At 39.9% G+C, this 60,948-nt stretch overlaps 1 protein-coding gene across 2 annotated transcripts; it reads left to right on the top strand.

Moving 5' to 3' along the window:
* Positions 1–7,250: 7,250 nt before the first annotated feature.
* Positions 7,251–40,960, top strand: MAPKAPK5 (MAPK activated protein kinase 5). Of its 2 annotated transcripts, XM_075178483.1 has the most exons (14): positions 7,251–7,438; positions 13,941–14,014; positions 15,150–15,225; positions 18,315–18,412; positions 19,768–19,876; positions 20,627–20,716; positions 20,955–21,050; positions 22,409–22,489; positions 27,558–27,745; positions 30,270–30,390; positions 31,230–31,360; positions 32,877–32,992; positions 34,313–34,417; positions 35,436–40,960. In XM_075178483.1, the coding sequence occupies exons 1-14, from the start codon at positions 7,403–7,405 to the stop codon at positions 35,531–35,533; spliced, it is 1,419 nt and encodes a 472-aa protein (XP_075034584.1). In that variant the 5' UTR covers positions 7,251–7,402; the 3' UTR covers positions 35,534–40,960. The 2 variants fall into 2 exon arrangements, with proteins under 2 accessions (XP_075034584.1, XP_075034585.1); XM_075178484.1 differs by lacking the exons at positions 7,251–7,438; positions 13,941–14,014; positions 15,150–15,225 and adding an exon at positions 18,512–18,549 and having other exon boundaries at positions 18,346–18,412.
* The last annotated feature ends 19,988 nt before the right edge of the window (positions 40,961–60,948 follow it).

Consider the following 60,948-nt stretch of genomic DNA (forward strand, 5'->3'; position numbering starts at 1 on the left):
TACAATAATGAGTCTGCAGGCAACGGTAAAGCCTGGTGGAGGTTCCTTGCAAGTTTGCGGCTGCATTTCAGCAAATGGAGTTAGGGATTTGATCAGGATTAATGGTGTCCTCAATGCTGAGAAATACATGCAGGTATTTATACCTAATGCAATAACATCAGGGAGACGTCTGATTGGCTCCAAAATTATTCTGTAGCAGGACAACGACCCCAAACATACAACCAATGTCATTAAGAACTATCTTCAGCATAAAGAAGAACAAGGAGTCCTGGAAGTGATGATATGGCAACCACAAGGTTTTGATCTCAACATCATCGTGTCTGTTTTGGATTACATGAAGAGACAGAAGGATTGGAGCAAGCCTACATCTACAGATCTGTGGTTACTTCTCCAAGATGTTTAGAAAAACCTCCCTGCCGAGATACTTCAAAAACTATGTGCAAGTGTACCTAGAAGAACTGATGCATTGATGCTGTTTTGAAGACAAAGGGTGGTCACACCAAATATTGATTTGATTCAAAATTCTCTTCTGTTTCTTCACTTTGCATTTTGTTAATTGATAAAAATAAACTAACACTTTTATTTTTTAAATCATTCTTACTTTGCAGCCTTTTTCTACACCTGCCTAAAACTTATGCACAGTACTGTATATATCTATCTAATAATTCCTCCCTAGTGTAATCTGTTCAAGTACTGTGGGGTGAGAGAGCTGTAATGGTGATTGCTATCTGAAAAGCCCAGGAAAGCAGCAAGGGAGTCACCTAACACTGAAACTCTTTCTTCCCCTCTGAAAGTCCCCTTTAGAAAATTATGCCAACTTGCCCCTGCTACCTAAATGTTTAGTCGCTGTCTCTGTCCTCAATGGTACTGGAACAGGTGTGGGCATGGACCACCGGCAGCTCCGTCTCCGCTGCACAAGGGGAGACTGGAGCTGCAGCTGCAACTCCCGATGCAGCCCACACTCAAACTGCCCTGGACAGGAGCTGGGTTCCTGGACACTCTTATAGCGCCAGATGACCCTTTTACCGGAAGCCCACACTCAGATCAGGGAGGGCAGCACTAAAGCGCTATTGGCGCTCTCCCTGGGTACTAGCTGCTGCATTCACAGTGTGCGCATGCAAGTGCTGCAAGAATTAGGCTAAAATCTCTAAAGTTACTGGCCACCTCCTGACAATACTATAGTACAGACAAATGTAACAACAAAAATATTGTGAATGTGTGGGATTACAGACCCCTTGTTGGGATGTACTAAATTAATGATCTTGATGATTGCCTGCAGTTACATTTTTTGCCATTAAATGGCACTAAGTTTTTTCTTTCACCCTTTCAATAGAGAAAAAAAAAACTTTAATAAATTGTAAATAATTTTAATAAAGTGTCAGTTATACTTTAATATACATACCTGTTGATAAAAAAAAAAACGCAATAAAATAATAATTACAAATAAATTTAGTCATGGCCAAAAGTTTTGAGAATGACAAGTATTGGTTTTCACAAAGTTTGCTGCTTCAGTGTTTTTAGACCTTTTTGTCAGATGTTGCTATGGTATACTGAAGTAAAATTACAAGCATTTCATAGGTGTCAATGGCTTTTGTTGACAATTACATTAAGCTTATGCAGAGTCAATATTTGCAGTGTTGACCCTTCTTTTTGAAGACCTCTGCAATTCGCCTTGGCATGCTGTAAATTAACGTCTTGGCCACATACTGACTGATGCCCACCCATTCTTGGCTAATAAATGTTTGGAGTTTGTCAGAATTTGTGGGTTTTTGTTTGTCAACCCGCCTTTTGAGGATTGACTACAAGTTCTCAATGGGATAAAGGTCTGGGGAGTTTCCTGGCCATGGACCCAAAATTTTGATGTTTGGATCCCCGAGTCACTTTGCCATCACTTTTGCCTTATGGCAAGTTGATCCATCATGTTGGAAAAGGCACTATTTGTCACCAAACTGTTCTTGGATGGTTGGGAGAAGTTGCACTTGGAGAATGTTTTGGTACCATTCTTTATTCATGGCTGTGTTCTTAGGCAAAATTGTGAGTGAGTCCACTCCCTTGGCTGAGAAGCAACCCTACACATGAATGGTCTCAGGATGCTTTACTTTTGGCATGACACAGGACTGATTGTAGCGCTCACCTTTTCTTCTCCAGACAAGAGTTTTTCCAGGTGCCCCATACAATCTGAAAGGGGATTCATCAGAGAAAATTACTTTACCCCAGTCCTCAGCAGGCGAATACCGGTACCTGCAGAATATCAGTCTGTCCCTGATGTTTTTCCTGGAGAAGTGGCTTCTTTACTGGTCTTATTGACACCAGGCCATCCTCCAAACATCTTCACCTCACTGTGCATGCAGATGCACTCACACCTGCCTTCTGCCATTCCTGAGCAAGCTCTGCACTGTGGGGCCCCGGTCCCGCAAATGAATCAACTTTAGGAGACGGTCCAGGCACTTGCTGGACATTCTTGGGCGCCCTGAAGCCTTCTTCACAACTATTGAACCTCTCTCCTTGAAGTTCTTGATAATCCGATAAATGGTTGATTTAGGTGCAATCTTACTAGCAGCAATATCCTTGCCTGTGAAGCCCTTTTTGTGCAAAGCAATGATGACTTAACTTGTTTCCTTGCAGGTTACCATGGTTAACAGAGGAAGAACAATGATTTCAAGCACCACCCTCCTTTTAAAGTTTCCAGTCTGTTATTCTAACTCAATTAGTATGACAGAGTGATCTCCAGCCTTGTCCTCGTCAACACTCTCACCTCATCTCTTAACGAAAGAATCACTTACCTGGTCCTTTTGTGGCAGGGCTGAAATGCAGTGGAAATGTTGTTTTTGAGACAAAGTTCATTGTCATGGCAAAGAAAACTTAATTTGAAATTAATTGCAATTCATCTGATCACTCTTCATGACATTCTGGAGTATATGCAAATTGCCATCATAAAAACTGAGGCAGCAGACTTTGTGAAAAAATAATATTTGTGTCATTCTCAAACCTTTTGGCCATGACTGTACATGCGCTGCTTTATTCTAGCAAAACAGCTCTATCATTTTTATTGATGAAAGCATTTTAAGCATAGATATGAACACCTGGGACTGTATCTATGCATTTTCATTAGGAAGATGGCTGTATCTTTTTTTTTTTTTTTTTTATGTGGAATGATTGCATTTTAAGGATAGATATGTAGACTATGGAGTGTTTTCTGTGTTTCCAGTGGGGAAAAAGGCTAGGTGGTATATTTACTAAACTACAGGTTTGAAAAAGTGGAGATGTTGCCTATAGCAACCAATCAGATTCTAGTTGTCATTTTGTAGAATGCATTAAATGAAAGCTAGGATCTGATTGGTTGCTATAGGCAACATCTCCATTTTTCCAAACCCGCAGATTAGTAAATCTAGCCCTACATCTTTTTTATTTATGTAAAATGATCACGTTTTAAGCATAGATATGTACACTGTGGAGTGTTTTCTTTGTATCCAGTGGACAAAAGGCTATATCTTTTTTATTTATGTGGGATGATCACGTTTTAAGCATAGCTACGTACAGAGCCGTTTCTAGGGCTGTGCGATAGGGGCGACCGCCCAGGACGCAACGATAAAGAGGGGCACAGTTTAGAAATATTTTAGGTTCATTTGGTTAAAATTGATGGCTAGGGGGAGGCATTTGTCTTTCTCGCCCCAAGCGCTAGAATTTTAAGTTACGGCTCTGTACACTGTGCACTGGTATACAGTAAAGTCCATAAATATTGGGACATCGACACAATTCTCATATTTTGGGCTCTATACACCGCCACAATGGATTTGAAATGAAACAAACAAGATGTGTTTTTACTGCAGACTTTCAGCTTTAATTTTAGGGAATTTACATCCAAATCAGGTGAACAGTGTAGGAATTACAACGGTTTCTATATGTGCCTCCCACTTTTTAAGGGACCAAAATTAATGGGACAAACTAAACAATCCTACATCAAACTTTCACTTTTTAATACTTTGTTCCAAATCCTTTGCAGGCAATAACAGCCTGAAATCTGGAACGCATAGACATCACCTGGGTTTCATCCCTGGTGATGCTCTGCCAGGCCTCTACTGCAAATGTCTTCAGTTCCTGCTTGTTCTTGGGGCATTTTCCCTTCAGTTTTGTCTTCATCAAGTGAACTGCATGCTCAACCGGATTCAGGTCAGGTGATTGACTTGGCTATTGCATAACATTCCACTTATTAGCCTTAAAAAACTCTTTGGTTGCTTTTGCAGTATGCTTCGGGTCATTGTCCATCTGCACTGTAAAGCGCCGTCCAATGAGTTCTGAAGCATTTGACTGAATATGAGCAGATATTGTCCGAAACACTTCAGAATTCATCCTGCTGCTTTTGTCAGCAGTCACATCATCAATAAATACAAGGCAAACAGTTCCATTGGCAGCCATACATGCCCACGCCATGACACTACCACTACCATGCTTCACTGATGAGGTGGTATGTTTTGGATCATGAGCAGTTCCTTTCCTTCTCCATACTCTTCTCTTCCCGTCACTCTGGTACAAGTTGATCTTTGTCTCATCTGTCCATAGGATGTTGTTCCAGAACTGTAACGGCTTTTTTAGATGTTGTTTGCCAAACTCTAATCTGGACTTCCTGTTTTTGTGGCTCACAAATGGTTTACATCTTGTGGTGAACCCTCTATATTCACTCTTGTGAAGTCTTTTCTTGATTGTTGACTTTGACACATATACACCTACCTCCTGGAGAGTGTTCTTGATTTGGCCAACTGCTGTGAAGGGGTTTTTCTTCACCAGGGAAAAAATTCTTCTGTCATCCACCACAGTTGTTTTCCGTGGTCTTCCGGGTCTTTTGGTGTTGCTGAGCTCTCCGATGCGTTCTTTCTTTTTAAGAATGTTCCAAACAGTTGATTTGGCCACACCTAATGTATTTGCTCTTTTGAGAATTGTGTCAATGTCCCAATATTTATGGACTTATCTGTAAATGGTCCTCTCGTCTTCATTCTGCGGTGGTCTTCCATAGAAGACCATAGTGCAATTGTTGTAAAGAGTCTCTTGTTTTGCCCAGCCGGATCCTGCCTGAATATTGTGGGGTCATTGTGACTGAAGAAAGAAGAGTGTTTAGAGTATATATTTTTTTTAGGGGGGGGCGGGGCCTTTGGTTGGACTACTCTAGGGGGTAAATGTATTAAGGTCCGATTTTGTCAGCAATTTAAAATTGCTGACAGGAGAGCAAAGGCTTTGGTTGTGCGCAGGGCTGATATTCAAGCATTTGCCCTTGCAATGACACCACAGTTAAAAAATATACCCAGAAGAATTCAAAGCATCACAACACTAGCTGGATGTCTCTTAGAAGATCGACAACACTGTTCAAGCTGGAAGATACTCTACTTATGAAACGTGCACTTGCATTCAAGTCCTTTGTTGATGGCATCGACTTTTCTAAATACCAACTCTCAAACAAGATTGCTATGGATGAAACTGCAGTGTTTATGGGCCAAGGATCTCAAACGACAATTGATCAGAGGGGTGCCTCGTCAATCTACCTTCCCTCCACTGGTTATGAAAGTACAAGTGTTACCTGTATTTTGGCAATTTGTCTGGATGGAAAGAAAGCCCCACCTTCAATCATCACTAAGGGCAAGAAAGATAAGATTTAACGTGTTTCAGGCATTTATGTTCTTGAAACCGAAAAAGCCTGGTGCACACAAGCAGTTATAAGGAAGTGGGTTGATTTAATGCTGCCACTTGTTTTGCGAGGTGGCCAAAAAAGTCTGCTAGTCTGGGATTCAGCCAGCACTCACCACAATAAAGACATGAAGAACTTCATTGCAGAGAGAAGAATAAATCAAATAATGATTCCCACAGGAATGACTGCCTATCTCCAGACTCTTGATATTGCAATAAACAAGCCATTCAAGGACCATTTGCGCATGGAAATCAATGACTACATTGAAAATAGAATGTAGAGACATCAGCGTGGAAACTTTGTGAAGCCCAGCCTGCAAGAGGTTGTGACTTGGGTGAAGAATTCATGGGATAAAATCACTGACAGCTGTGTTGCCAATGCACTACAAGCAGGCTACATGTACAAGAAGTGCTCATTTATAAGGAGACCTCTATTGCTGGACATGAAAGATTGGGGCCAATAGTTCTACAGGAAACAGAGTCACAAGAAATTCAGGTTGCAATTTGTGGTTTGGAGAGTTATGACGATGTTCCAGAATAAGAGGACATGACTGTATTAAATGTAGATTGTTGTACATAAAAAAAAAAAAAAAGACATCCCCTGAAAATAAGCCCCAATGCTTCTTTTGGAGCAAAAATTAATATAAGACAGTCTTATTTTCTGGGGAAATACGGGGTGTGTGTGTGTGTGTGTATATATATATATATATATAGTGCTTTTTCTGTAAGAAAAAAGGTGCCGGAACTCACATCACGTAGTCAATCACTGTACACACACCCACACACGTCAATTGTGTAACGAAGCATAACGGTAGACGTCCGTAATAAGCACTCAGCGCGCAACCACATGACCAATCACAAGCTGAGTAGCGCCACAAGCCGAGCAGTGCCATCACAACCAGCGCAGACGAAGTACGCATGCAGCGGACTCAACAAACAAGCAGCCCTCATGCACCGTTTTAATGATGTTGCCGCTGATCTGCTACGTGTGTGTGTGTGTGTGTGTGTGTGTGTGTGTGTGTGTGTGTGTGTGTGTTCGTCCCTTTCTCTGATCATCCTTTTAGTACATAAAACAAATTCTGTTGTAAATGTTTCAAGACAAAAAGCACATGAGTCCTCACAAACAATTCCCAAACTACATGTGGTCTAAAAAGAGTTAAGATCTTCTGTATAAAGACATAATCCGCACAAGTATATTCCATTTTAAGAAGATAAATTGAAAAGAAACCCCGAGTCTCTTAACATCAACGCTCAATAATTTCTCTCTCGCTAAGCGACGTCTGAGTAGAAGGACCTAGTACAGGAAGATTCACTTTGACACTGATTGGCACCCGGGGACCTTCCTCATTTCTGTCGCGGCACTAGAATGCCCTTACAAATGCCGGTTTCGTGTCTCACACAACTGGACTTAAACACCAAGCAGCAGGCATTCACAATCCTGTGTACAGCTCATTGTGCGAGTCCGTAAACAATGCAATCTTCAAGATGGGTGGGTCCTCGGGATTGAAGGTGTTAAACGAAACCGGCATTGTTGAGGTCACCCTAGGAGGGAGGTAATGTGTTGTAGGTGGGGGAGGCCTCCTTACAGCCCGGCTTGTACTCCGGTCCCTCCGTCCCTAGTCTCTCTCCCCTTTGTGATATTGCATGGGGCTCAGACCGGTGGTTTCATGTCATCGCACAGGCTCTGACCTACTGCGGTTTCGCTGTTCACCTTTGTCCCTGAGGGATGTCGCAGAGCCACGACATGGACAGAACAATAAAGGTAAGATGGTCCTAGAGGGATTACCTGAGTATTGTTGTGTAACATACACGATCGGCTTCAGACTCCGGAGAGATGTTGGTAGAATGACATAAGGTTTCTGTGTACACCCGTGTAACCCGGCGGCCGCACATACTACAACCCGCTGCTGTGAAGGATGTACCGGAGCAAATATAACCGTATTGCGGTCTCTCCTCAACTTGATGACAGGCTGAAGTCAAAGGCATTTCATGTGGATTGTCAGAAATCGTGTCATAGCACTGCATGCTTTGTTTGGTGGGAAGGAGGTTGACTGAATGTATGTGGTGGTGGGGTTTAAGGAATAAATGGCAGGTTGTGGGTGGGGGTGAATGAACATCTGGCAGGGTGTGTGTTGGGTTGAAGGAATATCTGGCAGGGTGTGTGTTGGGTTGAAGGAATATCTGGCAGGGTGTGTGTTGGGTTGAAGGAATATCTGGCAGGGTGTGTGTGGGGGGAATATCTGGCAGGGTGTATGTGTGTGTGGGGGGGGTAATATCTGGCAGGGGGTGTGTGTGGGGAATATCTGGCAGGGTGTGTGTGTGTGTGTGTGTGTGTGTGTGTGGAATATCTGGCAGTGTGTGTGGAATATCTGGCAGTGTGTGTGGAATATCTGGCAGTGTGTGTGTGTGGGGAATATCTGGCAGTGTGTGTGTGTGGGGAATATCTGGCAGGGGGTGTGTGTGTGTGTGGGGAATATCTGGCAGTGTGTGTGTGTGTGTGTGGAATATCTGGCAGTGTGTGTGGAATATCTGGCAGTGTGTGTGTGTGTGGGGAATATCTGGCAGTGTGTGTGTGTGTGGGGAATATCTGGCAGTGTGTGTGTGTGTGTGTGTAATATCTGGCAGTGTGTGTGTGGGGAATATCTGGCAGTGTGTGTGTGGGGGGAATATCTGGCAGGGTGTATGTGTGTGTGTGTGGGGGGAATATCTGGCAGGGTGTATGTGTGTGTGTGGGGGGAATATCTGGCAGGGTGTATGTGTGTGGGGGGGGGGAATATCTGGCAGGGTGTATGTGTGTGTGTGTGTGGGGGGGAATATCTGGCAGGGTGTATGTGTGTGTGTGTGGGGGGAATATCTGGCAGGGTGTATGTGTGTGTCTGTGGGGGGAATATCTGGCAGGGTTAATGTGTGTGTGTGGGGGGGAATATCTGGCAGGGTGTATGTGTGTGTGTGTGTGTGTGTGTGTGGGGGGGGGGGAATATCTGGCAGGGTGTATGTGTGTGTGTGTGGGGGGGGAATATCTGGCAGGGTGTATGTGTGTGTGTGTGTGTGGGGGGAATATCTGGCAGGGTGTATGTGTGTGTGTGTGTGTGTGGGGGGGGGGGATATCTGGCAGGGTGTATGTGTGTGTGTGTGTGTGGGGGGGGGGATATCTGGCAGGGTGTATGTATGTGTGTGTGTGTGGGGGGGGGGATATCTGGCAGGGTGTATGTGTGTGTGTGGGGGGGGAATATCTGGCAGGGTGTGTGTGTGTGTGGGGGGGGGGAATATCTGGCAGGGTGTGTGTGTGTGTGTGGGGGGGGAATATCTGGCAGGGTGTGTGTGTGTGGGGGGGGAATATCTGGCAGGGTGTGTGTGTGTGGGGGGGGGGAATATCTGGCAGGGTGTGTGTGTGTGGGGGGAATATCTGGCAGGGTGTGTGTGTGTGTGGGGGGGGAATATCTGGCAGGGTGTGTGTGTGTGTGTGGGGGGGGAATATCTGGCAGGGTGTGTGTGTGTGTGTGGGGGGGGAATATCTGGCAGGGTGTGTGTGTGTGTGGGGGGAATATCTGGCAGGGTGTGTGTGTGTGTGTGGGGGGGGAATATCTGGCAGGGTGTGTGTGTGTGGGGGGGGAATATCTGGCAGGGTGTGTGTGTGTGTGTGGGGGGGGAATATCTGGCAGGGTGTGTGTGTGTGTGTGGGGGGAATATCTGGCAGGGTGTGTGTGTGTGTGTGGGGGGAATATCTGGCAGGGTGTATGTGTGTGGGGGGAATATCTGGTAGGCTGTGTGGGGGGGGGAATATCTGGCAGGCTGTGTGGGGGGGGTGAATATCTGGCAGGCTGTGTGGGGGGGGGTGAATATCTGGCGTGGGGGGGGGTGAATATGTGGCAGTGTATGTGGGGGGTGAATATGTGGCAGTGTGTGGGAGGTTGAATATGTGGCGGGGTGTATGTGGGGGGGGGTGTGGGGAGGGTGAATATGAGGCAGGTTGTGTGTGTGTGTAGGGGATGAACATTTGTCAGGTTTTATGTGTGTCGTGGGGGCTGAACATTTGTCAGGTTTTATGTGTGTCGTGGGGGCTGAACATTTGGCAGGTCGCGTGTGTGGCTGGGGTGGATGAACATCTGGCAGGTTGGGGGGGGTGGATGAACATCTGGCAGGTTGGGGGGGTTGGATGAACATCTGGCAGGTTGGGGGGGGGGGTTGGATGAACATTTGGCAGGTTGCGTGTGTTGTGGGGGGGGGGGTGGATGAACATCTGGCAGGTTGCGTGTGTTGGGGGGTGGATGAACATCTGGCAGGTTGCGTGTGTTGGGGGGTGGATGAACATCTGGCAGGTTGCGTGTGTTGGGGGGTGGATGAACATCTGGCAGGTTGCGTGTGTTGGGGGGTGGATGAACATCTGGCAGGTTGCGTGTGTTGGGGGGTGGATGAACATCTGGCAGGTTGGGGGTAGATGAACATCTGGCAGGTTGGGGGTCGACGAACATCTGGCAGGTTGCGTGTGCTGTGGGGGGACGAACATCTTGCAGTTAGCGTGTGCTGTGGGGGGTCGGGTGGACGAACATCTGTCAGGTTGCGTGTGTTGGGGGGTGGATAAACATTTGGCAGGGTGTGTGTGGTTGAATGTCTGTGTATACCAATCTCATTTCCTATGAATATATGCAATAATAAAGCAAGGTTTTCTCCTGAGAATAATGTATGTCCATATGTTTTTCTGACTTCCTGAAGAAAGTTGGAAGTAACCATTGTGTAAAATTTGGGAACATTTATAATTAATGAGAATTAGCACTAACATATTTCAACATTTATGTATAAACAGTTATACAGTTTGGCAATATTTCTTGATATTCAATGATTGATCCAATCTGTTGTGCAAATGTTCCCAGATTGCTCTCTTAGTGCTTTCTGACAGGATATTTGGTATTGCTGCTTGCTTGTTCTAGTTATAAAGGATTCCGTGTGAGTTGGTTGAATGGATACTCTGATTATAATTTTATGTAGTTTATGTTTAAAAAATAGGACAAGATAGTTGTGGACATAGCTGCTCTATTTTCTTTCTTTTTTTTAAATAGACAAGACATGATCTAAAGGCTTTTGTAAAACAACGAAAAAACAAATCAATTGAAACATTAGAATAGATGGAAAGAAAGATCGATCCCTGTATGGAGGCGGCACTCAAGGGCTTTTAAAATAGTATAGAAAAATAAGAGCTTTTCTTCAGGAATATAAAGTACAAACCAACAACACTTGCCTAAATAACATAATCTCACCCAGGTGTGCAGGAAAGCGAGGCACTGGGCAGATCCCATGTGCGCCAACGTTGCCATTGTGTCACACAGCATGTGTGATTGACATGACCATGCTGAGGGAAATTTAAACAATAGTGAGGTAATGTGATAGCAGATGCAAAGATAGAGAAAATGTATAAAAAGGAAAGGCAAAAATAGCTCTGTGTAGTACAAAATTATGTAGCGATAACTAGAGAAGCTACATAAAGGAAGCACTATAGAAATAAATAGCAAACAAAGACTTAGAACAAGCCAAAGTCATATTCTACCTTTTGTTTGCAGGCGGTTTTAGATTTTTGTTTTTTCTAAGGACATATGTCAAAGATTGTTATAGAAAACAGCCACATAATCTTATTGAGACTTGTTGGTGCAAGTGACTTCCAATTTAAGAAGCATGTAGGTCCAATCGCCTGCTCTAGGGTTTGAGGGGGCATGTTTTATAATTTTATAGCGAACTGTTACCAGAATATCTTCTGTTTGGACAAAGTGCTGAGTCACCGGTGGTCACAAGGTTTGCCACTTATGGCTGCATGTATTGCCAAGTGAGGGAGAGCAATCCATTCTTTGCTTTACTATGTGGGAAGGACTCTATGCCAGTTCACTCAGTCCTAGTATGTAATAACAAATGTGTTTTAGCACTTGATCAGTAATGTCAGTACACATGTTTTTTTATATTTTTATTTTTTCCATGTGCATAACATGACATAATTGTAATATTCTAAAGAACTAGTACCTACGTATCAGTTGGAACAATTGGCCCGAGGGCTTGTGTGGCCCGTTTGGTAAATGTACTGACCATATTAAAGGAAGTCACCCATGGCAGTTTCTTTGATGCCCTATTTTCTTTTTTAGGCTTCCAGGTTATTGATCTCAATATAGAGAGAACTTTACTTTTTGTATCAGCCAGCATCTATGGCAAATATACTCTTGCTGCAATTTTCTCCATCAATTTAACATCTTCCCATTAGAATTTTTCTAGAAGCACAAAACGCCTACAATGGTCTGTTCTATACATATGTGATGGCCGTCAGAAGCATTTTCACAATTGTGGCCTTTTCTTTACTTTCAACAGTCATTGCACACTGTGAATGTAGGATTTGTATGTGTTTAGATTAAGTACTGACAGCGCTCCCAAAGATCTGTCGCCCAATATGTACACACTTGAAAGGGTTCTCTCCTTTTTATATATAGCAACAAAAATAAATCAAAAGTGTACATACATAAGGCACCAATCTTTAACCACAGCATTGGTATTATTCCATATGATGTTGGGCAGTTTTTATATTCTGCCTCTAAACGGAAAAGAGGCCTCTTTTCCGTTTAGAGGCAGAATATAAAAACTGCCCAACATCATATGGAATAATACCAGCCTTGAGAAAGACTCAGAGGGAGTTGAAACGCGTTGGAGACGATAGCGGGGACCGACCTGGACGTGGAACAGAGTTGGAGCATTGTGTGATCTATGCCTGTGTTCTGTCCTCATCTGGTATGAGTCCCTGACATATCTATTGAAGGATTGTTTTTATTATTTGTTTTATACAAGATCATTTGGTTTTTAATGTTTATACAAGAAGTAAAACAGCGTTGCACTAGATTCTTCTTGTTTTTACTTTATTTACACGCATAACGGAGAATGCAGTGACCTCCTAGTGAAGGAAAGGGGGAGGAAATAGAGTGTGAAGGATCTCTGAAGGCGCTTTTAAAGTGGAAACATTGTAAGCATATGTCCATTGGGGTCAAGGTGTCACAGAAGATTCACAGACCTGCTGCTCATTTGGGTGTTTCTTAATGATCATTCACATGGTGTTGGAATTAATCCTTCATGATTAGAAAGTGTATTTTTTACATGTTACACTATGTTATGCTCTTTTGAGTTCTAGCTAAATGAATAAACTGGCAGATTATCGGTATATTGAAGAAAAAGTTCCTCATCTCTGCTGTGGTTAATGTAGGATTTGTGACATTTTTTTTTTTTTATATTTCTTATTTTTCCTTTAAACCTTGAAAGCAAAAAAAATCTATTTATCCTGTAAGTTTTAATGCCAAGTGTTCACGGAGCTTATTAACTGACTTGTGGCAAAAACTCGCTACTTAGATTGGGTGCATACTACATGGTTTTAAGCTGATTATTGGGTCAATCAGTGAATAAACAACCATTCGGCCCGATATTGCATTAGTGTGTACACTTCAACGATGAACGATTATCGTACCAAAGAACATCATATCCTTTCATTTTATTTTTAAATCAAACTAAAAATTAGTTCTGCAGTGTGTAGGCACTTACGATCAGGATTTTCATAGAGTTTACAGAGTTATGATCTCAGCCCATAACTAGGACAGATAAAGAGCAAAGATCTAGGGGCAATTTTATTAAGTCGTGGGTTTGAAAAACTGGAGATGTTGCTTATAGCAAACAATCAGATTCTAGTTGTCATTATGTAGAATGTATTAAATAAATAACTAGAATCTGGTTGCTATAAGCAACATGATCACTTTTCAAACCCTTAGCTTAATAAATTTACCTCCTGGAGTTAAATCTTGTGAAACATACATGTTTTACATTCCTTTTTGTTGTGTACATATAAATCGGCATGCTGATTTTTGTTTTGTTTTTATCAGTCATTGATAAAATCATTATCATTTCTGTAGTGTGTGCCTAGCCTGCTGTCAGGAATATACAGAAGTGCTCATTTTCTTTGGCTGAAAAACATGGGAAAGCCTGTGTGACAGTATCTTTCAGGAATGTGAGCATGTACATAATATTTAAAACAGACTAGCTGGAATTTGGTTCAATATAAAATAACTTTTTGAGATCCAGCTCATCTAGATTTGTCTGTTTTTAGAATGTGTTTGTGTTGTTTTCTATTTTTTTTGCTTTTTATGTCCATGCTGTGTAGAAACCACAAACTGCATGGTGTAGGGTTCAGAAAAATTCCAAAAACAGTTATTTATGTATTTTAATCCTCACTTTGTATATTTGTATACCCATAGGAGACATCCATCCTAGAAGAATTCAACATCAATTGGACCCAGAAGCTCGGGGCTGGAATCAGTGGGCCAGTGAGGTACAAAGGTCATTTTATTTTCTATGTAAAGGGCAATAATGTGGGTTAGTATGTGTGTTTTAAGCAGGTCATTTGTTTATCTGTCCTGGGGGCTAGTTTCTCAGCTTGTGGGCGGTTAAAGGGAAAGTAGTTAATATAGCCAAACTGCCGATATTTATGTTTTCATAATACTATTTCTTTATAAAATACAAGCCTTGTTTGAGAGATATAGGGATCCCCCATTGGTTTGTTCACTCTGCTTCCAAACGGTGCATTTTTTTCAGATCACTTTCCTTAAGCACTGTGGGTAATATTCTGCAATCTGCATTCATATGAGGCGATACTGTAAATCAGCATTGTTTGTTCGGCATGATGAGTCCTTTTGATAAACAGTATATGCATCAACATGTTGCAAAAGTAGTACTTCCTCCTCTTTAGCTGTATATGCGTCTTTACTTTGATCACTTCTTTTTGTGTTCAGTATCTTTGTTTCCATTATACCAAATAAGAATTGGTAAGTGGGTCTGAACACTATGCTCCTGTGTCCTATCGTCTTGGTATACAGTTACACACCCTCTGACACCGTAATGTACCCTTCGTCTATTTATACCAGGGGAAAGAATTGCTTCCAAGGCCTGTCCTGTTGTCTGATACAAGTGTGGGTTCTGGCCAGCCAACAATAACCTTTCTGATGCATAACACATTCCAGTCCAGTCATTGTTTAACATCTTTCTTCCCATTATAAAGCATCACATGGCTCATACCAATACACTGTATCCTGTTATTCTAGTAACATTAGGTCATGAACGATAAACATTAATGCAAGATCAAAGTTCTACAATGTCTCGTTGACAGCCACAGCTAAGGAGTATTTCACACTGAGAGTTGCAGTAATATTACTCTAGAAGTGGCTGTGTGCATCGCTTTTTATTTGTGATTCAGACATGTGCAAGATGTAAATACAGCTGCATGTGGATCTCCTTTTACTGTTGTAACACTGAATGAAAAAAAATAAACCTTTTTTTACTTATATTTGTGAATGTGCACTGTTTATTTGTTAGTACTGGCTGTCCTAGCCATTCCTTCTTTGACGTAGATTGGAAAGACCGTTGTAGCATTTTAGACTAAATATGTCTAAAACTGTTTTCTCTTTCAGAGTATGTGTGAAAAAAACAACACAAGAGCGTTTTGCACTAAAAATTCTAATTGATCGCCCCAAAGCCAGAAATGAGGTAAATTGTTGTATTCATGTTAGCACTGTTTTTCTTTACAGTTGTTCGCATGCTGCACTCTCTCACAGGTGTGGCCACATCTGTGCAACATTATATAGACAATAAACATAGAAAAAACACTTTCATTTCCTAATGGAAATGTTTGAATGAAGCTACATTTATGTTTATTTTAGGAATGTAACTAATTTTATGTAGATCTCTCACCATTCACTGTTTCTCTCTCTCTCATACTCCCCTTTTCTCTTCCCAGAACCATTCTGGCTATTTTATTTATACATTATATTCTTCTTACAATTCAACAGCTGAGGATACAGCCTAAAGAGAATGTAGATTTATTTATTTTAAAAAATATGACATAATTTGGGATAGGGGTGACATCATTGGAAATTTCTCGTGCCTTCAGTCTTCTGGAAACTGGTCAAAATAGCAAACACATCGCCCTAACTTTGTTCATAGTTTTATTATTTCCGTCTTTGTAGGCTCTACCTAGCATATGTTTAAATTACTTTATGGTGTTAAATCTAACGGTTGTCATAGCATATGTAATAGTTGTCACATGGACAAAAGACTAACATGTAGGTGATTAGCAATCATGACTTTTATAAAGTACTAAAATAATTGACTGTATGTTCAGATTTAATATAGTGAAATATAGCTGAAGAGTTTTACAAATACCCATGACTTAAATTAAGGTTTTGAATCTATTTGTTATAATTTTTGTTAATGTATGAAATATATTAATTCTTGCAGTCCATCACTGGAGGACCAGAGTTTCAGTTCAGTTTATGGTTCTTTCCAGTGATAACAAGACTGTTTTTTTCCCCACAAAACAATGCTTTTTACCCACACACATAAATACTGTAAATAGAATGCTACAATGAATACCCAATTGAATTTGTCTATTAATGACCACTTACTAATCCCATTTAGGTTTATTGTATGTACCCTGTGGGATGACATTAGTTCATTAGATTTGATTGCAAGCTAAACACACAAGGTTCTCAAACATCTGAATGCAGTTGTCAGAAATTCGAAGCAACAGCAGCTTTTTGTCATTTTGTATTAGTGTTTAAAAAATCGGTTTTGTAATGTGCAATCTCTGCTGTAGATGAGTGACCTTTATGCATTCAATACTGTGCTGATGTGTGCAATGTTTGTTATTACTACTAATAATTAGTGTAGCAGCAGCTGCTAAGGTAAGACTTCTAATATGTGGAAGAAAGTGTTGTATGTGACCAGCAAGATTGCCAAAGATTAACTATTTCTTTAAAACAAAAACGACTTGTATTATTTGGGGATTTACATGTTCTGCCTGCTTAGAGGTTGCAGCAGATGTTTTTTCTTAGCATGAGCTTAGACATTGCTGGGGTATCATACTTTGCAAAGATATAGTTAGCCATTAATATTGGCTATTCTACATTAGATTTAAGGTGGAATATTTTTGTTATGAACCTAATGAGTTTTTCTGTTCTCTAGCATGCATGGCTTGGTTCTCATTTGTGCCATTCAGAGTGTTTGTTATTTTGCTTTTGATTGACCTGGTCTTGAATGACAGGACAAAAAAATGGCTTCAGTCATTCGAAGTGTACAATAGTTGTGGTTATTTCTCTCTAATGGAGATGGGTCTCTATGGTTTCCTGGAAATTAAGTGATTTACAACGTGACTCTTTTTTTTAAATAGCCATTGAATGTACTAAGAAGCTCAAAGGTCAAAGCAATCAATCTGATATTTCCATTTGTTTTCTAACTTGCACTAAAAATATATTTTTTGCAATCTTGGTAATAACCCTCATTGTTTTGTTTTTTTAGTATTGTGTGGACATCAATTTACACACAATGGGCTTAATTGATGAATTAGACTATATAAGCTATATATTTTTTATAGCTAAAAAGGCCATTAAACTGTTTCTTTAAATAATGTCCCATTGTGTTATTCTACTCTGAACAAAATTTTACTACCCTAAAAATATAATTTTATTGTATTGAGTGAAATAAAAAAGGGAAAAACTATGCAATTTTTTTAAATAAACCATCCCCACTTTTATCATGGTAACGGGTTCGACCAGTGTTGTGAATAGCTTGCAATTAAGCAGTCAGGGTGTCTCAACTGGGCAGCACTATCTTTATACTGCCAAACCCCTTACTTCACATTAGAGCTGTAGACCTATAAGGAGTGTAGAAAGTGCCAAAGTTGAGCAGATGGATTGGTAATGAAGAGAGCTTTGCTGAACTAAGTAGATAGTATACGGGGTGCGCTGGTTTCCAGGTAAACCGTGAATAAGAAAGGAGTGGTGTGTTTTAGGAAATGTGTTTTTAACAGTCTCTACTTTAAAAATAAATAAATTAAAATACTGTTTGTGTGTATGTGTATACATGTGTGTATGTATTTATATCTTAGAGCTATTAATAACACTCACAAATGCAAATGTAAAAGTTTTTAGGTGCTTATCAGAACTGATATTCAGATAAAATTGTAGTCTTGGAAGTAGATATTTTCCATCACACAGCAGACATCCTGTCTAGTAATCCTATTGAAGGATACTGCAGCCAACCTGAAAATGGCTAAAAAGGTTAAACAATAGTTTGCACTCATTTGCACAGCAAATTTTAATACAATATGAAATATTTACATTTCTTTGCAGATATGAGAACTTTTACATCTATGTCTATGGATGTTATGTTTAGCCTCTTTATATATGGCCCTTTTTTAGGTGTAGTGGTCATTTAAATAAATTCACAAGTCCATTATTAATAAATCATTGTTAAACACAGGAAATTGTATTTGCTTAAGTCAAAATCTTGTCTTGCTTTCACCGCTTCATATTATATTGGTTCTGAAAAGCTTGTAAAACTTGTACAACAGTTGTTTTTTTTGTTTTGTTTTTTAATTTTACATATAGTAAATTGTATTTGGATGTTAGTGGTCCGTTATGCCTTGTACTGCATGCTATCTAATAATAGGCTTGTTGCATGATTACCTTTTCCATATAAATATTGTACCAAATCCTGGTTACCCATCTGGCACTTTTCCATATTTGCAATATTTAGTGCACCTCAAGTACATTAACACCCGTGCTCTTTTCTTCAAGGTACGGCTACATATGCTGTGTGCATCTCATCAAAACATTGTACAAATTATTGACGTTTATGCAAACAGTGTGCAGTTCCCCCACGAAACTAGCCCCAGGTAAGACCAGACAATTCTACATTAATGAGCTGTTCTTTTTGCCCATAGTGACTGTTATGTTTGCTGCCTCTTGATTACATGTACTTTATTCTTTTGCAGAAGTGTGGCCACCAATAGTTTGTCCTGTAACAAAAAATGTAAGACACCTTTAGTAGGATGACCTAGTTCTGAAGGGTTTATGTTATATTTTGTATAATTCTTTATTCCTTATGTGTTACTTTCATATAGGTTATCATACAATGATCATTCTTTCCCTCAAGGATATATTTACATATACACTTGGTTTTATAGGGTGCAGTAAAGTTCTGCTTTACCAATGCTGGGTCTTATCAATGAGTTTATAATGCTGGAGATTATTAGGTTTACAGATGCTCCCATTCCTCTAAATATTGCTTACTTTAAGTTTACTGCTAAGACAAGTTATATTAGAAAACGAACATTAATCTACAGAAAGTTTCAATATGGCCTGGATTGGCACTTTGATAGTCCATTACCGGCTACCCTCTCTTATATTGCCTGTCTGACAGCTGTGGTTAGGATGGATCCAAAATATAGTTGCTCCGGTATTAACCATTTCTTGAAGGGTCAATCACAAGTCATGATTATAAAGGTAGATTAGGTTCTCTACCAGTCAGCCCCACACCCAGTTTAGACATTGACATGAATATTTAGCAGTGCTAAGCCAGATTGTACATTAAAAACATTCCTAAACGTCCTACATTTGTCTAATTGTCAAAAATCATTGACAATTAGAAACATACAAGTTATTATGCATTGTAAGGTATCCCTGATGCTAGGTATATATACACGTTTAGATCTATGGGATCCTAAAAGCACATGAGTAAAGAGACATTGTAGTTTCATATTTAAAACTGAGCATATCCTGCTAATAAGATAAACTGCAAATACAAAGCTGACCTTCTGGATAGTCTCTATGCTAATTGGCAACTAGTGCTATAATTTTCTCCCACCTCTGAAAGCTCACGTGGGTGATGTCACTAGTTCCTAGTGAATTTGATAGCTTGCATATTTAATATGGCTACCACCACGGTTTGTAGATATCCAGACTATAACGGGCAGCATTAGTAGCACTCTGTTGTCACACAAACATTGGACGGAGCAGGATTAGAACACATTATAATGGCAGGAAGGTTGATTCTATCACTGCTGGAAGAGAAGTGCCAGTGCTGTCAATCTGGGGCGCGACCTTCACCAAAACCAAACCAAAATCTATACAGACAACAAATGGGGAAAGCAGTAAAAAGGCAAGGTTGCGCCTTCCGTTGACCAGCATCAGCATTAACTGCATACTCACTGATATTTGACCCACTCTTTAAATTAACGCTTTTGAACAGGGCGCGGCTCCTAATTGTTATGGAGATGATGGAGGGGGGCGAGCTGTTTCACAGAATCAGCCAGCACCGGCACTTCACTGAGAAGCAAGCCAGCCAAGTAACAAAGCAGGCAAGTTCCAGAAGCTTCCACCAGCAGTCTTGCAATGAACAACTAAGAGTTAAAGGCATTAAAGGGACTTAGGTTCTCACTTGACCTTATTGCCTGCTTTGTTATAATCAAAATATGTGATGCACGCTACGACTGGCATAACGATTTTGTTTCAGCCACACTGTGTAATTCCTTTTTCTGGGGTTACTGTAAGCTTGTACTCTGCTTCAAGGGCCTGCAATGGACTGCAGGCCTGTCTTGGTTTAAATCATATGATCAAACAAATTGCGGTCAGATCTGACCATTTAACCTTTTGATTTGTGGTTGCTGATTTGCACCTTTTGTGATTTATAGGTTGATAACGGTAATATGAAAAATGTATTCATTGCAAAAGATCAGTCTCTCCCACTTGTCTCGGTGCAGATGTACAAGATTATTGCAAATAAGCTTCCATATGTTTCAGTATCCGCTTCTCCACGAAGCCTGACTATATGTCATTAGTTTCTTATCTGCTGTAGCTATGGGATACTCACCCACTGCTGTCTGCTGCTCTGGTGTTGCAAATCCCTGTGGAACTGAAAGGTTGAGTATATCTGGGACATTTAAATCTTAATAGTATGTGTTAATAAATGAAGAGCAGAAAGGTCCATGCATTTAACTACTTTGTTGCCAGAAAGGCCTGCTCATTGTTGCAGCTCATCTCGGAATAAAGTAGTTAGCATGTAAATGCAACAAAAAAATGATGTACTGACTTGAATTATCTTTTTACAGATTGCTTTGGCCCTAGAGCATTGTCACTCACTAAACATTGCACACAGGGATCTGAAACCAGAGAACCTGCTCTTTAAGGATAACTCTTTGGTAAGATAATTATAATCCTTTGCAGTGGTGATCAGTTTTCACATTCATTACAGATGTAGAGTTATACACTACAGCAGAAGGCTGCATATTTACAAATGCAGACTCAAGTGGTACCCATGAAACCCACTATAACACTCGGCGTTTTCCAGCCAATCTACCAATTGTTTTGTATGTTCCCTTATCTTAACTGAGCTGTTAAATAAAACTGACTACCTTTTTTCAAAATTGTTTATTTCAGGATGCTCCGGTCAAACTCTGTGATTTTGGTTTTGCAAAAATAGACCAGGGGGACCTAATGACACCACAATTTACACCTTATTATGTAGCACCTCAGGTAATATTAATATTCAGTGGATTAAGTAACTGCATTGCTCTTTTTTTTTTTTTTTTTTAATTCACTATTTTCAATAATGTGAATAATGGAAATTTCATAATTCATTGACTTTAATTTGCATCCAATTTTATTTGGGTGAGTTTATGTATAATGAATGCCATGTTTGTAAGTAAATGTACACACATGTGCACACGGTAATAAAATGCAGATAAGAAAAAGTAGTACAGTTAGAATGCTGAGATGCGGAGAGAAGGTTGTAATGGGCAATGTGGGTTGGAGAAGGTAGACAGGGCAGTGTTTCTCATTAGGAATTGTGGTAGAAGAGAAGAATATAATTGATTTGATTGGATGCTGAGTTGTAGGGAAGGATGTGGCTCATGGTGAGTTGATAATAAATAAAAGTTAAGATTGATCTGATAGTTAAAGGGTGAGCTCCTCCCAGACATGAACAAGTTCCTGTGTCCAGCTGGGCCATACACATGGGTGAACATATTTTATAGAGTCAGGTGCTCAGATCAAGTGATTGGATCACATAAGACCCAATTGGTATGGCCAAATGATTCCTGTACACTCAAGAAGATCACGGTCATTGGCTGACTCGGTTTTCATGCAGTCCAAATCAACTTCTTACAGGGTGACTTGCAGGCAGGTTGGTCTGCAGTGACCAAAAGGAATAATGCTCACACCCATGCATCCAGTGATGTAGGAATAGCCCTAGTGCTTTTTAGCCTAGTGCTGGTTATAGCTACTGATCCTGGTAAATTTGGTGGGGTCCCACACTCTCCCCCCCCCCCCCTAACGATTCTGCTACTTGTATTGACTGCACTTGTATTAGTTATGCTTTCTTTTTTTTATTATTATTTTCTAATTAATTATTTTATTAACAGGCCATTGCATAATATTCACTTTTAACATAGGATATGCTTAAAGTGTGTCTAACAAAAATGTACACATTTTGCGTACTTTTCCCAAGTCCTGCATAGCTTTAATATATGTGCCGGTTGGTAAAACTACAGGATGTAATTTACACTTGCTTTTTAATTGTGAATTGCGTCCTACTCTATATGACTTCTTGGGTACAAGTCAAACATTTTGCTTTCTCTGTCAATTACTATCAAATTCCAGTAAATCTCCATATGATTCATTTCACTCAACATTTAACTATTGATTAGTATGCAGTAATTAAGGATAAGCATTTATGCTCAGATTCATATTTGACTACACCATAATAATGACATTTACAATAATTGCACAATAACATGTATGCATATGTTAAGGACTTTTAGTTTTGCAGTAAAGCTTTGCCCCACCTTTCATCCATACATTACTCATTCAGTGTCTTATACTGCACCTGTCAGGTTCTGGAGGCACAAAGAAGACACCAGAAAGAGAAGTCTGGGATTATTCCTACCTCGCCAACACCATACACCTACAACAAGGTAAAACTTCATATTTTAGCAAGCTATCAAGACTCCAGAAACACTCTATCGTGGATTACTGGGGTCTTCATTCTAGACATGTGGTTTACGCTGTGTGTCATGAGCGATGTATACAGTTTATTCAAAAATTATTTTATTGAAATGCAACAAGATTTTTCAGAGAATGTTATGATCTATTTTTAGAAAAAGACATAAGTATCGTTCACTTGTGCGTCTATTTCTATGATATATCTATTCGCACACACATACATATATATATATATATATATATATATATATATATAAAAATAAATAATGTGGCAACACATATAAAGAAACACCACCCTCCATCCCCATGATATAAATGGTAGAAAAGAAGTTACAACAATGGGGAGTATATAGAGCAGCATTTTCATGATATTGGGGCACCTACAGGCTACCTACCCAGAGCAACCGGTGGAGAGGGCAACCAGAGTTAATTGGCAGTGACTCTCCACACCTTGTCACAAAACCCAATGAAGGAATAAGATCATTGGTCCTCGCAGTCAATCGCTGTAGCCTCCATTCTTGATCAGTCCTGCGAGAACCCCTAGCCAGTCCTGTCTTCAGATCTCCATCAGGTTCTTCTAACCATATGTCATTCTGGTCTACAGGCATGGCTCTGGTTCCCACGGTTGTGATTTCTGGCTATAGGGAAGGAGCCATCTCTTTTTTGTTTACCCGCTTTTTTAATGGTGACTGCACACGGAGACACTGCGCATTTCACTGTTGGACCCCTTGCCGGAGTTGGCTGCTTAAAGCCTGGAGATAATAGGCTTACACAATGGTTCTCAACAAACGACCCTAAGCACAATTTTTTTCGTGTGATCCAGAGCTCCAGGTTCACTCTCACTTCCGGGTGGTGTTAGCCAGCCATATGTGTTAATAGTCACGGTACTGTCGGAGGGATGAGCTGGATATTGGAAGAGGGCTGCACTCTGGACAGTCTTTGCAGTAGAAGTTACCCAGGCTAGCTACAGCTTTTTCAGTGCAACTTTTACAATATAGTATAGCACAGTTTAGTACAAATACAGAGCTATACAATAATACACTTATACATTAATGGGGCAACATAACTATAGCTACAAAGAAGAAAGGATCCCGGACAGGCTTAACCTTTATTGAACATGCCCGGTTCCCACCTCTCCTTGACCACAGCGAATACTGAAGATCATAAAGTGTAAAAAGTACTTTGGCCACAGACCAATCACTGGGAATATGAGGTACATGGAACGTTGGGAAAGCTTAACCCCTTGTTTTGCCAGAACTTTGGGTATTCATTTTTCTCTTTCATCCAGTCTGGAGGACACTGCTTACCATGGGTTGTGGAGGGGAGCTCTGGAGTTGGCACCTAGCTAGTTAACTTTAGCATTGCTGACAGACCCCTCCCCTCTACAATCCCCCTGCCTCTTCCTCTTCCTGTCAGTTTTTTTTTATAGGTGCCCAAAGGAGTTGGGCTGCTATTTTAGTGCTAGTGCTAATGTATTAATTTATATTTCATTTTTATTTTCTTAAACTTTAAATTTTTTAACTAACAGAGACTTTTATTTTGAAGGCAGACCTGGGAGTGTGTTCTTCCATAGAGAGCACACTCCCAGCCCACAGCGCAGACACGGCTCTGTCAGATGAGAGCCGAGGGCTCTCGCCTGTCTCTTTTCTAGAACAGTGGACAGCGTCTTCTCAGGATCTCTGGGTTCGGGCCAGTATAACTAGGAGATACAGGATAGATCTCTTGGGTCCTGTTCCGCATGGTCTCTTTGTAACCCTGCTAGCTCGAGTTCCACAAAGTAGGCGGGTAATACATAATTGGATCGCCTCTCTTCTTTCAGCATGAGTTATTTGCAGGGTCCCAGTAATCCAGAAAGGGAAAAGCTTTATTCAAACTCTTTTTCTTGTCTAGAAGCCGTACGGTTCCTTCCGACCCATCTTAAATCTAAAGAACCTAAATATCCACTTAAATGTGGGTAAAATTCAGATGGAGTCCCTGAGGTCAGTAATAAACGGATTGGAAAAGAATCAGTTTATGGCCTCCATAGACATAAATAACGCATACCTCCACGTTCCTGCCTGGAACGGTCATCAATCTCTCCTGAGATTCAGAGTGGGGGCCCTTCACTATCAGTTTAGGGCTCTTCCCTTCGGCCTCTCCTTGGCTCCAGGGGTTTTTCACAAGGAGGAACGAGAATGTCTGTAATGTCAGCTTGTCTTCTTCATTCAAGGGGAGTTCAGGGCGTGCCTTACTTAGACGATCTTCTCATAAGATCCGCCTCAGAGATTTGCTTGCAACAGCACATGTCCTTCACATAGCTTTCCTCAAGAGCCATGGGTGTTTAATACACTCAAGGAAATCCCATGTGATTTCCGCACCAACGCAGGATCTTCCTGGGACTCGGCATGGACGCCAAACAGCTGAAAGTGTTTCTGCCAGAAGAGAAGATCAGGTCGGTTCAGAGGATAACATTGCAGGTCTTGACCTCTCCCAGTCCTTCAATACACTTGTGCATGCGTCTCCAAGGGAAGATGTTGGTCTCCTTCGAAACAGTCCCCTTCGGTCGTGGTTATTCCCGGTGCTTGTAGTAGGACCTCTTCACAGGATGGTCGGGATCCCACCTACATTTGGAGCGCAAGAAGTTCTGTCTCCGGATGCGAGAAATTCACAGACACCAGCCTGAAGGGTTGGAGCGGTATCCCTTCATCTCCGGCTCCAGGGTCAGTCCAGGAGTCCTCTCTATCCATCAACTTATTGGAGTTGAAGGCAATCCTTTTGGGCCTTCGGGGGGGCCCAAACCTTTCTCCAGGGTCATCTTCTCAGAGTTCAGTCCATCATGCCATGGCTGTGACATAGGTCAACAGACAAGGAGGAATGAGAAGAGCAACGGCAATGCGGGTATCGGCTCAGATATTCGCTTGGGCGGAACAGTGTGTTCCAGCAATCTCGGTTGTGTGCATTTCAGAAATAAAGAACTGGGAGGCCGATTATTTCAGTCGCAATGCGATGATGCCAGGGGAGTAGTCCCTCCATCCGGAAACTTTTCAGTCTCTGGTTCAGAGGTGGGGTCTACCGGATATAGATATCATGGCCTCCATACACATCAGGAAGTTTCCCAGGTTTTGCGCAATTCCCATATTTCCTTGAGTACTCAGACGAGTGAGGCAAGGCGGTCTGTCGGTAATTCTGATAGCACCTGCATGGCCGTGGCGAGTGTGGTACGCATACATAATCTTTATGGCAGTAGGGCAAGAACTTCGTCTTCCGCACTGACAAGATCTTCTCCTTCAGGGTCCTTTTCATCACCAGGATTTACCTCGGCTAAATTTAACCGCATGGCTGTTGTAGCCAGGCTCTGGAAGGCTAGAGGTTTTTCCCCCAGTGTAGTGAACACTCTGCTATGAGCTTGTAAGCCTGTTTGGCTCACGTATATATTCGTCGCATTTGGCGAGCCTATGTCACAGGGTGTGACAATAGGTCTTGTCATTCATCCTCTTTTTGTCTTGTCCGAATTCTGGCCTTTTCTTTAGGATTGTCTTGAGGCAGGTCTCTGCTTAGGCTCCTTAAAGGTATAAGTTTCTGCCTTTCAGTTTCTCCCACCTGAAGTTAGTAGATATGCCAGACATCAGGATGTTTCTTCAGGAGGTCTTGCATATCTAGCCTCCTTTCACTTCTCCTACAGCACTATTGGATCTTTTCCTGGTGCTTCATATCCTTACTTTCGGCAGATTAGGTCTCTAACCTGCAAGGTTATGTCTCTTCGCCATTGCTTCCGCTCGTAAAAGTTCAGAGTTGGGATCTCTGCCCTGTCGACAACATAATTAATGCTACATAAGGACAGAGCGTTATTCAGAACTCTCCCTTCCTATGTTCAGAAGGGTGTTTCAGCTTTTCTTTTGAGCCAGAAAACTGTGGTTCCGGTATTTCGGACACCTTCCGTATACACCTGTCTGATCAGGTGTATACGGATATATTATATGTGGTTAGGACTCTCCGCTTATATGTTAGAGAGCTTCCCAAATTCAGTGTAACGTGTTTGTTTGTCCTTATTGATTCTCATAGAGGCTGGCCAGCCTCTAAGCAGTGAATTGCGAGATGGATTAGGGCAACAATTACTCAGGTTACATCAAGGCTAACCATCCTGTGTCAGAGAGATTAAGACCCATTCCACCCGGGCGTTGGGGGCGTCTTGGGCAGTGAGAAGTGGGGCTTCTGCGGACCAACTGTGTACAGAGCCACCTGGTCTTCTGTCCATTCTTTAACAGATTCTATCAGTTTAATGTCTTTGCGTCTTCAATGCAAATGTTGTCCGTACTGCCCTACGGGCCGAGCTTTCAAAGTGGTCCCACCCTTAGGGGGCTGCTTTAGAACGTCCCCATGGTAAGCAGTGTCCCCCAGACTGGATGAATGAGAAAAGAGGATTTATGTACTTACGTTAAATCCGTTTCTCTGATTCCGTCTGGGGGACACTGCGATCCCTCCCTTCTGCTTTTCTTCTGTGTGCTTTTGGTTGATTGGCCTTTTCTCCTTGGGGCTTTTTAATTAACTGACAGGAAGAGGAAGAGGCAGGGGGATTGTAGAGGGGAGGGGTCTGTCAGCAATGCTAAAGTTAACTAGCTAGGTGCCAACTCCCGAGCTCCCCTCCACAACCCCATGGTAAGTAGTGTCCCCCAGACGGAATCAGAGAAACGGATTTAACGTAAGTACATAAATTCTCTTTTTTTGTGGTGGTTTTTATTTTTTTCCAGTAGGCTGTAAATGGCTCATTTTAAAAGCAGTGTAAAAAGCAGTAGGTGAAAGACATGTAAAGAAACTCCGTGACATGACGATGACTATACCGCAAAAGTACATGGAAATTCTGGTTCTGTTTATTTGGATTTTATTTTATTTGGATTTTGCTGGTTTATGTTTGTTTTTTTGTTGTTTTGTGCTTTTTTTTTTTAACCTTCTTGGCATTACTTATGAATATTTGTCAGAACTTCTGTATACATTGTTTGAAAACTGGGTATTGTCCATATTATACATTTTATATGTGTATTTGGTTGTCTCTGTTTCTCCCAGAGCTGTGACTTGTGGTCGTTAGGTGTCATTATCTATGTGATGCTCTGTGGCTATCCTCCGTTTTACTCCAAGCATCACAGTCGGACAATCCCAAAGGACATGAGGAAGAAGATCATGACAGGAAGTTTTGAGTTCCCAGAAGAAGAATGGAGCCAGATCTCAGAAATGGCAAAAGATATTGTCAGAAAGTGAGTTTCTATGACTTATTTTCCTTATATTGGTAGCATTACAGAAAATTCTGCCTGTTTTATATCTTACCAAGACCAAACATTTCTAATTGAGCATGGATACATACCCATATCCTTTGTTCCTTCTTGAAAAGGAAGTAAAGCCACTGTTTGAAATTAATAAGCATTACATATATACATGCGTGTTTATCTTCACTACACACGTCCACAGTGTTCTGTCACTTCTCTACAGCAAATTTCAATGTTAGAAGGGAGGTGGATTTCTAAGAGCAGAACCAGAGTACTGACAGCTTGTCAAACCTGAGTTGCAGAAGGGTGGTTACTAGTGTTACTAGCCCTGCCTCTGTAGATTTATACACAGGGGCAGGGCTAGTAACGCAGATCAATGCATTCTCCGCCTGTATTACATTTCACAAGGACACTATATCTAACAGACTGGGGAGGAAATACTTGTATAGCTAAACTGCAGTGAAATGTCTGTGACATTAAACAATGTATTGTACCTTCATAGTTCATGTCTGAAAATGTTACATTTTTAGGAATAAATGGTCTCTTAAATCTGCTGAAAGGCACAATCCTGGTTATAGAATTATGATTGACCTCTATAACATCTTCTTGCAGGCATGATATCTTCTATACTAAAATGCCATGTCTATATTCCATGAAGTTTCTGCAAACAAATATATACTATATTATATGATATGATTTATTATATGATATGGTGTTCCATCATGACGTGCATAAAATTGCTTGACTTTTGTCCTTCTGCCAATAGATGGTCACATAATTCCTCTATGACTTCTAATATCCTTTTATAGGTATATATTGGACAATAATATACCTACACATATTTACTGAGTTGTTTTATCAGAACTCCCAATTAGAAAGTTATTTTGCATGATAACCACTTCAGAACATAGCTGCTAATTTCCACCACTCAACTAAATGTGTTTTGACTTCACTAACCATTTTGTAGTCTATTTAATTGTAGATGTTCAGAAGCAGAGAATATGCGAAATATGTATTGAAGACTTTACAACAAACCAACTTTCATTCATCCCCCCCATTAACCACTGTACACAGTACTGTAAGCTTTACTTAACCTAACACACTCTATTACAACATAATATTTAGAACATTTTTATCCGTCATCTAACACACTTAAAACTAGTCATGTGACACCAGTGGGCAGGAAAGTTGCCTAACTACAGAATGGCAGAATTATACAATGCAAAGGGTTGTTTTTAAAATTGGTATAACAAAAAAACCGATAATAAATACACATAATATATGCCTCACCTACTTCCCGTTCACTTTCATTACTTTCTAACGTTTCAGTCAATGTATTTCCTCCCCACAACATTATTTCTAGAATATTTATTTGGTACATGTTTTCTCGTGGAAACAGATGCCCTTTGCTTGTCAGGATGGACCAGGGAAGGACAGGAAATTGCAAACTCCAAGTTATATTTCTATTAAGCACCTGTTTTAAGATCCCTACAAATACTCTCGTTGGTCCTTTCTTTTCTATAAGTAGCTTGTAGATAAAAGCATATAACTTTTCACATAACTATAGAGGAAAAACAGTATTGGCAGCTCTATGATACACCATGTAAAAATCAATATCAAACTAAAAGCAGAAACCAAAATACAAATAAGGATTTTCAGAACATAACATAGTTTAATATTTAGGGAAGATCAAATTAAAAAAAAAAATATGGGCATATATAGAAACTGGATCATATAATTTATTTGCTTGAACATCGAAATGAACACCAAGGGGTAAATTTATCAAGCTGCGAGTTTCTGGCGGGTTTGAAAAGTGGAGATGTTACATATAGCTACCGATCAGATTCTAGTTATCATTTATTTAGTACATTCTACAAAATGATTGATCTGATTGAAAAGTGGAGATGTTGCCCATAGCAACCAAACCCACCGGAAACTCAGTTTGATAACTTTACCCCCAATCCCAAATTGCTTAATCTGTAGGAGTGAGATGATATATAGTGATTTTTCAATGATGTAGTGAAAGTCTACGGAACCATAGAAGTCCCTCCGGTAATTTAGCTTGTTACAAAGTCTAGTCCAGGTAAATATACTCTCACCACTCCTATTGTCTGGCTCATTGGTATCTCCAAACTCCAGTGATTTGTGTCCACAAAAGATTGATCTGGTTAGGCTTCCACAGATTAAATGAATGCTATCCCAAATTCAGTGTTCAAATGATTGAATTATAGGATAGGAGTTTTTGTAACTTCACTATATTTTAATATAGATTATTATATAGCCTTATTAAATATCCTTATTTGTACCAATATATTTAGTTTGATATTGGTTTTATGAGATGTATTCTGTTGCTACCAATATCCTTTTTCCATTATAGTTATCGGTTATGATATATCTGTTCCTTTTGGTAAGCAGGTATTGTACAGATAAGAATATTAACATTTATAGTCTAAGGTTCTCTTACTATAATTTTTCACATGACTGATGATAATACCTAGACACGTCTCCTCTTCAGGTTGCTGAAGGTTAAGCCCGAGGAGCGTCTCACCATTGAAGGCGTTCTGGACCACCCTTGGCTGAACTCTACTGAAGCCCTGGATAACATATTGCCATCCGCACAGATGATGATGGATAAGGTTGTAATTATATTCTGTGCTCTGTATTAGTCATAATATTTACAGATTTTATTTTCATCTAATGCAGAAATGCAATGCGGTATATCTTCAGCTAGACAGTACCAAAAACATAATGTATAGTAAATAAACAAGTTTGAGTATATTTTATTGGGGAATTCAATTGGCCTTGTTATGGGTAAAAGTAGCACGGCCTGCGCATTAACGTTATTACGGTAATGCGCTTTATTACCGTTATTATGGTAGTTTCAATGACGACTTTTTGCTCGCGAGAAGAAAGCCGGGTTAAAACTACCGTAATACCGGTAATGGTTTTAATGCCGCACAAATTTGGGGGGGAATTGAATTCCCCCCTATATGTATCTCAAATGATTGCTTCATGTGTGATACTGTTTTTTAATCGCAAGGTATAGTGAAATAAAATTACAGTGCTGTATATATGAACATCTTTATAACGCAGACATAAATTGGTGTTTTTGGTGAAGGTGTCGTTACTGTGCGGCTATTGTGAAATACTTCTGTGTTTTTGTGTGACTTTGGCATTATAAAGGACTTGATATAAAGAGAGTGCACTGTCTTTGCTACCTGTATATTCATAATGAGGTACAGAATATACATCTGACAAGGGAAGGTTACTTGCCATAGATTATGTGGATTTTTACATAACAAATTGTAGGTAGTAGTCCAGTTTTTAAGACGTGTGCTATTTATTGGGGTAAAGAATTATGTAGTCAGCACATTGTAAACCTAAACACTTATCTGCTATCCTCAACTTAAAGCTTGCTCTGTCCTTGGAGAGTTTCAGAGGAACTAATTAAAATGTGCGTCATGTTCCCTTGCAGGCTATGGTTGCTGGGATACAACAAGCCCATGCCGAGCAGCTTGCCAACATGAGAATACAAGACCTCAACGTCAATTTGAAACCCTTAAATATTGTCAACAATCCTATTCTGCGCAAGAGAAAACTGCTAGGGTAAATATTGTGGAAAAACACTTCCTCCCCATGAACTGCAGTATGGTATAAGTCACTGTTGTGAGACCGCCACCTTGACAGACTCCCAAATTAGCAAACCTGCCACAGTTTTTACATTCCAGTAGAACTAATAAAGGTTTCAGCACTGTGTCAACCTAACTTGCTGTCAAAAAGCAAATGAAGGAGGCATTTCCATAGTGTAAATTAATTTTAAAAGTTTTTATTTAGAAATTAAAAAAGGCACAGGTACCAGAATCGGGCAATATATAGACGTATCTCAGCCTTTAAAGCAGTACAATTCTTAAGTCCTGTTTATCTCTACGACCAAATATAACAGGCAGTGTATACAAAGAATTATGACAGACGCTCGCACCAAGCCAGGCCCCCAACTTGTTTCGCGGATTGATTTCGTCTGGTGGGGTGGCCAAGAGCATACACAGCAAGTTTATGTAGGTGAATGAACATTAATCATAGGTGTCTGTTCATCACAGTATCTATTTCCAAGGTAACAATGTATATATAAATAAATGAACATTTTAGGAGTCAGTCATATCAAGTGTATCATAAATACAAACATTTATAACGTGATTAATTGGAAAATATTCATACCATGACATTGCTGTCTCTTCTTAACCCTTCAATGAAGAGATCTTCACTTTAATTGTAATTATATTGAAAATAGAGATACAAAATCCCATATAAATATTTTTTTAATCCATCAGAAAAAGTCCATATATTGTTTGTATATCATACACCATAAAACACACAATTGATACTCACAAGTCAACCCAACATCATGTAGCTGCAGCTCAGAAAACAAATTGATCTACTGGCTAGGATAATCACACTTGAGCATTAAGAGAAACATGCAGGCTGGTCAGTAAGGAGTCGGGCAGTAGCAAAGCCCAAACAATCATAATCTCATTAATTAATGAGCATGGTTATCCATAGCTAGGACTAACATAACATTGTCTGCTTAATACACCTCAGTAAAACCTAACACCAGACCATCTCTTAGACCTAGGGGTATATTTACTAAACGGCAGGTTTGAAAAAGTGGAAATGTTGCCTATAGCAACCAAACGGATTCTAGCTTTCATTTATTTAGTGCATTCTACAAAATGAAACCTAGAATCTGATTGGTTGTTGTAGGCAACATCTCCACTTTATCAAAACTGCCGTTTAGTAAATCTAGCCCCTAGAGTTAGAAAAAATATTAAACTACAACAACTTGTTGTGTGTTTGTGTTGTGGTGATTTCAGGGGATTGACCCCAGCAAACTAGAGTGGCAGATTTGTATGGGGAAAATAGTCTTGTGGTGCATATTGGCTTTAATCAGTATCTTGACAGTATATTTATGAACAGAACTAATCATGTACTTAGCCCTGACACATTACAGGAACTAGAACATATTTGTTTGGAAATGTGAGTAAGTGCTGTCTATATTCTAAATAAATTGTTTACTTTAGCTCTACAATGTGAGTTATGGAAAATTTTGATTTGTTTTGAAATGTAGGACAAAGCCAAAGGATAGTGTTTACATCCAAGATCCTGAGAATGGAGGTGAAGATTCCAATGTTGCTTTGGAAAAGCTACGAGATGTTATTGCACAGTGTATACTACCGCAGGCTGGTAAATCCATCAGCTGTTCTTAGTTTGTTTTATTTGTGTTTCTGCTTACATGTGCTGCTCATAATCTTTGTTAGATTGATTGACTTCAGCACACCAGTGATGCGCTAGCCAGCATGCAGCGAATTGCTTTTTCTTTTCTTATTTTCTTTTCTTCTCGAAATCCTTACTTTAAAAAGTATATATATATTGGCATTTAAACTGCCACTTTACCTTTCAAACCCCTTTTTGGGGTTCTATTTGCACTTTTCATTTGTGGTGTATTTTATGCAGCTTATTGCTGTAAAGATATAAGACACTAGAATTGTTTCTTCTTCCTAGTAGCCCAGAGTTGCTTCATACTCAATGTATAGAATTTTGTGAATTTGTGTGTGAGAGATCATGAGTTCATACAATTATGGAAATTCTCAAAATATGGTCCATTGGGCTTCTGACACACGGACATTTTTAATCCTGTCCAAGCTGCAACAGCCTTAGATCCAAATAGGAACCCCTGATCTTTCTGCTAATTTGAAATGTTATTGCATATAGATGACCTAATGCAGCATTAACTATTATCTTCTGTCTATATGCTTTCTATAATATTTATAAAGTTAATTATGCGTAGTGATCAATGATGTATCTAAAGTTCAGTCTGTGCTTCATTCAACCTGGAGTTAACTGTGCATATATTGGCCTGGCCTGATGACTACTGTGTGTGTCTGTGAGGCATTTCAGGATTAGTTTTTGTAGAGAACGTCATGAAAGTTATAGTTGTCAAAGAAAAGAAGAGTTCTCTTGTAGTGGAAGCACTCTTTAGTTCATCACTAACTATTCCTAATTCATATTAAAATTATAAGTCTTTATTAATAATTCCTTAAAACTATATTATTACCATCCGCATAGGTAGCTATAGTGAGTGATCATAGTGTCATGAGAGTGTAGCCTGGTGATATATTTGAAGGCGGCTCTCTAACCTTCAAAGGGGCTACAAATTACTTAATATCAACAATGACTTACTACATTTAATTTAATCACAGATGCTCCTCCTATCTGATAAAATAACAGGCATTTTAAACAAGAGTCACAAGCTATAATAAAAATAAATCTGTCTATAAAGGAGCTGGGGGTGCAGGTGAAGGCTTAGGCTACACCAGTGATGGGCAGCCCTCTATCTCTTGCTAGAATATATGGAGACGGTATAATATATATTTAGACTGTATATTATATAATCTGCATACCGTCTCCATACTCACTATTTGCAATGCTTAAAAATCGGGGTGGACAAGATGCGAATGTTGACATTTGCATCTATTGTTCAACTTTGAATTTCTCTTTTTACAGGGGAAAATGAGGATGAAAAATTAAATGAAGTTGTTCTGGAAGCCTGGGAATACAACAGAGATTGTAAATTATTGAGAGATACCCTGCAAAGCTTCAGCTGGAACGGTAAGATAGGAGCTGAAAAGAAGATGCATCTCACAGTCAGGAGACACACCATTTATTTTAAGATGTTCATGGATCGGGACTGGACAATATATAAAGCCAATTTCAGTACACTGTGCAGGGGCAAGAAGCAGGTATTAATGATGGGCAGAACAGAGATCCACTTCTACTGATTTCAGCGTTAGTATATCAGTATGGAAAGTGTTTCAAGGCCACAGTGTTTCTTTATCAGGCACCCATCACATATAAAAAAATTGGCAACATATTTGTGTATTTTCTGTCCCCTCCTTTAGTCACAATGACTACTTACATAGGGTTACGTTAACCCTGTGTTTTCTGGAATTTGGAGCTCAAAAATCCCATAGGTTCAGGGGGTGATGCCATTAGCACAATGTACGCACCAATCGCTGTAGAGCAGTGATGGTCAATCTGATATACTTCAGAGCCTGCTTGGGAGCCCCTCTAACTTTCAAAAGGGCCACACATTAGCCATATTTTCAAGTTCAAATAATACGTTTAATCAAAGACAGAAACACCTATCTGTAATAACATCAGCAGGCATTCTACTGTAAGATAAGCAAGTGTTACAAGCTATACTATTTGTGTATATAGCAATAAAGCAGGAAGGTGCCTGGGGTTGCAGGAGATGGCTTGAAGGGTCGCCTGATGCTCATAGCTGCTCTTCATCTCTTAACCCAACCTCCACTTCCCTGTTTCTTAAGATCTTCAGTCTCCACACTTGCAGCCATGGTTGTTTTACTTGTTGGGCCTAGAAAACCCAGGAGGAGGTGTCAAAGATGTTTTAGGAATGGGCTAGGTAGCTAATACACTTTCTGTTCATAAAGACTGATACTCTTACACATTTCCAGATCTTGTAAAAATATGTATTTTAATTAATAAATCCAAAATAATTTTCTGCGGTTAGTTCACTTTATGCAGATGTTATTTCTCAGGTTGTGATAATAAATGAACATGTTTTAAGATATCTTTCAGTATTCTGTCATCTTTATTTTTCTTTTAGGCCAAGGATTTACAGACAAAGTTGATCGCCTCAAGCTTGCAGAAATAGTAAAGCAAATTATCGAAGAACAAACAAACTCTCAAGAAGATTCTCAGTAGCTAATGTGTTTTGTTTTTTGTTTTAATTTTTTATGGGTTTTTTTTAAGAAAAGAAATCTTGCATCTTAAATAACTCTAAAATAGTTTTATGTAAATTATATCACTGAATTTCCACAGTGCTTGAACATACAGCATAAATGTAGATAGAGGTTTAAAAAATCATTGGTACTGTAATTTATTTAGAACAATATGAACTGATTTTTTTTTCACACTACTGTACTGTTAATAGGTACAAGTCTAGCAGGGAATACACAGCCGCTCATGGATTTGTAGTACTTTACAAAGGTATGAGCCCTCTCCATAATTTGTCCTTAGATAGTCGGCAGGCTGCTGTATACACAAGCTGCTTGATACTTTCACTAGCAGAGAAGCCTATAACGTCCTGCTGAGCACTATGTTTCAGGCTTGGCTGGCAGTCAGTACATTAACATACTTGAAGATAGCTTTTGTGGAATGTGACTGACTTTGTTGCACTGGCTAGCAGTTTCCTCAGGAATAATTGGATAGAGCACATGCCTTTGATTTGTTCACCAGCTGCTCTGTATACACGCTAGTACAATACGAATGATAATGACTTTCAAATACTACCCATGCTCAATAAATCTGTTTAGCTTTTCTTTTAAATTGGACAGAATGTTTGAGAAACCTTTACTAACCCTAGAATTAAGGAAATTGTGTTGCTGTTAACTACTTCCAGTAGGTGGCACTGTTGTACAATTATGATAACAGCTTTCATATGTATTTCAGACCTTTTGTGTGTGTGTGTGTGGGATGGTTGTCTGCTTATTATCCCTTTTTTTTTATTGCACAGTTCTGAGCTTTAATAGATTTCGTTTTAGATAATCTAGTTTTCTATTTTAACATTTCTCTTTCATATAAAATATGCATATGTGGTATAAACTTAGTGTGCCTGAACATGCAGTGAATAACTGCAGATGAAAGTGCCAATTCTGGGGTTCTCTAGAACATTATAGTTATTGGCAACAGCACAGCATTGGTGTCTTGTGATGCAGCCCAAGTGTCCCCTGGCTTTCTCTGCAAAATGGACCTTTCCAGCTTCATCTTGCAAAGTTTTTTTCATAGCAGAGGGTTCAGTTAATGTACATCTATGTAAACTTGCAATTCTCTTCCAGAATGTATGTATGTTTTTTTTGTTTTCCGTTTAAGTTTATGTTTATTTTATCATAGTATTAGATCTGTACTCCTGGTTGCTGACTATGAACTGCAATCAGATGTTGACCGAGTTAAGTTTGTTTGCGTATCAAAGGCAGTGTCCCAAAAGAGTAGAAAAAAAAAAAAAAAAAAAGACTTCTATTGCTACCAAGACTAGGATTCTCTGAAGTTAGAAGATCATTTTCAAAGGTCCTATCCACCACACACACACTTGTGTACTTTTATGCATTTGCTGTGACGCCATTTTAAACATTGTTGTATGTGTCCGTCAGTTTCATGTAGATGCCTTAAGAAATTCTGACAGCTACAAAGGGTGCGTTACATGTCCTACTACAAAATCCTGATCCAGCATTTTTCTGCACTTAATCTCTCTTGTTTGACTGGGAAGCAACGTTCCCCTTCACCTAAATGTGTTCCCACCGGAGTGATTGAACCTTTGTGAACAGTAACCAGTTTTCTAAGTGGAAAGTGCTACAATTTAAACCGCTCAAATGTCAACCTTAGAGCAGAACAGCTACTTTCTACACTTTTAATGTCTTCATTACAATACATTAGCAGACAGCATTGGCTGTGTTTTCTCTTACCTATGGAAATAGCATAATGACTGCCGAATTTCTCTTGGGAGGTAAACATAATTCTTTAGATTGAACATCTATCTATATAAAGGGGTGTGCCAGAGGTGCTGGACTTTGAAAATGTTGAAAAAAAAACTGCAATGTAAGACATTGGTAATGGTTATGTGAAGAATACTTTTTGTTTCAGGCAATTGATTCTAAATGTTTTGATATGCATTGTTCCCAATGTCTGTATTTTTCCACAAGTCATAATGACTACAATGTGCTTTTCTGTTTTTTGGAGGGCCGGGCCAGTTATTGGCTACTGGTGCTCCACAGCTAGCCAATCACAGCATGTTAATGAGAAAAGTAATGCTACACCATTGCCTTGAATGGCTTTTTGTAATTTCTGAATGTACAGACATCCTGTGGCAGCACTAAACCAGGAGAGGGGTGTATGGCAAGCATTTGAGAACTATTTTGATTTCTATTATTGATCAACCTGGCATACAAAATGACATTCTCCTAGATTAATAATTATCTTATTTTAGAAGTGAAGTAATTTCTACTGTACATTAGTTTCAAGCATGAAAACAGTAGATGTCTTAAATTTTCATTTTAATTGCTGGAACTATTAATGGGTGTCCGAGTTGCAGAATGCCTTGGAAATTGGGAAGTAAGGAAGTTTTGTCTGTTTAGTTTGGAAACCTAGGCACATGTTCATGGTTTTTGGAACTGAAAATCCCATGGCACCAAGCAGACCTCTATAGGTTGTGCTGTGTTACAGTGCTTGGACTCTGCATACATTTAAAGTGATGAAACATATCTCATAGTAGTGGTGTGCAGTTTTCAGATTGTGATATCACAGAGGGCGTAGAGATGATTACACAGCGTGCATGAAATGATATCCATTATTTTCTGCACGATGGGTTAAAACACAGATGCTAAGTTTTGTATCAAAGAACTGACTACCAGGGCAACTATCATTTGCAAATTATCAGTCTCAAATCTGTCCTGCAAATCTGCAGTTTGTAATTGTGTGGTTTTTTTTTACGTAAGTGCGATTCTTGCTCCATTCACATTAGAAGAGGGTAATCATTAGAAATGTAATATGTTAATTTAAATACTTAACAGGTGGAATGGTACTCAGAACATGTTCATATGTTCATTACAGTTTAGAATTTTAGTAATCCTTTTAAGCTAGGTGCAATTTGTTTACTAAAAGATAAACTTCACTTTTGTGGAGTTTAGTCTTTTAACGGATACATTTACAAAATAGAAACCAATAACCGTTTACTATATAGACCCTCTAGTAGGGTGTGCATAGCACTTGCCTTCCAAAAGCTCAGATCATCATCTGGGCTATGGCCCCCCTCCGCCATGGCACAAACCTGTTGTCATTGGGCTTGAACAGATAACCGCAACAATATTTTTGTACTATTCCATTTAGACCCAATGACCTTCTGTTTTTCATGATTGATTGTTTACTCTTTGACGGTGTTGCAGAGTCAGATGTTCAATCTTCATTATTAATAATACAAATTTAAAATCTGCTATTAATATTTGGAGCTCAGAAATCAAGCAGATTTCCCCCTTCAGTATAGGAGTTTAACTACCAAATCTTTTGTTTTATTTGTCAGCCTCACCCAGTGATACACTGTGTGTAGTACAGATCAGCAGCTGTCTTTCTTTCACTTTTCTAAACAGCTGACATAAGGCTCCATGCAAGGCTGGATTCTTTCCAAGTTAGTCTAGAAAAGTTTGTTAGGATGCAAAGTTTTGTTGAGGATGTTTGTGGAGTGGACACTTTGTGTACAGTGTATTTGTTTGGTCTCTGTGGTTGAGTGTTGTAGACAAAATGTTCTCTTTCAATGGTAAAGGTCAATGGTTATGTTTGGAAGACAAATTGTATTAAGATTTGGAATTTGTTGTCATTTAAAATCATTAATTCTTGTAAGCGATCACTTTTTAGATGTAGTTGTTTTTATACATTTAATTTGTTGCTCTAAATTTTCTTAATTTAATTGGGAATGTAGACCCTATTAGTATGCTTAACATTAATTTGGAATGTTCTTTATCAGATTACTGTATATTCATTAAAGTGGAATGCAGGGAGGTTAATCACATTAATGAATGGTTATGTAAAGATACATACTTTTTGTTGTATTCCCTTATGTTTTAACTTATCTGCAACCAAAGAATTGTGTACACCTCTGTCAACTAAAAAGTTGCCAGGCTCCATGTGCTAAGCTACATAAACTTGAACCACTGTAAAGTTCACTCTTTGCAGGTTATGGGATGGAGTTCCAACTGATATTCTCCAGCTATTTTCTCCAGCAGGTCAGCAGCATGTCCTCTGGTGAAAATGTAGCCACTTTTACAGCCACGAACAATAAACTGATCAGTTCACTCACTCTTACTCCATCTATACAAAGCAGTATATATACTCCCTTATTTTGGTTTGTCTCCACCAGAGGTTCAAAGCTTGGTAGATCAAGTCTGTACAGAGCCAGGTTATAGTAAAGCCCCTGCTACTGAACCTAAAACACAAGTTGCCTTCCCTAAAGAAGCCATTAATAACATTCACAGATATAGATGTAAAAGAACCTTGACAGATATTTTACATTTTAGTAACATTTGCTGTGTAATTGAGTGCTAAGTAATTATGGTATCTGCCATTTTAGTTCCTCAATGGGATTAATGGACAGGAAGTTTGCTGTGTGTAGGAAAATATTGCCCCACCGACTTCTGTTGTACTACAACCTCTGTTTTAAGACGATCCTGAAATTTATAGATATATTTGTGAATGTAATTGGTAGCTCTTTTGTATAAATTTTTATTTTAGGTTTGGTGGTCCTTCTTTTTTAAAGGATCCCTAAATACAAAATGTTAAATGTTTTCATTTATGCAATCCTCTTACACAGCTGTACACACAATGATGGAGGCAACCTTTAATGTAGGCAAACAGTTAGCATTGTGGGGTATTGAGTAACATCAATTAATTTCCCATAGTCTAGGCACCTGTGTTCAGGTAGGGATGCATTATATGCTGGATTTATCAGCATTTTAGTTTTGGAGATGTCCACCATTAATGTTTATGTGATTATTTTCAGATTTCAAAAAGATGTAAAAAAAAAATGTTCTACTATAATTTGTAGCAACATCATTAGAAAGCGGAGTTATAACTGTCCTGTCAATTAAAAAAATAATTTAAAACAAAATTAATACTTTTGGAAACTGATTTACATATAGTGGTTTTAAAAGGCTTATATTTTTCTGTAATAAAGTCCCAATGATATTCAAACTATAAACAAATTATTCTGCTGGATATCATGATCTGACATGTATAGGAGTAATATTTACAGGTGCATCCAAGTAAATGATAATATAAAATATTAGAGTAAAAGTTATGCCTTTTTAAGTTGTTGACAGGAAAATTATTATTACAGCGTTCAGTTGTATTTTGCATTTGAAGTAATGGAACGAATGCATTTCAGTTGCTGCTAGGAATTGTGAAAGGAATACATTTTGGAATAATATCCTTGTCTAATCTATTGCTGTGGTTCATCATTCTTAACCCATCTCATTTCTTCAGTGTATTAAGTATATTTAATTTATCTTGCAATGTTTATTGTATGATGTCATTCTTTTCAGACCAGTATTATAATGTAAATATGCATTAATGTATATAAAATGATTTTACTTAAACATATAATTGTCTCTTGATTTTGTTGACCACCACATATAGGTGTATACAGATACATGTAGCTTTTCTATAAATATTAAAGGGAAAAATGAACATTGTTGTATTGGAAATAAAATATACGTTTTAGTTTGCAATATATTTTGATGTAGACCTACTTCATTCCACGCTGCGTGAGCAACTTAGTTTAAAAATTAGTTGATCCATTTTGTAAACTTGCTTGAGGTATGTCAAAAGTTAAGATCCAGCAATTTTGTCGCAAACAAATTGTGAGCCTGGCAAAAAGAACTTTGCTGTATGTTAGCAGGTAAATAGCATCATATCTGACTATGGCCAGCATATAATTGCCCCAAATGATCACACCACATTACCAGCTAGGCCCCCGATATCACCATTTGCCAGCCTGCGCCCTTCATTGCCAGCATATGTCTCCATCAAGTTTATCTGCCATAGATTGCTTCACCAAGGTTTCTCACCGTTTCTGTATCCTATTTCTCCTTGTGATGGAAACCGTTAGACCAGCGCCAAAAGATGGATAAGTTAAAGAGTCTTTTGTGAAGTTGTATGAAGTTCTATACAGCCCCAAATGTTCTTTCCAGGTGTATCAGAGACTAACAAAGTCTAGCACAGGTGGATCACCATAAAGCAAAGAAACCAAATCTAGCGGTGCACAGTTTAACACTGATCAAAAAACATTTGGGCTAGATCCATTAAGGCACGTAAATGCCGATAAGTGCTGTATTTTGCATGAAACCGCTCTGCCCATGCGCACAACTGGACCATATGACAGAGAACATAGCAACATCCAGAGGACCCTTACTGCAGTCAGTGATTTCATGGGTGGAACAGGATGGGTGTATGCGAGTTGTCCATGTACAGTAAGGGCGTGCCAAGCCTGAGCGCACAACACAGCAATGTCCGTTTCAAGCTTTAAGCATCTCAAGGTGTTTTTCTGTGGTATGACTCGCTACAAGTAGAGGGTGTAAGTACTGATTACTAGTGATGTGATGGTCAGGTATCCATGCTAGAACATGTTTGCAACCAGGAACAACTGTAAAAATGCATTTTATGTACAGTAGACATTCATAACATCCTAATACATGTGTTTTAGTGAATTAAAAAAAAAACAATGTAATTGTTTTGGCATAAATGATTATATTGTTAACAGTGACTTATTTTGCGTACCTTAATGAATCCGGCTCTCTGTGTTCAGGGGATTGCTCTTTTTGAGGTGTTGCAAAAAAAAAAATAATCAATAAATTGCTTGCTCCAGTTGTGGATGTGGTTTCTCCAATGCTTGAAATAAAGGACTCTGTGAGCAACTGTAAAGACCAAAAATCTTTTGCAATCTACCATAGTACATAATGTAATATGTATTAAGTCAACTAGGCAATGAAATTTGAATTAATATCAAACCTATACATTTTGCCATCATTAAAAGGTCTTTTTCACTTATCTTCCTACTGTGATAGGCCTTGCCATCTATCTTGTGATAACTTACTGAAAGACTGTTCAAGATCACTTGGGCACAAGTAAAGGCAGTATTTTAAATGTTCATCAGTAATACCCATTTCACACACGGGCATAGACCCGAGAAAAACCCAGGTCATGTGTCTGCGTGAAAGGTGTGACCTTGGTCCACGACCCTAGTCACAACTAGGGTTATTCTTTGGAGCCGGGTAAGCTTTTGTCTGAAAGCTGTTCCTGGGTGTTTCGACCTAGGGTTCACTAAAAAGCAGTTCATTGGAGCGTCAGAAACGCTCTCTGATGACGCCTATGACATGCAGAACGGCAGAGAGGAGGAGATGGCGAACTGGCAGGACTGAGAAGTCAGAAAGCTACTAGCTGTAAGAGGGGAGGAGGAGATAAAAAATACAAAACAAATTACAGGCACAGTGAAGATGCTACTATGTATGGGAACATTGCAAGGATACTGACCGACCGGGGGATCAAGTGCTCACAGCACCAAGTTGTTAACAAGCTCAAGGCCCTCAGGAAGCAGTACAGCAAAGTACATGACCACAACAAAAAGAAAAGTGACAATGAGCACATAGAGTGGCCATATTATGATTTGTGCAATGTTGTATTTGGAAACTCAGCCCTATCCCACCACATTCATCTTACTTCATCAAGCTGTGCTAACAGTAATGTAACCCCTGAAAGCAACCAAGCTGACTCCCTCATCACAGATGGTGGCTGAAGAGATCGCAGATAATAGTGAATATGATTAATCTATTGATGAAGACCTAGGGAGTAGTAGTGAAGAAACAGCGAAGCAGACTGATACAGTCTTTGCGTTCACATAACTACACACACACACACACACACACACACACATACACGTGAGAAAAACGTGAAAATGACAACGGCGCTGGAATAATACAAAGTGAACCAAAAGTGCGTAAAATGTAATATAATAATGAACACATACAATAGGCAGCTTCTCGTCTTTTATCATCTATTTGCAGATGAATACCTAAAGAATACAGATAAACAAAACAGAAGCGCCACACAGTGTAAAATATTTTACAATAAAGGGATGCACTCCACACAAATAGTGAATGGCCTCGTACCAAATATCAATTATTTAAAAGCTTATTTGTAGGAGTAATTATGGACCTCCTCCACAGCGATAAGATGTGTAACAGCCGGACAATCCAAAGAAAGAACTGCAAGGTCAAAAAACAGGAAATGTGTAATATGTTCAGACCAGATGACCAAACAGGTACATCAAAAAAATTATTTCATATACAAAAGACAATAAATTGCCTGTACATAAAATACAATAATGAACAGCTTATCTGGTAGCCACAAAATCTCCTGCAGATATCCAAATGATGGAAGCCTTCTGGTCACGACAGCAACACATCAAAGAGGAGCAGAGGGGTGCCAGGTAAGTCCTTCCCTTAACGCGTTTCGTCTCCAAGACTTTGTTAAAAGGGGTATGGACTAGTCTGATGTTTCGTGTTTAAATAACGTGTATAGCAATCACAATCCAATGAAGGAGCTGCACGCGTCAGCGTGTGTTTCCACCCTCACTAGCGATAGTACTTCCGCCCAAGCTATGCTCCGTAACGTCACTTCTGGTTCCGCTACCATAGCAACCAATTGAAAACTAGTAGCGCTATATATATTATAAATAGTACTAGTGTCGGACTGGGAAATGAAGGGCCCACCTAATACCATATAGTGCTGCAAAGGGGGTGCTGGTGCACTTAAGACAGGAGGTTATCATTTTAGACAAATACACATGCACTATTAGTTGCACGCAGTTCTGCCTTCACGCGAGCAGTACATGCAGGACATATCTCCCAACTATCCTTGTAGTTGGACCAAATCCTGAATAAACAAGACGGCCACCCAAATTCGGGACTGTCGCACCAGATTCAGGACAGTTGGCAGACTGTCTTGGTCTCCTACCTGTTCTTGTCACATTCACCACCTGTGGCTGCTGGTGTCTTAGATCAGTTTCTGCTTGTCTGGATCCTTAGAGGCCCTATTGTAAGAAAAAAAAATGGGTACATGAAATTTAGAAAACTTCAGCCATCCCCAGATTTAAGCTCACCTTTCAGATGCTGAGGTTGTCCGTCGCTCTCACCTTACTCCTCATGTCATCTTGGACACCCTGCGTATTGTGCAGAGTGACCTTGAGCCAATGTGCCACATCCTGATAGCAGTACTGCCTTGGACCAAACTGTTAGCTGTACTGCACTTCAGTGCGTGTGGATCATTCCAGACCACAGTGGGGGTCGTGACAGGTATGTCCTAGGCCAGCTTCAGTCGTGTGCTGAAGGTTGTGCTCAGGGCATTCCTGTTGCGGCTCTCACAGCTTCGACATCTGACACTCAATGAGGATTCCATTGTGCGGATTAAGCAGCAGTTTGTCACCATAGCTGGCTTACCGCACGTCATAGGGGGGCAGTACATTGAACGCATGTGGCCTTTGTACCGTCGAGTGTGTATTTGAACCGGAAGCATTTCCACTCCATAAATGTACAGGATATTTGTAACCCATCTCTCCAGATTCAAAACCTGGTTGTCAAATGGGGGGGGGGGGGGAGTATCCATGACTTCTTTGCGTGTAGCCAATCGGGGATGTGGCATAGATTACAACAGAAGCAAGGAGGTGCAAGGCCACATGGAGATGTGTGGCTTCTTGGTAATTAGAATAATGTATTGATTCAATTTTATTTAGATGCTTGTTTCTACAACCATGTACTTCACAGTTACTGTGATCTGAATGTGACCTTTTCTTTAGCTGTTATGTTTCTACATTGTATCATATAGTGCATGTGCCCTTTCTTATTAAATGTTGTTTGTTAAAAAAGAGCAAGTTTAACAATACTCCTGGTAATGTAGCCACCTTTCATAAACAGACATTAACAGACATAACATCTAAGGTTACGTGATGTCTTGAAAGTGTTTGGAAACACTACAAGGCCATATGGGAAAGACAAAAATTGTTTGGAAATGTGTATTTTCACAATGGTACATTATATTTTTTATTGCCAAATTTTTCAAGAGGTGGTTAGTTTATAAGTATTAACTACATGTAAGATAAATATTGCCCATGGCATTCCTCCAAGAGAACGTATAAGAGACATTGTAGAAATCCTTCAGGCTCCTATGGTTTGCTTCCCAAAATGTGTTTATTTTGCAATGTTTTGTTAAGTTAATAATCCTCACTTGGCTGTAAATTTGCCTTTGCTATAATGTACTAGATATACTTGGAATGTTAGCATTTGGAGGGTGGTCATTAATTTTCTGTTAAAGTGTATTAATGTTTGTTTCTTGTGTTTTTCTCTACATAGGAGACAACGCTTATCCATTATGCCATTGGCTCCTCACTCCCATGTTGAGACCACACACAGAGCGTGATATTGCATATAACTTGGCTCATACAGCCACCAGATGGGTAATTGAAAGGGCCTTTGGCCTCCTAAAGGCACAATTTAGATGCCTTGACCGGTCTGGTTGAGCACTGATGTATGGGCAGAGTAAAGTATGTGACATCATAGCTCTGAGTGTGGTGTTTCACAATATTAACATCTGGAGTGGGGCTACAGGGGTGGTGGACGAGGTTCCTGGGATGTATGAGGTGGGGGAACCTGAAGCCACACCATGGGAATCAGACCAAGGAGCCAACTTCAGGCAGTATGTCCTTGATACATATTTTTGAGGTAAATCACATTTATTAGTACTGTTTCCTTTAAAGGTCAAATACATCAATGCTATATGCTTGAATAATGCGCAAATGAAAAATATAAGTAAACTAACATTAGAAACCAAAAAAATGGCTTGACAAACATACATGTGGTGTTGTACTAAATAAATTGCTTCCATTTGCCCTGCTTCTAAAATGTATACTAACCTCTAAGTGTACTTGAATATGCTTTCGGAATTCTCCTTCAATTCGTTTAAATGTTTGGCCAATCATTTGTCCTCCAACCCCCAAAATGTTTTGCTGTCCAAAACTACAGGATAATGTGCAAACATCAACCTACTGAAGTGTGGAATTTCTGACTTACCTTTCAACTGTCCTAACATGACCCATATGCTGTTTGAATAATATCATTTAATAAATGACCTAATGGTTTTGTAAGGCAATGGCAATTACCTTTCCAATATGATTGCCTAACATTGTTAGTCAAAACCGAGGTTAACAGTGTTCCTCAAGGAATCTAAAGTTTATCATCTAATTTGTAGTCATTAGACTGACAGAAAATTCCACATTTGTACACCAATTAATGTCTTTCCTTTGTAACCACAGGCTGTTTCACCAACATGCCACACCATATAGGTGCTGGCAGGTCTAAGGGCCCACAGCCTTTGCCTTTGGAGTTGTCGAAGGTGTTTATTGTGTCGTAGCCAGTTGAAGAATGTACGTATCTATAGTGTTTTAATAACTAACATTTAATATTATTTTAAAGTGTGCGTGTGCTGCATACAATATTGCTGTAATCAACCTATTGAATTGTAATGGAGATTTGTGGGGATAGTTATGGGGATGGGCATGGGGATAGTCCTTGGCCCAGGCATGCAAAGTTCCATTCCAGCCACACACATATACACACTTCGAAACATAATAAATTCTTGGTGAAGACACAGATAGTTATCCTGCACACACCTGGCATATATGTTCTTTTTCTTTGGGGGGGGGGGGGGGGGGGGTTAACAAATTTGGGAGACAAGCAGTATTGATCTAAACTCACATGTTCATATGGGATCTTGGTGTCTGATGTTAACATTAATTTGCAATAGCATGCAGTTTGAGATTGGTTCCGGAACAAAACAAACATTATCCTTAAGCCAGAATCAGGATGGGAATATCTGCAAGTAGGATCTGTAAGTGTGTGTGTAATTAATATGTAGGGATACTTTGTGCCATAGTCAGGCCCGGCGCTCCCATTAGGCAAGGTTAGGCACTTGCCTAGGGCGCCGGGCTCTGGAGGGCGCCACAGAATGGTAAATTACTTTAAAACTGTGCGGCGACTGCTGACCATACCTGTCACGGCCGCCACACAGCATTCAGATGCACGGGGAGAGGGGAAGAGGCTATTGCTCACCACTGCCGCCTCTCTGCTCCGTCTCCTCCCCTCCACTCACTAGTGTCAGTGAGTGAAGGGGAGGAGACGGAGCAGAGAGGTGGCGGTGGTGAGACAAGGTAAGGAAAGATGGGGTGAGGGGGGAGGAGGGCGCCGATTTTTGTGGGGGGGGGGGGGGGGCGCCGATTTTGTAAAAATGCCTAGGGCGCCATGGACCCTAGCACCGGCCCTGGCCATAGTAAGACCATTGCCTGCTTCAACATGTGTCTAAATGTAAGGTATCACAAGTACTTTCAAAGTGTTAGACATAATAGCACTATGAGGCAACAATTTCATTCTCCTAACACAGCAGAGTGGCCATCCTCCAGAATGACAAGCAAGCAGTAAGTAATGACCTCTGGCACACAATCCGTAGGGAGATGTAAAACCCCATCCCAAACATAGGGGTTTACACCAAGGTGCATGTAAAATTAGCTGCATTCACTAAGCATAGTTTTGTGTGCCTAAGTAGCTACTCTGCGAGGAATATACAATGGCTGCGTGGCCATCCTGGAACCTAGAGGGACTGTGTTATAAAGGAAAGGAAAGCACTACCAATATGACTAATGTTAACTGTGCACAACCATGTTACAATGCGAAGGAGTGGCCATAAATTGTAATTCCAACATTAAACCCAAATATTCCAAATCACATTGACCAGGCCAAGCACTTCACCAAAGTTTGTACAGTAAGACTTTGAAAAGGCCTAACCTTACTACAAAACTTCAAACCATTCCCTAAGGATTTGGGTCATTTATTTTTAAAAAAGTTTACTCAAGGGCCAAACTGACCCTATACAGTTTAAGATGTACTTTGTATCCCCATGTCCACCTAGAGTGTCTGCCATAGTACACATTAGCCCTGGGAATTTGTAATGTCTGGTTTCAATTCAAGAGCATGTCTGTGTTCAGCACCATACTGTGTTTGGATATGAGCCTTAAGAATGGACAGATATGAGATGGTGTAACAATAACTAATACACTGTAGGTAATGTTTGCATGTTAGTATGAGGTTTCCTATTGTTCACTTCCTATTGGCAAATGGGTAAGTGTATGTGTATTATCGATCTGGAAAAACATACATCAATAAATCTATTTTTGTGTTTTGAACATTTTGTCTTCACAATACCTAGCTTTGTTTACAGAAACAACTGTATATCGGGCTATGGCTAATGACCTGGTCTCTGTAAAAAGGGCAAGTGTTCCGTTTCAACCACAATGGAATGAATAGGCAAAATCACATTAGGTCTTGAACCATTTATATAGATTGTGTATATTTAGGCCTGCTATTTGCATTGCTAATTAACACATTACAGGCTAAGCAAGTTATTTTTAAATATTGTGCTTGGACATACATCACTTGGCTAAGTAGATAATGTGTTGACGTGTATTTACAAGCACAGCAGGGTGTGGTTCTGTGCTTGATGTAATAATGTGAACTATGAACTGTCTTGTATTCCTAGGCTTTAATATCCAGAGACACAGCAGACAGTCCACACACCCCTACAGCCTGAGGCTCTTCTCACAAATATCTGGAGATTGGAAGAAGAACTGCGATGACCCTTGTTCTTATTTCTTTGGCTAAAGTTAGCCCATGTCTGGTGATTAAGTGTGTTGGCAAAAAACATGGTGACAGTGAATGCGGAACAGTGGCCGGCTGGCAGGCACTGAAGCTTCGCACTACCAGGAAAGGATAAGCCTTTACTTGTCTTTTCAAGGATGCCCATAATAGGACCAGAACTGTATTGTAGGTACGACTTTCATGTCCATTGTGCATACCTGAAATTGATATTACTAAACCATATGTTGATTTGGAGCATGTTGTTGGTGTTACATTAATTAAAGATAACATTGGAAAAGTAGAATATCTGCCTTGGTGGCAGTATTTCCACACGTATCGAGGAACACTGTAGGCTGTTCATCCTTTGGTAGACACCGTTCCCTCACACAAACTATGAGACACTGAAACTGCTGCAAAATATGTCTGTATTTAGAAGCCACAGTATGACTCTTTTTCCACAATCCACTAAATGTTTCTGGCATTCACAAGACACAATTTTCTAATAAAGCACACTACGGCCCTGATTCGTTAAGGAACTTAGTCCAGACATTTCTAACTTAAGTCTCCTGGACCAAACCATGTTAAAATGAAAGGGGAGATAATTATTTTTCTATGTTGTACAAAAGTTAAATACTGGCTGCTTTTTCATGTAGGCCACAAATATTTGATAGTTCATTTGTACACTCACATTTTATATCTGATATTTGTGTGCTACATTAAAAACAGACAGTATTTAACTTCGGTGCAAAATAGGAAACTAATTTTAGACATTTGCATTTTAACCTGGTTTTGTCCAGGATCCTTACGCCAGAAATGTCTTCGCTAAGTTCCCTAAGGAATCAGGCCCTACCAGGAAAACTTTTTCGACCTAAGTGCCTACTGGATTAATTTTCAAAGTACTACAATATGGACCTAAGGATGGAAACTAAACATGTACATGCAACACAGAGCAAAGGACAATGAAACCTTAGCTTGCACTACAGTTAGGAGTACACACATCTCGGGACCATGCAATAAGGGACAGACAGGCCTAAATGTGTTGATATTGGTCTGAAATGTGTAAATTAGGCAGCCATGATACTCACTTTTAAATGTTGTAGTTTACTCTGACGTTAAACACTTGTCCCTGTGGATCAAACTATTTAAGTGTCCTAAAGTATGGCTCGTAGTTTACTCGGTACCTTGGAGTTTGGGGGTTTTGTCTTGTTGTGGGTGGATGCTTGGGTATGTGTATTATTTCCCTCCACCCAAACTTTGTCCAAATTAGATATAGGATTAGAGTTTGCAAACACTTTGCAGACCCATTTTGAACTGAAATGTATTATAAGACAATTTGAAATGATTGCATGAAGGGATGTAGACTCAGTGTTCTGATGTAACAATGTACTCACACTCGCAAATATATATGAATTTGCCCAGTGTGGACAGCTCAGAGAAAGCTTCCAAACTCTCTTGGTCTGCAGCTTGTTACCGAGGGTGTGACGAACGGCCAGAGGGATATCCATCGGGATAGTACGGGAGATGGCGAGGGGCATAGTACAGGAGATGACTAGGGCGATAGTACGGGGAATGGTGAGGGGTATAGTCATGGGGATAGTCATGGCAATGGGGACAGTCCTGGGCATGGGGATGGTCCTGGGGATGGGCATGGGAGGCAGACACAGAAGGGGCGGAAGACACAGAAGGGGCAGGAGCCAGAGAGTTTGAAAGAGTGGAAATCTCACGAGGGAGGTGGTGGTCTGTGGGGGAGAAGGAAGCGGGTGTGCAATGGGTGAAGGAGTGACAATTGGTGGAGGGCGTGGGGAGTGGTCAGTATAAATTTTTTGCAAACGGGTGGGTGGCAATAATGGAGAGTGTCGTATTTACTGTGGACATGTGGGTGGCAAAATTTGAAAGGGTATTATTTAATGAGTTGATGGTCAAATTTGTGCTCCATACGGGTGAGGGTGTTTGAAAATGCAGCTAAATGTCTCATGTGCTTCTGTGGCGGACTCATAATGTTGCCTGATGTGTGACAGTGACTGCAGCCTCAAGAGTCGGGCAGCCTCCATCTGAGTGACATCCACATCACGGGCAGGCACCCCCACTTCAGGAATGGCCTCAGCCCCCTCCTCTGCCTCATGCCCTTCAGCAGTCTCCCATTCTGTATATAGAGTAAAAGAAAATAGCTTTTAAACTAAGCAACCTAAAAGAAAAAGCATTGGCAAACTATTATTTCAGCCAAAGTGTGATGCATTAATTTTGACGAGGATGACTACAGGGAATTTAGCCACAAACATGACTTGGTAGTCCCAAATAGCAACCATGTCTATTAAGTACATGTGATTTGGACATTATCAAACCATACATATTTAGGCTTAGATTTAGATAGGAACAACAGATTTACACATGTTAAAAACAGTGTGGACATTTCATTCCCTATTATGTGGTTCACAAACAGAGTATGACTGGAAAGGTTGCATTAGAGCACATACTGATAGAGGTGCCACATGTTTCCAAACACAACATAAACATTAACAGACATATATATTAAATATTTTGAATGCACCTAGAGGAGATAGTGGCCGTGTTAGGGGTGGGTCACAGCCTGTATCAATGTGGCCCACCCCAGCAACTTCCATCTCCGAAATTGCCAGACTTGCACGCTCCTCTAGGGCTGTGAGGTGCAGGTCTTGGGTAGGCCCCCCGTCAGTTTCTTGAGCGTGTCTCTTTGCCGACGCTAGATTTTTATTTCAGGCGTTGATTATAGTCTACAAATCTGTCGAAATGTGAAATAAAAATATGCATTTATAGCCTTTGACAGTCAAAAAACATGCAACATAATAATGTCCATTTTCTATTTACACACAAAATGACACTACAACTACACAGTGAAATGTGTGTGGCTTTTCAAGGGTGGATAATGGAGAAAACGTGACCTTTTAAATTGTCTAAGTGCACTTGGAGGCAACCATGGCCATTTTCCAATTTAAAAAAAGGCCTGGACAGACAAATGACCTACAGAGACACAATAGGTGTCAAGCTAACAGTCATCAGACTTGTACTATGTTTTGAGTCATCAAACAGAAATTGTGGTTTTGAACAAACATTTTCATTGTACCGTTTCTGCAGTTCATGCGTGAGACGCCGACAGGGAGCGATCTCGTTGATTTTTGATGGCCTCCCATTGGTTAGATTTTTCTAAGGCGCTCATCCGTCAGGTCCCAGAATACAAGTTTTCTATGACCTCTTCTACTAAGATTTCCACTTCAGCGTCTGAAAAATTTAATCTTCTGCGGGTTCGCACCCTCGTTCCTGCCTCCGAGCTTTTCCTGGCATCAGACATAGTTATCTAGAATAGAAATGGAGTGTGATCATTGACAAATGAAACAGTCATGTTAAAGTTTGCTAATGTGAAAACTCCACCCCCTTAATTGACTTTATATCATGCTTAAACTAAAAAATGCATTACTCAGACTCCGACCTAGTTTGCAAGCACATGCTTAATATATAAATGCTTGTGATTTCTCAATATACACCTGTTATTTATTAAACTGGTCAAAAAAGTGGCTTATCTAAAGTCACTGAATCATCATTTGCAAAATACTTCCACTACTAAGTTTTGACTTCATTACATTGTTATTCCCCTGCTAAGTTTTTCAAGCAAATAATTTGAAATAAGGATAAATGCAACACCAGAAAAGATGAAAGGAGGGCGTAACAAAAACCCAGCAGTTTACAAGTCCACACATTAAACTTTTTAAACTTTATAGATCCAGCTGTCTGTATTGTAAATTATCCGCAGACGCTTCACAAACAAGTGTTATGGCCCTCCACCCCCTTCTGACCCCAGGAAAATGAAGGACAATTGGTCAGTTTCCATTCTTATCATGAAGTACTCAGCAGTGTTTGAAGCACAGAGAACTCATCTATCTCCAAGTCAGATTCCAGAGCAGAGCAAATGCAATCAATTTGTTTTGAAAGCTAAGGTGAGGGCAAAAGAGAGGCATAAGGATGATTGAGAGTGTGTACAATATTGTACATAAATGGTTTTTGAACACCGAAGATAGTAGCTAGATACATTTCATTTAATCTGACCAACAATGCTATAGTCTGCTTACTCTTGGGTTTTGTTTAGGAAACCCAGTAGCAGAGTGTTACAATAAATGTGACACTTTGCCTATGCATTTTGAGCCCAAGCCCACTTTTAAAAAGTTGCAAGCACAGTAACATTGCTTTATGCCTAACAAGATTGGTTCCTATTCTTAAGCAAACATGTTGTATCTATTGAAACATATTGCATCAAATAGTACTTACTGTAATAATATTTGTGAATTCACCGGACTTAACAATATTATTCACTAAAAAGATAGCAGATAAACCAAAGATTGCCTGTCAAATTCGCAAATATGCAGGAGTGAAGGAAGAGGCCAGGTGAGTTTAAATGCCAGATTTAATTGCTAGCTCAGGTATACACTAATGTCTTCCTCATTGCAAAGCACAGAGTACTCGTCTCATCCGTGCCAGACGCCATCTTTTTGGATCTACAGGCAGCCATTTTACACACAGGTGCAGGAAAGATCTGCGTGAGACGTGAGCACGCCCATATGTGCTCAGATAACCAATCAGAGTGTAGAGTACTGCAGAGTAGGTTTTGGAGATTTAAAATAAGAGCTGCGGTGTTTGCTAGGAAAGAGCTACGGGCTCTGACTGAGGGCATGGACAACATGACCTCGAGCAGATACATCTCCAACGAGGTGAAATTGCGGGCCTATCAAAAGCTTTGCAGATACATTCGCCTGCGCTACAATAAACTGCGGATGGTCGTTCAGCTACAGCGGTGCTGGAGCGACCGCCGCTGCTGTCAACCGCAGCTGCTGAGGGAACTACGGGAGGAGATAATAACAAGTGAGTTCTCTATTAGTCGCCGAAAAACGTGTCTAAACATATTTATTTGGTATACTGTTCAAAATACGTTAACCCAAATCACATGACATGGCCTACCACTACATATTAATCTTCCTCCACACTAGACCGGTAACTCCTTCTCCAATGCAACCTGCTTTGGCTTCCTAATTTTAGGGGCTGAACATTTACTTACCAAAATGATTGAGGGTCCAACTCCAGAACATTAAAGCAGGTTTTGGATTCCAACTCTCCAACTCTTTACCCTAGTGCTGTGATGCAGAAATGCTACTGTCACGGGCACTAGGAGTTCTGCCCAGGATTCACCGGTTGATAATGCTTACCAGAGGGGCGGGGTTTACACAGCGGTCCTCTGGCAGCAGGGTGAATAGTAGGAACGTATATAACAGCAGATGGAGAGAGAATGCCAATGAAATAGATGAGAGTCTGTGACTTGCAGCTATACTGGTAGGAGAGTCAGCGACTTGCAGCTGTACTGGTAGGAGAGTAGAGTGGACGTGAACAGGTGAAGGAAGGTAACGGGAGAGTCAGTGGTCTGCGGATAGCAAGTTGTACCACTGCTGTGAAGGGAAGACTTGTCCAGGTGCAGGTAGGTAGCGGGAGAGTTAGTGGTCTGCGGATAGCAAGTTGTACCACTGCTGTGAAGGGAAGACTTGTCCAGGTGCAGGTAGGTAGCGGGAGAGTCAGTGGTCTGCGTATAGCAAGTTGTACCACTGCTGTGAAGGGAAGACTTGTCCAGGTGCAGGTAGGTAGCGGGAGAGTCAGTGGTCTGCGTATAGCAAGTTGTACCACTGCTGTGATGAGAAGACTTGTCCAGGTGCAGGTAGGTAGCGGGAGAGTCAGTGGTCTGCGGATAGCAAGTTGTACCACTGCTGTGAAGGGAAGACTTGTCCAGGTGCAGGTAGGTAGCGGGAGAGTCAGTGGTCTGCGTATAGCAAGTTGTACCACTGCTGTGAAGGGAAGACTTGTCCAGGTGCAGGTAGGTAGCGGGAGAGTCAGTGGTCTGCATATAGCAAGTTGTACCACTGCTGTGATGAGGTGAGGACTTGTCCAGGTGCGGATAAGTGGAGGAGTGCTAAGAGTCTATAACTGTATAAATACAATTGGAGAGCAGAGGAGCTAGTCCCAAACAGATACACAGCGTCACAGCTAATAGTCTATAGCGGGTATGTATACCGCTGCTGAGTAGAGAGGCTTGTCCAAAGTGGATATGCAGTATAACAACTGATAGTCAATAACAATTATGTATATCGCTGCTGAGTAGAGAAGCTTGTCCAACGAGGATATGCAGGCACAGCAGGAGAGCTGAGAGACTGTAGCGGGTATGGGAACCGCCGATGAGCAGAGCAGGTAATCCAGCAGACAGCTGAGGACACAGGAGTCAGTAGCGGGTATGGGACCCACCGATGAGCAGAGCAGGTAATCCAGCAGACAGCTGAAGACACGAGCAGGACACAGGAGTCAGTAGCGGGTATGGGAACCGCCCATGAGCAGAGCAGGTAATCCATCAGGAAACTGAAGATACGAGCAGGACACAGGAGACACCTTCAGAGACTCACAGGGAATGAGACTCAAGATCAGGCAACGATACCATGGCCACAGGTGCCTTAAATAGGGAGAGGTGATTGATCCACCAATTAGGTTAAAAGCAAAGTCATAAGAGTTCATGGATGCTGCGCAGTCCATCAAGATGGCGGACGCCCGCGGCTCAGGACAGGCGCCGGCAGGAAGGATAGAGAACCACGCACCAGCGCAGAGGCACTCATGGTCCGGTGAGTGACAGCTACCCACTAAGGAAACTTGATGACCTTACCTTAAAATCATTTTGAAGATTACAGTGGCAGACGTGTTTTTGTTATTGAAAAAAGATTTGAACGTCATCTTTGAAAACCATGTCCACACTCACAGTTGTCCTTAGCTGAGTGTCACATATTTATAAGGACAAATATTGATAAGGTCACATAAGGTCAAACAAAAACACCTACTGTATTATATATACCTAATTTGTCATTCATTATCTGGCTGTTTGAATTGTGATGGGGCCCCAATAAAGGACTATTTCAACATTATCTTCATCATCATCACTTCTTTATATAGCGCCACTAATTCAGCAGCGCTGTACAGAGAACTCATTCACATCAGTCCCTGCCCCATTGGAGCTTACAGTCTAAATTCCCTAACATACACACACACACACACACACACACGGACAAAATTACCTAACATATACACACAGACTAGAGTAAATTTTTCATAGCAGCCAATTAACCTCCCAGTATGTTTTGGGAGTGTAGGAGGAAAGCTGAGCACCCGTTTGAAACACACGCCAACACAGGGAAAACATACAAATTCCACACAGATAAGGCCATGTTCAGGAATCGAACTCACGACCCCAGTGCTGTGAGGCAGAAGTGCTAACCATCATCATCATCATTATTTATATAGCACCAACATATTCCGTAGCGCTTTACAATTGGGGACAAACATAGTAAATTAATAAACAAACTGGGTAAAACAGACAAAGAGGTGAGAAGGCCCTGCTCGCAAGCTTACAATCTATGGGACCACTAGGCCATTGTGAGATAGTCCACATCTCTAAGCCAAAAGCAATCATTTGTTACAGTCCATGTGAAGTGGTTTGTGTCTGTCATGTTTATATCCTTTGGGAGAAGTTAATATTTATCTGTGGTAGCAATTAAAAGGTTCGCAATGTCTGATCACATGATTATCGGACTACATCTATATTAAACAAGTGAATATTTGAACAATACACTAATATTTTTTTTTTTATTCAAGCTATAGACGTCGGCAACAACGCCAGGCCCAGGAAAAGGAGCTATAGGTGGAGGTAGAGTCCGAGGGCGAGGCTGAGGGTGATGCCAAGGCCAGGGCGAGTCCGAGCCCCAGTCCGAGTTGGAGCCAGAGGGCCAGGTGGAGTCCGAGGCCCAACTGGTTGGCCAAGAAGAGCCAATGACGTTGCACCAGGAGGAGAAGGTGGTACCTTAAGTTGCGGAGGCCTTGGGAGATAGTAAGTATTTTCATTGAAGCCTTTACATATTTTTATTTATATGTCCATCGTACTGGTAATAAATCCCTAATGTCACACATGTTCAATTAAAGTTGACATAAATGTAACAGGTTTGCATCATGATGGGCCTACAATGTATTTTTTGGAAAATACACTCTCAACCCCCCCTTCCCTGGCCACAACAGAATTGTGTATATTTATAATACTGCCACACAAAAGCCTTACGCCTCTTGCTCCAAATGTATTTGACATCCCATTAGACATTGCTGTAATTTTAAAGTAATATAACAGTACACATCTGTGCTAACTCCTATCTGTTTTCACAATTAGGTTGCCAGGGATTTATTTTTGGTTATTTTTTCTTTTCCATCTCGCGATGATGCCTTTGAGTGGCCCGACCCCCCCATCGTTGCCTGATATTCGGGCTAAAATGTTTTTCTACCAATAAAAAAAAAAAATATACAAAAAAATTGCAGAAGCAAACTCAATTATGGGCCAATTTTTATGATTAATTTTTTTAGTTTTTTAGGTTTTCTGTAAATAGTTGAATAATTTGGATGTTGTTATAAATATGTTTAAAACAGAAACATTGGTGTGTGTGTCTTTATTAATATATTACAATTGCACAACATGTGGGTATAAGGACAATAAAGAATGGATATTTCAATAAAACAATGATAGCATTTAAGATAGATTATTTTGTTACTACTACATCATCATTGCACCATTTATATAGCACCACTATTACTGCCTCAGTGTCCAGAGAAGGCAATCTGACTCAAAGAGCTTACAATGTAATAGCTGTAACACAGACAGATTCTGGTCAATTTGTTAGCAGCAAACAAAGATACATTAGTATAGATTAGGATTTTTCAAGGAAATCCACACTAACATGGGAAGAACACGAACTCCATACACATAAGGCAATGGTCAGGAATCAAACTCATGACACCAGCACAGGGAGGGTGAGGTGCTAAGCCACCGCGTTGACCCGGTGTTGGCTGTAGTATTTATCTATGCAAGATGGGTAAATAGCATACAAGCAGTAGATGAGGGAAAAAGGGTTTGCATTTGCTATTTGCATTTCACAAAAAGGAACGTGTGGCCTCAAACTACAATCCACCCCTTCAAGAGGTAGGCCATCCGTAGTAATAGCTTACACATAATGTGCCCTGGGGGCCATAATCATTAAGGAAGGTATATGTCAAATACCATACAAAATAAACAACTTCACACAATCAGGTGTCATTGTAGTTGTAGTGAAAAAACTAACTTACAACGTCAGAGTAAAGCCATGCAAATGTTGAAGAGCACATCCAAGCTCCACACAGATAAGTCCATGGTTTGGAATTGAACTCTTGACCTCAGTGCTGTAAGGCAGAAGTGCAAGCCACTCAAGCCACCATGCTACTTGACTGTGGTCAGCATTCTGTTTGGGTAAAGCTGAGTACATAATGTAACCTGTAAGCCGTAGATGCCGAAATAACAAGTTTTCCAGACAATGTGGAATTTAACCACTGGATTGTGTTTTAACATTTGTAAACAAACTCGTCGGACCTCCCACATTGGCCGTGACGTATACATTTCTTGTATTAACGTAGCAGAAGTGAATGTAGAGGAACTTGTAAATTGCTTATGATCCGTTGCATATTATTTTCTGTTGCCTGAAGGACCGCAGGTGGGTGTGTTTTTCGACTTTGCGTTGCTTATTTGAGTTGCGAATATTCAGTTTTTACTTAAAGTACTCTACGCAACTTACAATGAGGAAAGTTCCTTAATGAATCAGACCCTGAGATTGTAAATTTTCATAGTCTGTTTCTCCCTAAGGGCGACAATAGATTTTCTTTTTTTTGCCCTTCTTTGTTTCCATCTAATCTTTCTTTTTTCTATCCCCCCTTTTTTCCCTCGTTTATGGACTTTCTGTTTTTTCTGTCTTCTATATTTTATATATTTATTTTGTCCTTCATCTATCCGTGTCTCCTTAATTTCTCCCGATAGTCCCAAAAATTATTTCGCAAGAAACAATTGTTTTTTATAATCTCTTCCTGTTTGTGATCATTTCTCAACCCTTCAATGGTATGATCATCCACTCTGTCTACCCCTATCTAGATAATCATTTGTAATATCTTCTTGTTCACGATCATCTTTTAACTTATAAGAGATATAATTGCTTTTTTCCTGTCCTTATCTGAATAACAATTTGATTGGTAATTTGAAGAAAGTGGGATACTATCTTCCATTATTGAGGTTTCCCTTTCTCTTATTCTATCTCCTATATTCCTTTTCTGTTTGAAAATCTCCCTATCAATGAAATCTGATCTAACCTTTCCTACATTTGAATGAACTTTTCTTCTATCACTTAAATTCCCTTGTCTAGAGCTCATAGGGTGATAAAGGCTTGGACCGTCATAAAGATCCCTACTGTCAAATGGTTCACAATAATTGTGATAATCCTCACTTCTTTTGTTACCCTTATTCCCATTATGCATTTTAGTGGCAACATCTGTATTTTTAGTCTTAATCCATTAATCTGTAGATGTTAAAATCTCCTTCTTATCCCGTGCAAATTTACGTTGTTTCTTGTTCATAATAAGTCTATCTTCTCGTTCCACTCTCCTAATAATTCTGCCTTCAATCCTTTGGTAGTCCTCCAGATCCCAAAAAGGTTTAATTAAAGATTCAAATGTAATAATTTCATCTTCTAGTTTTCTCAATTCCTTTCTCCTTTCCTCAACTATCCGTTTCATTAATGAGAAAGAACAGCCTTCTATAATCTTGACCCATTCCTGTTCAAATTCTTTAGTGTGATTGCTAAAGGAAGGAAACTTTTAATTTTCAAACCCAATGGGATAATTTGCCCTTCTATATAGTGTTCTAAGGTGACTGTTTCCCACCATATTCTGTTCTCCTGCAAAAGTAATTTTTCTAATTTGTTCATAGCCCCCTCTAAACCTTCATCAATGAGGTTGTTATTAGTGTCAACATTAAACATGTCTTTCACATATCGTTGTCTCTGTTCCCTATACTTAAACATGAGTGCAGCTGACAAAGTCACAATAGTGGAACAAATTCAAAATAAATATAAAGAAATAGACTTCTTAAAAGCGCTCTCTTGCAGATTGCTGCCTTGTTGATACAAACAAGGGTACCACTAGACCCAAAAATACATATAATGGAATAAAGCAAATATGTATGTTTCATATATCTACAACCATGCCATTGGATAGATTTACTGCGGAGTCACTGCGCCATTTCCATGATGAACTCGGTTGAGATATATCAACAGGATTTGTGATCTCTTAATATGACTTTATATACAAAATTATGAACATTATTTGTTAGTCAGGGATTAATGGTATGCGCCTGTGTCATACATATTTGCTTTATTCCATTGTAAGCTTTTAAGAAGTCTATTTCTGTATATTTATCTTGTGTGCAGTTTGTGAACCTTTTTGTAGATGATTTATTCAGACAGTTATGTGTTGATGCCTCAGGTTTTTTCTTGTGAATTGACATTTTAAAGTTGTACTCTGTCTCAGAACTAGGATTCTTGATTTAACTGCAAACAATGCTAGAAGCAAAATCTTCTTATGTGTTTGGTCAAACCTGCCCAAGTTTACTTTTGTTGGCAGATGTGACATTTTGTAGGCCTGAAGCATAATGGTTTTATGTCAATATATTATTAACTGACAGTTGCTTAAGGGTCCATTACTAGTTTGTATTACACACTGTTTTTGATGCACTTTGCTGACCTTAATTGCAAGGGACAGTTCGCTAATAATAAGTTCAAGTAATAAGTGTGCTCTCAAAATAGTTTCTTCAGGTAATGACTAGCTAAAGCTACAGTTTTCTGAACACTCCTTATGTGATTTTCTCTACTCATTACATTCTCTTTCTTACCCTATCCA

The sequence above is a fragment of the Mixophyes fleayi genome, chromosome 1, assembly GCF_038048845.1.
Source record: "Mixophyes fleayi isolate aMixFle1 chromosome 1, aMixFle1.hap1, whole genome shotgun sequence".
In the NCBI taxonomy this organism is placed as follows: domain Eukaryota; kingdom Metazoa; phylum Chordata; class Amphibia; order Anura; family Limnodynastidae; genus Mixophyes; species Mixophyes fleayi.

Coding starts and splice junctions, on each gene's coding strand:
- MAPKAPK5 (XM_075178483.1), top strand. CDS start 7,403: ATGTCGCAGAGCCACGACATGGACAGAACAATAAAG. Junction 30,391..31,229: donor CACAGATGATGATGGATAAG/GTTGTAATTATA, acceptor GTTCCCTTGCAG/GCTATGGTTGCTGGGATACA. Junction 31,361..32,876: donor CGCAAGAGAAAACTGCTAGG/GTAAATATTGTG, acceptor TTTGAAATGTAG/GACAAAGCCAAAGGATAGTG.